This window comes from Populus alba, chromosome 19 (genome assembly GCF_005239225.2).
Source record: "Populus alba chromosome 19, ASM523922v2, whole genome shotgun sequence".
Lineage (NCBI taxonomy): Eukaryota > Viridiplantae > Streptophyta > Magnoliopsida > Malpighiales > Salicaceae > Populus > Populus alba.
The window spans coordinates 17,739,989-17,800,936 of NC_133302.1; the positions used below are offsets into that span (position 1 = coordinate 17,739,989).

At 33.3% G+C, this 60,948-nt stretch overlaps 2 protein-coding genes across 2 annotated transcripts; both read left to right on the plus strand.

The window, feature by feature from the left end:
- The first annotated feature begins 35,899 nt into the window (after positions 1 to 35,899).
- LOC118056605 (pentatricopeptide repeat-containing protein At1g71460, chloroplastic) lies at positions 35,900 to 38,571 on the plus strand. Its single transcript, XM_073406711.1, has one exon. The coding sequence runs from the start codon at positions 35,993 to 35,995 to the stop codon at positions 38,036 to 38,038; it is 2,046 nt and encodes a 681-aa protein (XP_073262812.1). The 5' UTR covers positions 35,900 to 35,992; the 3' UTR covers positions 38,039 to 38,571.
- A 12,796-nt stretch (positions 38,572 to 51,367) lies between these two features.
- LOC118056606 (ethylene-responsive transcription factor ERF021) lies at positions 51,368 to 52,606 on the plus strand. The gene has a single exon (XM_035068850.2). The coding sequence runs from the start codon at positions 51,511 to 51,513 to the stop codon at positions 52,048 to 52,050; it is 540 nt and encodes a 179-aa protein (XP_034924741.1). The 5' UTR covers positions 51,368 to 51,510; the 3' UTR covers positions 52,051 to 52,606.
- The last annotated feature ends 8,342 nt before the right edge of the window (positions 52,607 to 60,948 follow it).

Consider the following 60,948-nt stretch of genomic DNA (forward strand, 5'->3'; position numbering starts at 1 on the left):
GTCTATTGGAGCTCATATCACCATTCAACTTCTCAGCATCAACATCAACAATACTATTATCGAAGACGTGAAATTTTAAATTATCCTCTAAGTCAATCGATGGAGCAACTCGATATGGTTCAACCAACTCACTAACTTGAAAGACATCATCTCCCCTACTTGTGTCTTTGTTCTTATCCTGAACAACCTCGACACAACCCCTAATTTCATTTTTAAAATTGATAACAAATTAACTCTTTATCGATGATGTCTAAAGGAATGGGTGTATGTGTAGTAAATTTGCTGGCATTGCTTGGCAAAAACAAAAACATCATTTACGTTATGGAGTCTAAATTTTGAGTTAATTCGACCAGACCATAGAAGGGATCTACTTTGATTCCTCTGTTAATGGTGTCATATCAATGGCATTTGAATAAAAAACACTTTATTATGCTTATTGTCAATACACGACGTAGGAAGACGGCTCCGCTCTTTTGTTTTTTATTTTACAAAAAAGATTTTTTTATTGGGGGAAATAGATTTTATTGGAGTCGCCATCTAGTAATTTGAGGGAACTAGAAATCCCAAATTAGACACTGGTCTTAGAGATTCAGGTACTGGGTTAGTTATGATTAAGGGAAAGTAGACACCACCCTTAAAACATCCTTTCAAAAGAAAGGTTACCCTTACTTGTGTGTTTTTATATTTGATTCAAATGCTATTATATTTTGAGCTTATTTGCAATTTTTATTTTTTTTATAAAATAGTTAACGTCGATCCCTAAAATTAGGAGACATGTTAAAAATGACATCAGTCCCTAAAAATAGGAGACTCGTCTAAAATATTGACGTTTAACCCTAAAAAGGAGATTTACGTTTGAGTTACCAAAAGGAAAAAATGGACATAATCCATATTTGGTATAAATACCCTTGACATCGGTCCTTTTCTGTAAAAAGAGACGTGTCAACAAACAACGTTCGTAGGAGACGTGTTAAAAAAATGACATCAGTTCCTAAAAATAGGAAACTCGTCTAAAATATTGACGTTTAACCCTAAAAAGGATAAGTACGTCTGAGTTACTGAAAAAACTATGGACATAATCCCTATTTGATATTTAAATTTTTGACATCGGTCCTTTTCTGTAAAAAAGAGACGTGTCGATAAAATATTCGTTTATTAAATAAAAATTATTTTGATATCATTGAGAAATGGGTATAATCATATCCAAGAATTGGGCTTTGGACCCACGAACGATAACATGACAGGATGGGTGTTGGACCCGAGTCGTTATTCTTTTTATACTTGTTTCTGTTTTTTTTTTGTTTTACAACATGCAATAAAATTTACAAATATTTATATACAAAAAATGAAAAAATGTAAAAAATGTTAGGAATCTCAAAAAAATTACCTGAATGCCCCTGTATAGGTAACAGACTGAAATACCCTCGGATTTCTTGGAAAATCACAAAAATGCCACTAGCGGCGCGTGTGGCTCACGCGCGGTTACTGTTGGTGGCGGTGAAATTTTCCGGCGAGCTTTACAGCCAATAAATGGTTGATTCTGGTAGATCTCAAGGAGAAGATTCTGATGGTGGTGGTATCGACGGCCGTTGATGGCTGACAAGGGAGAATCGTCGACTTGAAGCTTCGGTGGCCGGCGAGAATCGCAGCCTTTTTCCGACTAGATGCGGCGGCGAAAACGGTTAAAACCGCCGGGGTTTTGCTTTTAACCAATGTATCAACCTTTCTGTGGTGGTGCGGAGGCTTGATATGGCCGGAAAGTGGAGATCGGATGACAGAGAGGGAGTCGCCGGCGAGAAGAGAGAGAAGCTCTGAGCCACGCTATGGTGTGAACGCGTACACGGTACACGGTACACGGTACACCTGTACCGCTGAACTCTATACGCCATTGGATCTCGGATGAAATGATCGGATGGCTGTGATTGGCTTGATCTGCAGGTTGATCGGACAGCCCGGATTGTCTGGTTTTTGATCCGGTGTAGCGCGGTGCACCGAAAGCTTGGTACACCGGGTGACGTGGCGCAACGGGATCCAATCTCAGATTATTTCAATGGCTGAGATTTTGTTGGGATATGTTTGGTATTTTCCAAATTATTATTTTTTTAAAATATATCTTACTCTCCCGAGGAAAAACAAGAAAAAATGAATAGTGGCAAATATAAATCAATTCTTTCACTTCTTTTCTGCCTCTCCTCCTCTCCTGTGTCGGATTGTCACTGGCTATTTATAGCCATAGCCAGTGACAGGGGACAAACTGCCTACAACGCCTACAATGCCTACCAAGATATCAGCAAAATTAGCCTGCTTACTAGTTGACAAAAAAAATATGCTGCCTACAATAGTATTATTAATTTTATATTATTAATTTTGTTGTATTATATATAATAATAAATAATTATATAGGTAAAATTAAAAACTCAAATCAGTATTTGAAAAAGCACAACTCAACCGCTAAAAATCAATTTTAATTACCAAAAATTATGTCGAAACATAAAAAAACTTTCAATGGGTATCGACCCGATGGACCGGGTTTTGACCAAAAATAACAGATTTTGACCCAAAATGGCTTGAAACTCATTTTTCATCTCGGTCGACATGGTTAGACCCGTATTGACCCGATGAACTCGGTTTTGGTCAAAAATGACGGTTTTGACCCAAAACAGCTCGAAAACTCATTTTTTACCCTGGTTGACATGGTTTGACCCGTATTGACCCGGTGAACTCGGTTTTGGTCGAAAATGACGGTTTTGACCCGAAACAACCCGAAAACTCATTTTTTACCCTGGTCGACATGGTTTGACCAGTATTGACCCGGTGAACTCGGTTTTGATGGAAAGATACGGTTGACCAGTACCATGATAGATAATGAGTTTGTGATAGTGGCAAATTGTTCATCTTATAATCAAAAGATTTGAGATTCAGTCAACTGTGAGTTATTAGACAATAAATATTGTCAATGTTGCCTACGAGATTTTCAAAAATACATGAGTTTGTGATATTACAATAGATAAATAGTCCATTTATAACAAAGTTTAAGTAGTATATATACTTGCTGAATAAAAGGTCTCAGTTCATTGTAGTTAAATAAAACATATTATGTGCTTGTTTAAATTCTATTTCAGACAAATATCTACCCCTTATTGCCTTTTTAGATGTGGTTTGTCCAGGATTGGAGAATATTGACAAGTTTCCACTCGAAGGCACTTCACATCCATCATTATGCCATGGAACGTAATTGATTCTCATTCTCAAATGAGGCTCAAAATAGTACAAGATAAATATTGAGATCTACTCAATAATATAGGTCTCACAAATCAAAGCCTCAACATGTGCCTTATTCTTAACCTTTTTAAAAAAAATTAAACAAGTACCTACATGGAATTAAACAAATAATTGATTAAAAAAACAATGAAAATACATTAATAATTAAATTGCATCTGTAATATCTAACCTCTTGAATGGATACATCCATCTTTACTAGACTAGGCCTCTAACTTTTGCCTTATATGGGTAGATTCTCAATCGAGTCAAAAAATGATGGAGGGAATATCATCTCAAGTTTGTATATTGTCTCGACGATATTCATTCCAAGCCTCTCAATGTGATGTGTATGCAACTTGCTAGAGTATATATCTCTAAATAAATGATTGATCTTCGTGAGTGCATCTCATATCCCCTTTGACAATAAATCATGATAAGCTAATGAAATGAGTGTTTGCATAAACTCATGGTAGTCATGGCTCTTCATTCCATACAATCTTCATTCCTTGAGATTAACCAACCTTGATATGTTCAAGGCATGTCCATCAAAAAAATACAAACTCTTAAGCCATTGGTATACTAGTAGTTGTACATTCTTTTCTAAGGCGAAGCTAGCCCTTGACATTGCGACCTTTGACCCATCAAAAACCAACTCTATATTTTTACAGTTATAAAACAACGTTATATCCATTCTAGCCTTGATGTTGTCCTTTGTCTTCCCCTTCATGTCCATGACCATGTTGAAAATGTTCTCAAACATGTTCTTTTCTATGTGCATGACAGATGAGATTGGTTTTCCAATAAGGAAGCTCTTAGAAAAACCTTCGCTTTACCCAGTTGTAAGTCAAACCAAAACCATAAAACTTATGCTTACAAGATTGGAAACCAAACACAATGTCACCGTACTTTGACACCACGTCATGCAATTCTTCAGCAGAAAGATATGGGGGTGCAACATCCTTTTTAGATCTGCCAAAAAAAAAATCATTTATGTTCTTTCTATACCTGTGATTTGTTGGCAATAAAAAAAGATGATTTACCCCTGTTTGTTAGTGTGAATGCCTTATTGTTTTTCATGCAGTATGGACATGCTAGTTTTCCATACGTGCTCCAACCAGAAATCATTCCATAAGCTAAAAAATCATTGATGGTCCACATCAAAGCTGTCTTCATAAGAAAATTCTATTTTCTCAATACATCATTAGTCAAAGCTCTAGACGACCATAATTGCGTCAACTTATCAATCAACAGTTGGAGACAAACATCTATATTCTGGTCTACACTGTTATGATCGGGTATGACTGTAGATAAAAATATGAACTCCGATCTCATACACATCCCCAATGGTAAGTTGTAAATAATAAGTATAATCGGCCAACAAAAATAAAGAGCAGCAAATGACCCGAATGGGTTGAATCTGTTTGTACACAACCCAATATGCATGTTCCTTGATTTAGCTTAAAAGTAAGGATGCACATTGTTAAAGTATTTACATGCTTTAACATCAAAAGAATGCACCATCACTCCATCTACCACATCATGTGATTGGTGCCATGTCATGTGCTCAACAGTCTTTGGTTACATGACTAACCTCTGCAATCTAGGTGCAATTGGAAAGTATCTTAGTTTTTTATATGCTATAAGAGTCTTTCCCATGCAAGTTCTAGGTTTGTAATAAGAATGCCCACATGTCATGCACTCGGTCAACTCAGCATTTTCAAGGTAGTACAACATGTGGAAGTTTGAACACATGTCCATTTTTTGGTATCCTAAACTAGGGTCTTTAATCATGGACTTAATGTAATAGCTCGGCTTTATTTGCCATATATTATCCGCTTTGGGCCTTACTGCCCTTACAGTTTTGTTCCTAGTGACACGAGCCTAACGCCCCAAAACGCGTATGATAAGTTAGCAACCAGCACTCTTAATAAGGCCAGCTACCAATCCCTCACTCGCCGATGAGGGATATGACACTTAACAATATATAACTTTTTTAGTTTGCTCCCTTTAAGTAAAATGCTTCTGGTCTATTCGATAATTCTATCACAACCGGCCTCACTCAACCTATAATTCGACTTGATGGTGAACACATGTGCAACAACCGATAATTTACTATGATTTGTGCAACCATCCCATAATGGTTCATCAGAATCTTTCAGTAAATAAATAAAAACTTGTTTGCATCTGTATTAGGTTCTTCTTATATAATTGGACATTCACTGGCATTATCTTAATTCATTTTCATTGCATCCATCACCATATTCTTGTAAGAATTATTGTTGTCATTTACAACTCCATGCACGTTGTTAGCACTAGAAGTTGACCCAACCATTGTTTCTACCATGCTTTCATTATGAACAAATAGTTCTCCTTATGCATACCAAGATAAGTACTCCTCTATGAACCCTTTGTGTAGAAGATGCATCGTTACAATATCTGGATGAAAATATTTTTTATTTTTACACCTCCTACATAGACACCTAATACTGCCTCCAATAATATTTCTTGGAATAAATGTTGCAAAATTAATAATACTTTGAACCCCATTACAATAATATATTCTCCGCAATCCTTGAAGTGAATCTCGATACATCCATGAACGAACATCCATGACTTCTATTGAACCTCTATAAAATATTGATGACAACATGAATTAATTAACTATGTTAAGTAAATAAATTTGTAAAAATATTGTTTTAGCTCAATATTATCCAACTTACTTTCAAACTTCTCTTAAATATTCATTATTGATTATCTACGTACATATAAATTTATACACATTAATTTATGGAAATTACAACTCGGCAATAAAATTGACAAAAATTAAAATGGACCCATTAAACAAGCTATTATTTATTTCATCACAGCACACCTAAGTCAATAATTCAATATAAAATTCCAAAATTTACAAACAAATACAATTTTACAAAATCTAAAACAAACCATAACAAGTACAAAATTATAAATCCATACTACAAGTTTGTTTGAGAAAAAACAATAAAACAAGTAAACACCCAAACAAAATACATATACTAAAAAAACATGTTTAATAATAAAATTGAGATTTTAAAATTGTGTTAAAATTTTTTTAAAAAAAAAAAGATAGATGCACTTACTAAAAATGAAAATCCATTATAAATCATAACACGGATGTTGTGACTATAAAAGTTAAAGAACAATGAGTTGTGTTGAGATGAGGGAGGGATGTTTAGGGGAGGCTGTTGTTTGCAATGGGAGGAGATGCAAGGGGGAAGAAGAAGGAGAAATAGAGGAGAGGAGAGTTGATGGTTAGTGTTGTAACCCATTTTTGGGTCCCCATGAAAAATAAAATAAATAGCCAAAAGAGGTTAGAAAAATAACAGAAGGCAGAAGCGCTCAGGAAACAGTCAGAAAATTGGTCAAGGAATTTAAAAATACAAGGATTGAATTTTTTGACAGTATATTCTTGAAGGATGAAAGCCCTATTGAGAAGGAAAATTTGAATTTTGAGGAGAAAAGCCCAAATTTGGATTTTTATGGACTTAATTGGATTTTTATGGATTTAATTGGATTTTTATTTGAATTTATAGAGGATTTGATTGCAAGAAAAATTGATTTTTAAGTCGATTTGGGCTTTAATTTGGAGAAATTTAAGTTCTGGGGCCAAAATATATTTTTTAGGAATTTATTGGGTCAAATCAGGGGCTTAATTGCATAAATATTAAAGTTTAATGGCCAATTAGGGACTTAATTAAGAAAATCCGAAACCAGGGACCAAATTGGAAGAGGCGCGTAAATGGAGGGGCTGCAATTATTCGGTTCAGGGGCCTAATTGAAGAAATTGAAAGTTTATTAATCAATTGAGGGCTCAATTGCATAAATCAGAGGCCAAGGACTAAAGTGAAAAAGGCGGCCAACAAGAGGGGCGGGGACCGAATTCGGAGGACTGATTTGAAGTTTGCCCATTTAAATGAAACGGCGCGTTTTATCCAAAACGACGCCGTTTCATATATGAAAAAAGGGTTTGTATTTTTTTTTACTGCGTAGGTCTAAATTCAGTATTTAAAATATCTGATTTTCGTCAAGACATCCGAAATTTTCAAAGATAAATTTTTTTTCTTTCAAAAATTTCTAAAATTCCTTTAAAAATATTGTGGATTTTTCCGCATATTTTTTTTATGACTTAATATTAGTTGTATTTTTATTTTGTGGAGATACAAATTCAGTATTAAAAATACCTGATTTCGTCAAAAAAAATATTGTTTTAAAAAAATATATATATATATTTTTCTTGCGTGTTGCATACGGCCAATACTCTAACATGTTTTAAAAGTTTTTTTTATAAAGAAAAAGATATTGGAAGCTTCAAAAGTGTGTTTTCGCATAGATTTCTTAAACACAAATTATTTTCTTGCATTTCTGGATTTTACAACGTGTTTGTAAAATTCCAAAGGGTATTGGCCAATATTCCAAAAACTATAAAAATCTTATTTTTGGAGAAGGAATTTATTTATTACCGCTAATGTTTGGATAAAGAAATCCTTAAAAGGATTAATATCCAAAATATTATTGGGAGTAATAAATCCGCACACATTCTTGAAAGAAGCCTTGATTATAATCGAGGACATTTCAAAATTTAATTTTTTTTTATTCCACGATTTATGAGTCGCAAACTTTTGAAATACTAGGGGAAAAATGAGCTTTCAAAGCACATGGAATCTCCTTAGATTTCTATCCAAAATCAATTGACGAGCCTAGAAAATACCAATACCATAGCAATTATAAAGCAAACCAAACACCAAGCAGCTTACCTTATGTAGGGCGTACTAGGGGTGCTAATACCTTCCCTTTACGCAACCAGTCCCTTGCCTTAGAATCTCTGAAAGACCAGTTAGGGTTCCTAGTGACCAAAATACTAGGTGGCGACTCCAAAGAACCAAATCAGCAAAACAGAACAAAACGAAAGTCGCTAGTCGAATGTCGCAAACAAAATTCTTTTTGTTTTTTTTTTTTGGGTGCGACAGTTAGGTCATATATTAATTATTACCAATGGAATTATTCCATTTGTAAATCTATTGGCCATTCTATCAGTGAAGTAGACACGTCATTGTACGGACATCTCGGTTTGAATCACTCTGTAATTTCATTAGTAAAATCATCTAGAAAAACTTCCATGTTATCGCACAACTTTGTTATTTAAAATTCTTTATATTCCATCTATGATTCCCTTGGTATATACCGACGGAATGTTTTTGTTGGTATATACTGACAGTTTTAACGAGGGAAAAAAATTTGATCGATAAATATCATCTCAAAATACCGAAAGAAACATTATGCCAGTAATTCCATTAGTATTCATTGAATTTCTGGTGGTGATTGGCTAACTAATTTGTTAAGCCTCTTATTATTCTCAATCTGGTATCCGAGCCCTAAACACATTAAATTTTCTCCAATATACTCCACTCTCATTGCTCTAGTTGTCATTCCCCTGTCGTAGCCTTCTTCTCCACCACTAGTGCAGATGTAACATTCCCATTTTCGAGACCAACACATTAATCATAAAAAGGGAAACATAGTGAATTTTGTTTTTAACCAAATTCATACAAGGTTTACTGAAATTTTAGTACAGAGTCTCCCTTATACCGGGAGGTCCAAAATTATCGACAATTAACATGTGCACATCCATTATTCATTGCTCAATCACATCTCAATCATTCTAAGTCTCAAACATCATATTATTAAAGAGTACAAACACAATATTCCATATTATTAAACCTACCCTATGTCTCACGTAGAAGAACTAGAACCTATCCTTGCTGCATCCATACCCAATAAAAGGCTGCATCCATACCCAATAAAACATGCATTTTTCAATCATACATTTCTCTCATACATCTATGCACGCATCGTCGCAGATCGTGAAACATAGGTCCCACATCCAAAGTCCACCAAACCCGGTCCAGATCAAGAATGGAAAACAAAGAAAGAGCTCATTTAGAGTCGCACTACCAGACCGAGTTGGAATCTGTGAAAAATGAAGTTTCTCGACTGACCAATCTGCTTGAGCAACTTTTAAGAGCCAAGAACGGGGAGGGAACGTCTACCCAACCACCTATAGGAGCACCGTCAGTTCATATCCCAGGGATATATCAGAACTTGGGGGCAGATTCAGTGACAGGGCAACACTTTACGCCTGCCATTCCTATTCAGCCCCCTCAAGCTCACATCACTGTAGACGGGCCTTCCAATAATAGGTCCACTAGTTTTATGAACGATGACAAGATATCAGCTTTGGAAGAAAGGTTAAGAGCAGTCGAGGGAAATGACTGGTTTGACCCCATGCGAGCGTCTGAAATATGCTTGGTACCAAACATCACGGTACCAAAACATTTTAGGATACCGGAGTTTATAAAGTACACTGGGTTGGAATGCCCAAACACTCACCTTCGATCTTATTGCAATAAGATGGCTGAGGTGATTCATGACGATAAGTTACTGATCTACTTTTTCCAAGACAGTCTATCCGGGTCGGCGCTAAGTTGGTACATAAGGCTAGATAATGCCAAGATTAAGAAATGGAAGGATTTAGTGGAAGCTTTCCTTAAGCAATACAAGTTCAATTTGGAAATTGCTCCAGATCGAACGAGCCTTATGTCAATGGAAAAGAGAAGCCAAGAATCAGTAAGGGCTTATGCGCAAAGGTGGAGGGACGAGGCCATGCATGTGCAACCCCCTTTGATAGAAACAGAGATGGTGACTTTGTTCGCCAATACATTCAAGGCACCCTACTATGAGCATTTAATGGGTAGCTCATCTCAACATTTTTATGATGCTGTACGCATAGCGGAAAGAATAGAGCAAGGGATTAAAGCTGGACACATAATTAAACCATTGGAGACAAAGGTTTTTTTTCGGGAGAAAATTGAAAGGTCCCATTAACAACTTCGAAAGTGGGTCCAATGACAAGATAACAGATTCATATAACCCACAAATACCTACCTCCCATGTGGCCCACATAAACTTTAACAAACCTTTTTCCCCTAATCGAGCAAATGGCCAGTCAAACACCCAAAACAACCACCAAAGACCAAACACAAGATACATTTCAGAACAACTACCGCCATTACCCATGCCTCTGAAGGACATATATGCCAAATTACTGAGCATTGGACAAATAGCTCCTATCCCTACATTACCACTACAGCCACCATTCCCCATCTGGTATAAGCCCGGGTTGACTTGCGAGTACCATGCTGGTATTCCTGGGCATTGTCTTGAAACATGCTATGGTTTCAAGAACAAGTTGTTGAAGCTCATCAAGATAGGATGGGTGTCATTTGAAGACACACCCAATATCAGTTCAAATCCATCGCCACATGAGAAAAGTGATAGGGGATAAAGGTTGGAAAACCTTGGTCAAGAATCGTCAATGATGAAGAAGGCGAGATCGAAGGAGAAGACAAGGAAACGCAAGTGGGGAAGGAAGATGAAGCATTGCCTCGGTTGACTTTCCACACACTAGAAGAAGTTTCAGAACGGGTTGACTCGAGAACTTCTCGTAGTTTTCAAAATGTAAAACAACTTTATTTGCCTTAGCATGTTTTTGTCATTGCTTTTATTTTCTCTAGTGAGCATTCAGGGCTCATATTGTCAGCCAGATTTTTATGTTTTGAGCCTACTTTTTTCTTTAAATAAATGATGAGATTATGCACTTTTTAAACAAGGTTTAGTGGTTACAAAGAATGTATCATAAAATGGTTTAATATGAAATTTAAGAAAAGCTACCTTTGAAATACAACCTCACCTTTGAATTGATACATCACCTGTAAATTTTCTTTCAAAATGTTTATCACTGGCTGAATGAATTACTTCTCTATATAAAAGCCCAGACTAATATCGCACCCCTACACTGGGGGCAAGACGAGATGTTTTATGAAAAGTTTTACGGAAGCTTATAGATTTGAAAACCAAGCTAAAGCATTTGACAAAAGCATGACAAAGAGGCAAATACAAGTCATACATTTTGAGAAAAAGACTACTTGAAGAAAGTCAAAGACTTCTTCTCCAAGAATATGATAGGCAACACGAGAGATGAATCCAGCATGCGTCTTCAAAAGCAAAGTTCATGTTAGGAGGGAGTCTCATGAACTAGAAGAAGAGGATGGGGCCTATGTTTCAAAACCAGGTACGAATGCATGCATTGCATCTAATCATAAATCATTGCATGTATGTTTTTTGGATTGTTACAGGGGGAGATCTTAGCGCATTCTAACAAGATTATGGACAAAGAAAGAATCATTGAGTTGATTCTAGAACAACAAAAGATAATATTTTTCAAATCCTGCCAGCAGGAAGAACGACATCGATAGCAATCAGTAAAAGGGAATCGCCAGTTGGGATTCCAAGTTGTTTGGTGAAAAGAGATCGCCAGAAGGGATCTCGTATTTCGATAAAGGTCGCCCGGAGGGACCTCATATTTCAGCTTTGAATAAAAGGGAATCGCCAGATGGGATTCCAAGTTGTTTGAGATCGCCAGGAGGGATCCCGTATTTCGATGAAGGTCGCCAGAAGGGACCTCATATTTCATGTTTGAATAATAGGAATTGCCAGATGGGATTCCAAGTTGATGGAGATCGCTAGAAGGGATCTCGTATTTTGGTATGTGGAGGTCGCCGGAGGGGACCTCATATCTCATGTTTGTTAAGAGGAATCGCCAGATGGGATTCCAAGTTGTTTGAGATCGCCATATCTCATGTTTGTTAAGAGGAATCGCCAGATGGGATTCCAAGTTGTTTGAGATCGCCAGAAGGGATCTCGTGTTTCGCTTTTTGGAGGTCGCCAGATGGGACCTCATATTTCATGTTGGTAATAAAGGGAATCGCTAGATGGGATTCCAAGTTATCTGAGATCGCCAGAAGGGATCTCGTGCTTCGACATTCATCAAGGAAGGTCACCAGAAGGGACCTCATATTGAAACCATTTCTTAGAAAAGCATTGGAGTTTACTAAGAATTCTTCCCCCTGGGTAGGTCACCCATACAATGAGACCATGGGTAGGTCACCCATACAATGAGACCATCATATTTTTTCCTGGGTAGGTCACCCAAAGAATGAGACCACTCTTCCTTTTTCTGGGTAGGTCACCCATCACAATGAACCATCTCTTTTCTGGGTAGGTCACCCATAAGAATGAGACCATTCTCCATTTTTTTTATCTGGGTAGGTCACCCATAAGAATGAGACCCTTCTCCATATTTTTTTATCTGGGTAGGTCACCCATAAGAATGAGGCCATTCCTTCCCCTGGGTAGGTCACCCAAAGAATGAGACCACTCTTCCTTTTTCTGGGTAGGTCACCCATCACAATGAGACCATATTTTTTCTGGGTAGGTCACCCATAAGAATGATACCATTCTCCATTTTATTTTTTTGGGTAGGTCACCCATAATAATGAGGCCATTCTTCCCCCTGGGTAGGTCACCCAAAGAATGAGACCACTCTTTCCCTTTTCCACTCGGGCAGGTCACCCATCATAATGAGACCATACACACATTTTTTGTATTGATTATGGGTAAAGGAATCGCCAGATGGGGTTCCAGGTTAAAGGAGATCACCAGATGGGATCTCGGATGGATTTCCATTTTGATCAAACTAAAGTAAGAATTCAGAGGATCACCGGATAAGGATCTTGGGATGACTAAGTTTTGATCATAGTTTTTGGGCTAAGGAGGATTGTTGTAAAAGACAAAGTTTCAGGTCAATCAAGCTTCGACCAGATCAGTTTCGGGAGTTCCGTTTTGGGTTTATCTTTATAACACTTACTGCGCAAAATCCATGCTCCGTAAGTATTATAAAGAGGGGGCATCTGTTGTAACCCATTTTTGGGTCCCCATGAAAAATAAAATAAATAGCCAAAAGAGGTTAGAAAAATAACAGAAGGCAGAAGCGCTCAGGAAACAGTCAGAAAATTGGTCAAGGAATTTAAAAATACAAGGATTGAATTTTTTGACAGTATATTCTTGAAGGATGAAAGCCCTATTGAGAAGGAAAATTTGAATTTTGAGGAGAAAAGCCCAAATTTGGATTTTTATGGACTTAATTGGATTTTTATGGATTTAATTGGATTTTTATTTGAATTTATAGAGGATTTGATTGCAAGAAAAATTGATTTTTAAGTCGATTTGGGCTTTAATTTGGAGAAATTTAAGTTCTGGGGCCAAAATATATTTTTTAGGAATTTATTGGGTCAAATCAGGGGCTTAATTGCATAAATATTAAAGTTTAATGGCCAATTAGGGACTTAATTAAGAAAATCCGAAACCAGGGACCAAATTGGAAGAGGCGCATAAATGGAGGGGCTGCAATTATTCGGTTCAGGGGCCTAATTGAAGAAATTGAAAGTTTATTAATCAATTGAGGGCTCAATTGCATAAATCAGAGGCCAAGGACTAAAGTGAAAAAGGCGGCCAACAAGAGGGGCGGGGACCGAATTCGGAGGACTGATTTGAAGTTTGCCCATTTAAATGAAACGGCGCGTTTTATCCAAAACGACGCCGTTTCATATATGAAAAAAAAAAAAGGGGAAGACCACAACGGTGTCGTTTTGAACGACACTGTTCATCTTCTTCCTTCCCCCCGGTTTAGCAGCAACAGAAGACGAAAATTTTGAAAACCTTCCCGCCTCTCTCTCCTCGCCCCCACCACCACCACCGAAAGCGTCAATGGCCGACCAGCCGTTGCGTGATTGAAGGCGCACTAACCATGGTCTCCCACCCGTTCTGCCCCTATAAATATAGAAGAAAACCGAAGAGAAAAAAACCCGAGAGAGGACCGGGAGAGAGAGGAGAGAGAGAGGAGACCGAAGAGAGAGAGCGAACCGAACAGCCTCAGCGCCGCCGCCCGGAGCCTCCGCGCACGAGCCACACCACCGCCAGCGACCGCCTCCTCCACGCCAGGTACGCTCTATCCCCTGCACTTTTTTTTTTTTCTTCTTCTGCTGTAGGTTTCGTCTCCTGCATGCAGAATTGTTCTGCATGCAGGGGATGGGGGGGAAATTAATTCCCCCCGTTCTGTTTTCTCTTCTGGGCCAGACGGGTTCTGGCCCAGAAGCATGTATATGGGCCAGAAGGATTCTGGCCCAACCCGGCGATCTGGGCCGTGTCCGGCCCAGGCCAAGTTATTTTTTTTCTTGGGCCGAGATCGGCCCAGTCACTTTTCTTGGGCCGATACCGGCCCAATGACTTGTGAGGCTGAGTCCGGCCCAGTTAGTTGGGCCGGCCCAGCCCCTTAATAATTAATATATAATTATATTATATTATTATATTATATATATGTGTGTATATGTTATATATATAAAATATTTATAAAACAAATCTGAAAAATCTAAAAAAAAATGTGTTGTTATTTTCCTTTCATATATATATATATATATATATATATATATATATATATATATATATATATATATATATATTTTTCAAGGGGGTTTGTATTTTTTTTTACTGCGTAGGTCTAAATTCAGTATTTAAAATATCTGATTTTCGTCAAGACATCCGAAATTTTCAAAGATAAATTTTTTTTTCTTTCAAAAATTTCTAAAATTCCTTTAAAAATATTGTGGATTTTTCCGCATATTTTTTTTATGACTTAATATTAGTTGTATTTTTATTTTGTGGAGATACAAATTCAGTATTAAAAATACCTGATTTCGTCAAAAAAAATATTGTTTTAAAAAAATATATATATATATTTTTCTTGCGTGTTGCATACGGCCAATACTCTAACATGTTTTAAAAGTTTTTTTTATAAAGAAAAAGATATTGGAAGCTTCAAAAGTGTGTTTTCGCATAGATTTCTTAAACACAAATTATTTTCTTGCATTTCTGGATTTTACAACGTGTTTGTAAAATTCCAAAGGGTATTGGCCAATATTCCAAAAACTATAAAAATCTTATTTTTGGAGAAGGAATTTATTTATTACCGCTAATGTTTGGATAAAGAAATCCTTAAAAGGATTAATATCCAAAATATTATTGGGAGTAATAAATCCGCACACATTCTTGAAAGAAGCCTTGATTATAATCGAGGACATTTCAAAATTTAATTTTTTTTTATTCCACGATTTATGAGTCGCAAACTTTTGAAATACTAGGGGAAAAATGAGCTTTCAAAGCACATGGAATCTCCTTAGATTTCTATCCAAAATCAATTGACGAGCCTAGAAAATACCAATACCATAGCAATTATAAAGCAAACCAAACACCAAGCAGCTTACCTTATGTAGGGCGTACTAGGGGTGCTAATACCTTCCCTTTACGCAACCAGTCCCTTGCCTTAGAATCTCTGAAAGACCAGTTAGGGTTCCTAGTGACCAAAATACTAGGTGGCGACTCCAAAGAACCAAATCAGCAAAACAGAACAAAACGAAAGTCGCTAGTCGAATGTCGCAAACAAAATTCTTTTTGTTTTTTTTTTTTGGGTGCGACAGTTAGGTCATATATTAATTATTACCAATGGAATTATTCCATTTGTAAATCTATTGGCCATTCTATCAGTGAAGTAGACACGTCATTGTACGGACATCTCGGTTTGAATCACTCTATAATTTCATTAGTAAAATCATCTAGAAAAACTTCCATGTTATCGCACAACTTTGTTATTTAAAATTCTTTATATTCCATCTATGATTCCCTTGGTATATACCGACGGAATGTTTTTGTTGGTATATACTGACAGTTTTAACGAGGGAAAAAAATTTGATCGATAAATATCATCTCAAAATACCGAAAGAAACATTATGCCAGTAATTCCATTAGTATTCATTGAATTTCTGGTGGTGATTGGCTAACTAATTTGTTAAGCCTCTTATTATTCTCAATTTGGTATCCGAGCCCTAAACACATTAAATTTTCTCCAATAGACTCCACTCTCATTGCTCTAGTTGTCATTCCCCTGTCGTAGCCTTCTTCTCCACCACTAGTGCAGATGTAACATTCCCATTTTCGAGACCAACACATTAATCATAAAAAGGGAAACATAGTGAATTTTGTTTTTAACCAAATTCATACAAGGTTTACTGAAATTTTAGTACAGAGTCTCCCTTATACCGGGAGGTCCAAAATTATCGACAATTAACATGTGCACATCCATTATTCATTGCTCAATCACATCTCAATCATTCTAAGTCTCAAACATCATATTATTAAAGAGTACAAACACAATATTCCATATATCTATCTTTTAAAGTCAGGCATAAATTAATTCTTAGCCAAAAGAAACAAACATACATTAAGATTACAAATACATAATAGAACAATTTAAGTTCAGACATTGGATTTTAAAGGATGCTATTACAATTCAAGTCATATAGTTCCTTGAAAGTCAAATACATTGGCATTTATCTAGTTTTTTCAAGTAACACAAATACTAGAGAATCTAGAATATTACTCATGTCGTGAATATGACGAACCTACAACAACATGATATTTGAAAATAATTATATTAAAAGCAATAATATCATAAAGAAGAAAAGTCTAACAATATATATATTCAATGCTACATATTATCATAGTTCCTTATAATTACCCATCTAATCTCTTTCTAATACCTCTAAATTTATCCTTCCAAGAATCACTAAACATTTCCATTTCATTAATATTATCAATAATTTTCCACCAAGAATACCAATCATGCCACTTCTTCCCAATACCGGGAAGGGTAATGCCGACACTAATGAATCTCATTGGTGTCATTAGTCATCCTTGTCGGGACCAACTAATCAAGTTTGTGGAAATATCAACATCAATACAACTGATTGATGTCATTAACTTTTTCCAAATCAAAATAATTAATCAATTTTCCATAACACTTTGGAATATTTTTGAAAGTGCTGATGTCCAGGATTCTTGACATTATTAGCTTTCACATTAGGAATAACTAATCAAATTTCATAGAATTACCGATATTGATGTCATTTGTCAACATCATTAACTATTATTAACCCGAATAGTTAACCAAGCTCATAATCCCTTATTCTCTAAAATGGTCAACTGATGTTAGTAAACCTTACTAACATCATTAGCCTCGCTTATTTGGGAGTGGCTAATCAAATCCAAGAAGAAATTATTTGTGAAGTTTGTTACTATAATTCATTATTCTTAATTGAATTCATAAATCCATAAATCAAATCTTATTTCATTCATTATTCATTATTCATTTCATCTTATCTTTGCTTCTTTTGGCTTCATTTATATGTAAAAGGTCAAAGAATTGAACAAATTACTACAATTGTTGTTATTTAAGAAAAGTATAAGTATAGAACACCTACGTGCTGCAAATGCTCAACTTATGCTCCTTTGTTGTACCCCTCCTACGGTCACTCTTGAATCCACAAGTATAGAATATCATTTCTTACTCAAGTCATAATTTGCAAAATAACAATAATAATAATGACAATGTTTATTCCTTTTTTTGTTTTACAATTGTTTCCTTATATTTATGGTTTCCATTACATCCTTTAAGATTATGGTTCATGATCAAATCATAAGTAACATCACAAATTCAATTTCAAATATGGCTTATTTCCTTTCAAACCCTAAGATAAGAAACTACATATTTTTCGAGGGAAGGGAACCTGATTTTTTCCCCTAACATGACTAAATTTCCCTATTTTTCCAATTTGCTGAATCTGCCAGCGGAGGTGGCAACTCAACCTATCCTCAGATATTTACTTATATCTAGAGTTCTAGAGCTCTAAATTAAGCGTGGTCAGACTCGTTGGAAAACTAACATACCCAGATATAACTTATATGAAGAAACCTTCCCGAATTTTATCTATTTTAGGCCCAAATCCTCACTGAAATCAAGGTGACGAATCTGTCTAGTTTTCATCAACAATTTTAGATGAACTTTCAAATATCCCTCATTCCCCTTTCTTCTCTCAAGACAATTATTTCTATGTTTTTCCTACATTTCATAACTCTTTCTAATAAAAACCATAGGCTATACATAAGGCTAGTAAACTCGTTTCCTCCTTACGTAACACAAGCATTTGATTCGTGAAGTTCCCTCCTACCAAGTTATCATGTTTTTCCCTATTAGTAAACTTCTACCACACCTAATTCATTCACCATTAACATATGACATCCCAAAATTCCTCCTCCCCCTCCTCAATTAGGTCTTGGTTGAAACTTGGCCTAAGGGAACCAATGGTCCCCGTCTCCTTTCCATGCAATGATTTGTCTCATTTACTCATTGTCCACATCATAACCACATATCACAAAGGTTTATAAAGCAATTTCAAAATCCCCCCCTATTCAACCCTTACATGGTTGACCACTCTTTTTCCTTTGGTCATTATTGATTTTTATTTGGTATTTTTGCATGATTTCATGTTTAAAGCAACTTATAATACTATAATTAACTTAATTTCAATAACTTTTGCAATTCCCCAAAATTTCACTCAAGAACCCTAATTTCCAAATTTCAAAATTGATGTATAATTCTTAATTGAATTTAAATTGGTTTTCACCACTGGTTAGGGCTCCTTACCTGGAGGAAATTTGGGTTTAAACCTAATTCGATTGAAGATTTTTAACTCCCTTCTCCTTGCACGTAGCTAACCCCTCCCCTTTTTTACCTTCACTTTATTTATTGTTAATTCCTTGCCACAAGATGTTTTTTATGCTTAGTAATCTAAAACTTGTGTAGGCTTAACAATTTAGGTGTTTGACTCTTAAATTTGGTGAAGGAAAAATTTGAAAACTTCCTCTCTTTTTTGTCTCAAATGTTTGGCCACATAGAGGAGAGAATAAGGTATTTATAGTCTCATTCTCTTTTAATTATACTTTGGCCCATTTTTTTCTCTTTTTTTCACAATTGACCTATACCTTTTTTCTTCTTTTAAAATTCCCCCCTTAACAATGTAATTTATTTAATTTCTCTTCACATTTAACCATTTTCGTTCTTTGTTTTTGTAAGGGTTTATTCTCGGATTTTATAGGAGACCTTTATTTCTTCCTCTATTTTAGACCCAACCACATCTATTATAGTGACTCATGTTACTGTCATGACTGCTACTGTAATAGAGGCAACAATTGTGATAATTGTTCCTCTTTCTAACACTAAACATGTTATCTAAACACCAATTATCTCTATTAGCGAATGTAGATGAAAACATATCTTCTTCGACAAGGTGTTTTTTAATTTGTTAATGGTTCTTTGTTGTGTCCTCCTCACATAGCTACTACTAATGACTCTTCTCTTTAGGTTAATCCCTCATTCCTTTATTGGAAACAACAAGATCAAATTATTCCAAGTGCACTCCTTTCCTCTTTTTCAATAGATGTACTACACCTTGTTGTCGATTGGCAAACCTTGTATTGTGTTTGGCATACTCTTGGGCAAGCATTTGCTTTTCCATCTAACTCTCATATTATGCAACTTCATGGCTCCTTTCAAGATCTTCATCAAGGTGATGATTTTGTCACCATATATCTACAGCGAGCAAATTCATTATTTGATGAATTTGCAGCAGCTGACCAATCAATTTCAGTTGCAAACTTCAATTTATATGTGTTTCGTAGACTTTAAGGAGAGTTCAAGGATTTGGTGACCAACCTCTCAACAAGAGCAGATCTTGTATCCTATATAGATTTTCATAGTCATCTTCTTACTCGTGAGTTTCTTCACAAGAACTCTCTTCAATCCATGGGTGTTACTGTCACTGCTCCCTTGCTACCCATGCCAACTCAACCACCATCAACTCTTGTTTCATAACATCATTCCCCTAGTTTGTTTAACAACAACTTTATTTCTAATTGTGATAAGGGCCATCTCATGGTGGTTGATGCCACAACAACAACCGACACAACAGCAATTCAGGTCTAATTACCATGGGCTCTATGGTTCTTCCACTAGTGACTAGCGGCAAGGTAATTGGCAATAGAACAAAAGGTATAACAGCGCCCAATAATGGTCCAATACATGCCCTTTTAGGTAGAATGTCAGGTGCTAGCTCTACCATTTCTTTGGTCATTCAACGCCTCAATACACTCAACTTAACAACCATAGACAACAACACTATGTGAATCATGCTATCAGCAACATCTCCTCGATGAACTTTGTGGATTGGTTTTTGGATACCTATGCGAATTAACACGCTACTCCTGACCTTGCGACTCTGTCCGAGTTTGAACCCTATCTTGGTAATAATCATTTGCATGTTGATGATGGAAATGGTCTTTCCATATCTAATGTTGGGCATACTATGTTACATACAACAAAACAAACTTTTACCTTATCTAATATTCTTCATATACCTCATATTACCAATCAATTGCTTTCTGTTTAGAAATCTTGTTATGATAATAAAGTCTATTTTGAATTTCACAAGTTTATGTTTTATGTTAAAGACTTCAACACCAAGGTAGGGCTCCATTCTGGTCAGAGTAATGATGGTCTCTATGTTTTGTCCAAGTCTTCTGCCACATCAATTCCACAAGGTTACTAGTCTCCTTGCAGAACTGCTTCTGCTGATATCTAGCATCGTGGATTGGGTCATCTTATTTCCCGTGTTTAAAATTTTTTAGTATCAAGTAAAAACCTTATGACTCTAGACATTTACTTTTTCAATGTCAAGCATGTCCGCTGGGAAAGTTGTCGCGTTTGTTATTGGGACCTACAGGTCACAAATGTTCTACTACATTTAAATTAATTTTTAATGATGTCTGGGGTCCTGCTTTTATTTTTTCTTCTGATGGTTTTGTTATTTTGTTATTCTTGTCGATACGCATACAAAATATATCTGGCAATATCCTCTTGTTATGAAATTTGATGTATTTTCTATTTTCCATCATTTTCAAGTTTTTGTTGAGTGTCAATTTTCATGTAAATTTTTTATTTGTTCAGACTGATTAGAGGTGGTGATTACTGCAAGTTACATACTTTCTTTTAGACAATCGGTATTCATAATTGTTTAATACATCCTTATACTCATGAACAAAATTAAATTCCTCAATTAGTGTAAACCTCCATTATGATTTTGGAATTATGCGTTTGAATCTTTGCATTATGATTTTCTACATAGTTTTGAGTGTCTTTGTTTTTCGTATCTACATTCGTATCATACTAAAAAATTGGATATTCATTCCTCTCCATCCGTGTTATTAGGCTATATGTAAAAACCAAAAAAAAAAAACAATAACAAGTGGAACCAAAATGACTCCACCATCGCTATCGATTTCTGAAGCGACAGCGATGCAGTTTCGGCCTGCAGATTTCTGCAGCAGCAGCGACGTAGTTTCAGGCTGTCAATTTCTGAATCAGCAATGACGCAGTTTCGGCCTGCCAATTTCTGAATCGACAGTGACGCAGTGCGGCTGTCGATTTCTGAATCGGCTGCAACGCAATTTCGGGCTGCTGATTTCTGAATCGGTAATGATGCAATTTGGCTGCCGATTCAGCAGCACAGTTTGAGGCTGTTGATTCCTGAATCGGCAGCGACACAGTTTGAGGTTGTCGATTTCAGAATCGGCAGCGACATAAAAAAAAATTAAATAAATAAAGGATTTAGTGTGAGACCGACCTATCCTAGGGGGGAAAGGGGAATGAAAATCAGCTCAAGGATAACCCAAAAGGAGGATTAGGACAACCTTGTCCAACATCCAAACACCCCCCCTTTTTGCTTTTAGGAGGGGTATAAATGTAGTAAGGAGAGAGAGAGGGAGACACCCTCCCCAAAAACAAGCTACATGCTATTGTCCCCTTCCCTCTCCCCAAAGTGAGCTTCATGCTCTTGTCCCCATCCCTTTCCCCAAAAATGAGATGCTTGTCCCCTTCCCTCTTTCCGTTTCCAAGGAAAGAACTTGACCAAACCCCAGCTGCTAATGCCCTCCTTAGACGTGAGAGAAAGAAGGGAGAGCTTGACAGGAGGCTGGACAGCTGCAAACATGAAAGGAGTAGAGGCCTAAAATCGATGGGAAACTAACAAAAGGAGGAGAAAAACCAAAAGAGAGGAAGAGGAAGAAACAATCAAGAGCAGAAGGGGAGAAATGTTGTCAAACCCCTCCCAAAAATGCTAAATCTGTGAGGTATGAACCATGTCTTTCTCCACCTGTTCTTAAGGTCTTGAAATCGAAAGGAAGAAGAAAACTATGGATGCATTGCCTAGGAACTTTCCTCCAACTGTTATGGAAAGAACTAAGCTAAAAGGAGGGACAAAAACGAGGCTGGATGGGGGACCTAATTCCAGAATATTTAACAAAAGATTATATGCTGAAATTGACGGGTTCAATGTGTGTATGCTGCTAGAAGTCATTGAAAGATTATATGGTGGAATTGATGGTTTCAATATGTGTGTTCTGCTAGAATTCATTGAAAGATTATATGTTGGAATTGATGGTTTCAATGTGTGTGTTCTGCTGGAATTGATGGTTTTAATGTGTGTGTTCTGTTGGAACTTAGTGACAGTTTATGTACTAGGGTTGTTACAACATGTGTGGTGTGTTTTCATGCCAAAATATGGGTTGGGCAGTGAATTTGCGATTCGCTGTCGAAACTGAGTCTTCTGTAGCGAATTAGTTTTCGCTGTTGAAATGTATGTTCTGTAGTGAATTCGTGATTCGTTATCGAAGTTGAGTTGGCTGCTATGAATTTGCGATTCGCTGCCGAAACTGAGTTTCCTGCAGCGAACTAGCATTCGCTGCTGAATTGTGTGTCCTACAGTGAAATTGTGATTCGCTGCCAAAACGGAAATGTCTGCAGCAAATTAGCATTCACTGCCGAAATGTGTGTTCTACAATGAATTTGTGATCCACTGCCAAAGTTGAGTGGGTTGCTACGAATTTGTGATTCACTGCCGAAACTAAGTTTCCTGCAACGAACTAGCATTCGCTACTGAATTGTGTGTCCTACAACAAAATTGTGATTCGTTGCCGAAACGGAGATGTCTGCAGCTAATTTAGGAGTCATTGTCAAAATGTGTGTTCTACAGTAAATTTGTGATTCGCTGCCAAAGTTGAGTTGGCTGCAGTGAAATTGTGATTCACTGCCGAAATTGAGTTGTCTGCAACGAATTAGCATTCACTACCGAAATGTGTGTTCTGCAACGAATTTGTGATTCGCTGCCGAAATTGAGTTGGTTGCAGCAAAATTGAGTTTGCTGCAGCGAAATTGTGATTCGCTGTTGAAATTGAGTTGTCTGCAGTGAATTAGCATTCGCTGCTAAAATATGTGTTCTATAGTAAATTTGTGATTCGCTGCTGAAGTTGAGTTGTCTGCAGTGAATTAGCTTTCACTACCGAAATGTTAGTTCTGCAGCGAATTTGTGATTCGCTGTCGAAGTCGAGTTGTCTGCTAGAAGTAGCATTCGCTACCGCAAAACTTGTTGGCTGCACCGAATTAGTTTTTTGTTCGCTGTCGAATTAGCAGCCTACAGCAAACCAATTTTCGCTTCCGAATTGTGCAGCCTATAGTGAACCAGTTTTTGCTGCCGATTTCTACAATAGGCCTTCTGGGAAAAAATGACTTAAATTCTAATAACAATTTCATGGTATGATGGTGTAAAATGTGGAACACTTGAATGTGAACATATGAACTCTTGAAATAAGTGTGGTGATGATTGTGAATTGAAGATACAAATGAATTGATTGTGGTCATTGGTGTCTTAGGTGTTGTGGCCGAGATCGGACCATTGCCAGGACAAGGACAAACCATAAGTGGAGCAGGTAAATGGTTTCCACCTATTTCCCATTTTGATGTTTATGTTTTGAAATGATTAACTTGTGATGATATTTTATTTAAATCCTTGTTGTAAGAGGAAACGACGTAGAAGAGTTGGATTAAATTCTTGAGGATTGTCGCAACAACTATGAAATGTCGAACAAGTTCTTGATGAATGTTGAAACGATGGTGAAAATGTTAGAGTTCTAAACTAACCCATTTGAGGTGAACATCTTATTGAGTTGTGATGAATACTAAACCGAATATGATGTTGAGGTTGTTATGAATTTGGGCTACTAATGAATGGTAGTATGTGTCGTAGAAGGATCTACTTTTGTATTCTTATTGAATGTAATGGTGATGAATGATTGTATGAGTATTATGAAGGATCTACTATTTTATTATATTGAATGTAATTATGATGAATGTGTTACCAAGGATCTATTATTCTATTATATTGAATGTAATGATGATGAATGATTGTATGAGTGTTATGAAAGACCTATCATTGTATCGTATGGATGGTTAATTACCACAAATGGTGGTGTGATACAAAGGGTACTGTCAAGAATGATTGTTATGTTGCATTGAACATTAACTTTCAAGAATGGTTGGATGAGTGATACAAAGGGTACTGTTGTGTTATACTGAATACTAAACTGTTGTGGGATGTTTGGTTCTACATTACAAAGGATCTATCGTGTTACGGAATGATAAACTACTAGGAAATGGTGGTACGAGTATCCCTAAGGGTCTGTTATGATGTTGCAAGGAATGTCAAATTGTCATGAATTGTTTGATGAAACAATGATTAGCTTCGGCTAATGGCATCTGAATGGATGACCGGAACAAACGATTGATTAGCTCCGGCTAATGGCATCCCAGTGGATGACCGGAACAAACGATTGATTAGCTCCGGCTAATGGCATCCGAATGGCTAACTGTGACAAATGATTGATTAGCTCTAGCTAATGGTATCCGAATGGATGACCGGCACAAATGATTGGTTAGCTCTAGCTAATGGCATCCAAAAGGATGACTGGAACAAACGATTGATTACCTTCGGCTAATGGCATCCGAATGGATGACTAGGACAAATGATTGATTAGCTTCGGCTAATGGTATCCAAGTGGATGACCGAAACAAATGATTGATTAGCTTCGGTTAATGGCATCCGAGTGGATGACCGGAACAAATGATTGATTAGCTTCGGTTAATGGCATCCGATCGGCCAATGGCATCCGAAGGGATGACTGAAACAAACGATTGATTAACTTCGGCTAATGGCATCCGAATGGATGACCGGGGTAAGTGATTGATTAGCTCTGGCTATTAGCATCCAAAGCAGATGACTAGGATGAACAAAGATTAGCTCCGACTAATGGCATCCTAAATGGATAATTGAGATTAATAAATGATCAGCTATGGTAATGGCATCATAGAAGAATTACCAGAATGAATAAATGATTAGCTTTGGTAAATGGCATCCTATATGGATAATCGAGATTAATAAATGATCAGCTATGGTAATGGCACCATAAATGAATTACTAGAATGAATAAATGATTAGCTTTGGTAAATGGCATCCTAAATGGATAATCGAGATTAATAAATGATTAGCTATGGTAATGGCACCATATATGAATTACTAGAATGAATAAATGATTAGCTTTGGTAAATGGAATCCTAAATGGATAATCGAGATTAATAAATAATTAGCTATGGTAATGGCACCATAGATGAATTACCATAATGAATAAATGATTAGCTTCGGTAAATGGCATCCTAAATGGATAATCAGGATGCATAAATTATTAGCTTCGGCTAATAACATCCTAGGTGGATAACCGAGATGAACAAATGATTAATTACGACTAATGGCATCCTAAATGGATAATTAGGATGCATAAATTACTAGCTTCGGCAAATAACATCCTAGGTGGATAACCGAGATGAACAAATGATTAATTACGACTAATGACATCCTAAATGGATAATTGGGATGAATAAATGACTAGCTTCGGCTAATAGCATTCTAAATGGATAATCAGGATGAAGAAATGACTAGCTTCAGCTAATCGCATCCTAAGTGCGAAGAAATATGAGTAGCTACGGCTAATGGCACCCTAGTGGATGACAAGATGAATAAATGATTGGCTTCGGCTAATGGCCTCCCAAGAGGATTGTCGGATTTGAGTGTATGAGTTAGTTTTAAGAAGAATTGATGTGGACATGTATACTACATTTTGTATATACTAAGTATATGAAAGGACTATAATGGTTATGCTTTAAACAAAGAAAAACATTAATTCGGCTAACGGCATTCGAGATGAACGATCGGGTTTGAGTACTGTGATTAGCCTCGTTAATTGATGGATTATTAACGGTGGTATTTACACAAGTAAAGGGAAATTAAAGAATTATGCTTATTGGTCCATGAATGAAATGTGACTTTAATCTTGTTTTATTATGTTTCTTAAATGGCCTATAATGCTTAAAATTACCTTGTGTTGTAACAGGGACATTATACCAATATGGTGTGTAAGGAAATTCATTTCGTGGCTCACACATTTCGAAAAAGAATTATATACTCGCATATTATGGGTGATATGAGTTCTGCATGAACGAACATGTAAATCACTTAATTAGTCATTCGATCCCTTCTATAAAAACTAGTAATTAAATATTGAAATGGAATACGGATGAGAATGTACGAACAAGTTGATATGAAGTATATGAATACTCATATGAGGTATTCATCTAATGAGGACGTCATGTTGTAAGAATCACATGCGGTCAGGATAACAAAAGTACTAGTTGTGTAACTTGTTGTTTGACACTCTTGTATGAACTCGTGATAATATGAGCTTAGAACAAGAATGGAAATTTATGAATAAGTTGATATGATGTAATGTAAAAAAAAAAATCCAATGACTTTAGCCTTGAAAAGGCTGGGTCGTTACACTATAGCTCCTCTCATTTGGGTTATCATTATCTTGACCTCACTTCTCAACGTATTTATGTTTATCTTTGATTAGTACTTAAAAATGCATGTTTATCAAGGTTTTATATCATCATTTTGCACTTGAAGTATCAATAACTCCTTAACTAAAGCATGTTTTATAATAACAAGTTTGATACTATAAGATAATTTAATTTATGGTAAATGCTCATCTTAAATGCAGGCTTATCACATAAATCAAAGGATTGATTGATGAGTTTAAGTATTGAAAGTGAAAGGACAAAGAGATGGCCAAACTTAGAAAAGAGATGCTGGTGTAGTCCAAACCGGAACATTGCTCGGTAATTGGATCATATCTGGAGCTCTAGATCTCGGATTTAGGTCCATTTTATATGGATGGAAAGGTAAGACATAGGCCTACAACTTTCATAAAAGTCCAAGATTTAAAAAGGCCGTTTTGAAGTCCAAATTGAAGGAACAACGAAGAAGTCCGAAGCTGTCCTGCAGCCCAGACACTGTTTAGTGTTCAGCCCATATCTTGAGTTCTAGAAGTCCAAATGACCTTTTTTTTTTTTGTTGGAAAGCTGAGACAATTTCCTAGAACATTCCTGAGGATTCTGTGTAAATTATGATGTTATCAATGATATCTTGTTCAGACAAGAAGATAAGGATTGTCACCAAGTCAAAATGTGGCCACCCACTCATCAATTAGTCAACAAATCAATAGTTCCAAATTTTGCCTATAAAAGGAGGCATTACCATGTATTGAGGCATCTTGGTTTCCAGATCAAGATCATGCTCTTGCTTTCTCTCTTTGTATTGCTTATGTTTTGCTTTCATTAATATCAAATTTATGCACTTCATTTCCTTTTCTTTACTTAGTTAACTTCTTTCTCATTTATGTTCTTGTCTTGTTCATTCATGTTTCTTTCTTTTATTATGTTTAGCTAAGTTAATTATGTCAAGGTGAAAAAGGTACACTAATGGTGTAAGAATAAATATAGTGTAAACTCAACATGGATCTTAATGTTTAATATTAACATGTCTTATCTTTTTATCTTACTAATTTTTAATACCTTGCTTGTTAAATGGTTAATCTAGTTTTGTGTTGTATAACACTTGGTACAACAAATGTTTGGCACTCTCATAGCTCAACCGTATGGTATTACCTACACCTGGGCTATGAAAGGAACTTGATTTGTTGTTAACATCAGTTAACATCATGAATTCCTGACAATATTTAAAAGTTTGGTGTTATGTAAATAAGATAATTAATATGATCATGTTAATAATTTATAATGAGCTATTAATGAGAAATCATTTGATTGGAACCTCCTTCGTGTGTGGTTTCCAAATTGAGTAATAAGAGTTTATACTATACTTGTTTGAAATACCATTGGTGGATCCTCTAACCTTGACATTTGTTTTTATCATTGTTTAATCCTTACATTAATCTTTCATCTCAAAGTTCTCATTAATTTCTTCCTCCTCTTCTTTTTACTACTACTACTACTACTACTACTATTATTATTACTACTACTACTATTACTATTACTATTACTATTACTATTACTATTACTATTAATATTATTACTATTATTAGTATTATTATTATTATTTACATTATGTTTATATTATATAATTTATCTCTTTGATCTTTTCATAAAGTCAGTATATAGGCTGGAAACCTATGACCCGATCTTTTAGATCATTATCAGGTATAACAACGTCACGTACTGAGTATTATTGTTGTTGTTGTTGTTGTTGTTGTTGTTGTTGTTGTTCTTATTGTTGTTGTTGTTGTTGTTGTTATTGTCTTGTTATTTATAATTTATACAATTAACCTCTCTGTGGTTCAACCCCGGTCTTGCTAGGTTATTTATTACTTCGACACTCCTACACTTGGGAGAAGACATCAATCTTTTGGTCGTGTCAATCTTCATGCTTGCTTTTATTAACAAGTATTTCTATTTGACAAATCTAAACAGATGGCACACACACCCAACACCTCACCACCTAATATTCCTGCAACTCACTTGCCCAATTTCCTTCATTCTCCACTTTTTCACTCCCCTCTGCCTACAACCTCTCTACCACCCATATTGCCTACCACTTTTTCCACCTTTCAATAAAACACGAACCACTTTTTATATCATTATATACTTGTTTATCTAATAATCATTCTTCAGGTAAAGGTTCTCCTCCATTAGAGTTGCATTTTTCCAAGTTTGACACTGCTAGTTCTTTTGGTTCTATAGATGATTCCCACAAGTCTGCGACTGCCAGTCTCGTCTCTTGGTCAAACTCTCCTCGTGGGTTAAATTTGGTTGTTGACCTCTCTTTCTATTCTCTGCAATAGCATAAAGGTTTGGCCTTACCTAGCTCTAGTTCTGTGGTTCATCAGCATCCTATAGTTCTTCATCCACGGTTGTCAAAGACAACAAATCTAATAGCTTCATTAGCTTTTACGAGATAAGATATTTGTTTTGCTATTAACAAGGTCTATCAGTTTATCCATGCTCCTACCGATACGCATTGGGCTATCATTAAATGCATTCTACATTATCTTAAGAGTACGGTTGTTTTGGCTTACATATCATTTTTAGCTCCTCTTTTCCTATTTTACAAATATTGATTGAGCTGGTAGTGTTGATGATCATAAGTATGGGTGGCTATCTTGTTTTCTTTAGTAATACCCTGATTTCTTGGAAATTAAGCAAACAACACATGGTTGTTTGTTCTTCTATCGAAGGAGAGTATAAAGCCCTAGCTAACGACATTGTTGAGATTGTCTGGCTTCAGTATTTATTATCTGATCTGCAAATTACACCTACTTTTATGCCTATGATTTGATGTCATAATTTGGGTGCTACTTATATGTTAGTGAATCCTGTCTTCCATGCTCATACTAAACATGTTGAGGTTAATTATCGTTTTGTACACGACAGGGTTGCCAATAAGAACATTCATATTCATTTTATTTTTTCCAAGGATTAGCTTGTCGATGTTCTTACCAAGCCACTTCTTACTAATTATTTTACTACTCTTTGATTCAAGCTTTAGGGGGTGTATTATAGATAATTGCACAATATAGGTTGTATATAACTAAAGGTTGATAGGCTTACTCTTGTGTTTAGGAAAGGTTGGCTAACTAATTGGTTAAACCTCATATTATTCTCAATTGTTTCTCCTTCTTTCATTCGAAAATTTTAAAAATATCTTCTTAGTGTTGCACGTGTGCGGCATCGCGGCGATGTGTCCACTCTTAGATTGTATCTGAAAAATGGGTGAGACAAGGGTTTCTTGTCTTTTATCAATGGAAAGAGGGAATGGGAGTTGCCACCTAGTATTATGGTCACTAGAAACCCTAACTGGCCTCAAAGATCGGGTATAGGGACTGGTTGCGTAAAGGGAACATATTAGCATCCTAAATACGCTTTACCTTAGGTAAGCTACATTATTTAATTGTCTGATAAAGGCTAAGGTATTGTCTTATTTCCTAATCGTTGGTTGTGTTTAAGGTTTAAGATAAGTCCTCCCCAGTAAAGAGATCCTTATCTTATCGGGTAAAATCTAACCATTCTAATGTCAATAAAAAAAGAACTATATTTTTTATATCGGGAATACATCTTATGTATAATAAGTTTGTAATCATATATATTAAAAGAAGGCAAAATAATTTTTTTAGAATTTTTGAAATATTGGCCTAGCTCACATGACTTTAATAAACTAGTTATTAAAGTAAAAAATACATGCTAATACATATTTTTTGAATTTTTTCTTGTTATATGAAAATATGATATGAAAATTTCTTATAAGCTTTAAGAGACTTGAATGTATGTATGAAAACAAAAACAAAATTGTTTTAGATTTTTTTATTAATATATATGGGTTGGGCTAGTCTCGGCCTAAAATGGTTGGGTCGATCTCAACCCAACAAATCTTTCTTTCTTTTTTGGATCTAACCCAGCCCATACATTTGGGTTGGTCCGGCACAAAGTTAACTGCATGAGCAATAGGACGTGAATTATAATTCATGCCTATTGTTCATGTAATGAACAGAGAGGGGGGGAAACAGATGAAGAAGAAGGGGAAGTGGAGCTCACTTGGATAAAGGGTCAACGCGACTGCCATCACTAGACTAACTAAGGATGGTGGCTTTGCTAGTAGTGCTAGTTGCCATTGGCCGAGGGAAAAAGAAGAAAAAACAGCTTTGTAGGTGAGAGAGAAGGAGTTCATAGTGGCTACTCTATCACCGGCGAGGAGCTGGGTTGGTAGAGATAGTGGTGGTCATGCTGGTGGTGAGAGTGGTGGTGGCCGAAGGCCTCGGTGGAGAGAGAAAAAAAGAAGAAAAGGTTGTAGATAAGAACAAGCTAGTGGGGAAAATGGTTTTTTGTCCACTTTGGATCCAATCTCTCCTCCTCTCTAGGCATGAAATTCAAATCTATTTATAAGGGGTGAAAAAGGGATACTTTGTCTCTTATGGTGCCAAATCTTGACCCTTGGTTTGACCCGAAAGCATCCCAACCATTGGTTCAAAATAAAAACGATGAATTGTCATTTTTGTGCAGGAAAATGGCTGGTCGGGTTGGCCATTTTTTAGCGGTGTCACCGCCTTTAAAGCATCAAGTAGCCCGAACAGTTTATATTAGCATGTATTAAGGTATGAGGTGATCATGTTGATAAATGTTTTTTTCTGATTTGGGGGAGAAACAAGGTGTTAAATGCCTTGGGTAGGAGGCCACTCGAGAAACCTCTCTAAAGAAGAAGATGACCAGTCATCTTTAAAATAACGTTTTTTGGCCAATTGCATTTAAGTCTTTCCATGTATGATTTATTCCTAATTACAACCCTGATTGGTTTTAAACTTTCAATTTTGTTCAATTTTACCCCTGACAAACTTCAATTCAAACCCTAGATTTCAGTGTCTTTTTCCTTTTGGTCATTGGTTTCAAACTTGTGCAATTTGACCCTCAATTGATTAATAAACTTCTAACTTCTTCAATTTGGCTACTAATTCAGTCAATTTCAATCCCTCTATTTACACACCTTTTTTCAATTTGGTCCTTGGTTTCATATTTCATCAATCAAATCCCTAACTGGTCATGAAACTTTAATATTTATGCAATTAAGCCCCTAATTTAACCAAATCAACTCTTAAAAATTTATAATAAAACCCCTAAACTTTAACTTCTTCCAATTAAAGCCTAAATTGACTTAAAAATCAATTTTTCTTGCAATCAAACCCTCCATAAAAATCAATTAAACCTTCAATAAAAAATTTAATCGAGTTCATAAACATCTTATTTTGAAGTTTTATTCCTCAAGTAAATTTTCTTTGTCAATAGGGCCTTCATTAGTAAAACAATATACCATCAAATTTCAATTTTGTATTTTTGAACTTTCTCAACCAATGTTTTGCCATTTTCTAGGCGTTCTGACATCTTCTTCTCACTGCTATTATTTTTTTTATTTTCTCCTGAATATATGTTTTTTTTTCCTCTATTTTTGTATGGGGATCCAAAAATGAATAACAACACTTAGAGTTTGAAGCTTTATGGCTTATGTTTTTTCCATGCTTTGAAATTCATCTTGCAATGTGTCCCAACCACACTAAAACATAATTTTGGATGAAAATATTGAGAAAAAAAAAAGGATATTATATATATGAGTGATATATTTTTCAAATTATATAACCATATATTCAGTCATTTAACAAAAATAAATAGAGGAAAAATAGCATATTTCAATAACAAAAAAATGGAAAATTACAAGTCTTTAACAACATAAACTTGATATATTAGATTTCACTTCTATTGGATAATTTATTTTGTCCACTAATTTTATTACAATCAATTATAAGACAGTTCGTAGGAACAGTATGCCCAAATGTCGCCGTGCAAATGCTCTCTGGCAATATATCATATGAACTATAAAAATAGATGATGCAGGTTATGTGTGAACCATATGAACTATAGAAATAGACTAGATTTTGATGGACATAACGAAATGTGAAATTAAATTAATGCCAAAAAATTGGAAATTAAGACGCAGCTCAATTAAATTAGTTATGTTCATCAAACCTTTAATGGCAACGAATAACGAATCGCCATGTATATACGGAAACTAGCCATGGAGCTGAAAGCTGTAACCTCGCCAACCTTTATTGGCTTTCCTTCTTTGTCAATCAACGGGTTTTGAGTGAAGTAAAGAAAGAATAATTCATTTAAATTTGAGAATTTGAACGGATTTCTCAATGAAGATCCTACATGATAAATGATTTCTGAAGTAGTGGATTGGTTTGCATATTCCAACATGGCCACGATAAGAGCATTGATTACCATGTCAGCTGGTATCTGCATCATTTCCAGGACATTTTCAGTTTCGGCATGCTTTTATTTATAAAAACTAATTGAAGAACGAAGGGGGTATGAGCTAACCACGTCAACTATTAACTGTGGATTGAACGGAAAGTGTTTCAATTTCCCTTTAGCATAGCCAAAAGCTACACCATCAATGGTCCTGTGTTATTGGGACGTGACCGCACTCTCTTCAGCATGTTCTGAGTGGAGTTTCCTCAATTTCTCCTCGACCAGTTTCTTTTCTATGTCGATGTCTATCATTCCCGTGCCTTTCTTGGCTTTGCCCAAGCGAAATGGCTTCTCCTGTATCAATCCTGCATCTTCGCCGCATACGTAAGCTGACGAAAGCACAATCATTGAGAAGATGGACGTTAGTCTGCATTAAAGATTCCAAAACATTACACTTGGCGTGGACTGTGTGCATAGACGAGTACAGTGTGTCCAATGAAAGCTCAATCCAACTACATAATAAATCTTCTTACCGGTTGATAAATGGACAAGCACCTTAACATTATTACATCTCTTGACAAAGTTCAAGAGGTGCAAAGGTCCCAATGATTGATACCTAATGCAACATCGTATCTTCAACAAACAATATAAAAAAATTAGTAAGAAGAGTGAAACGTTACTAATTTTAGTGATTAATAAATTCTTAAATATCTTTCGTTGCAAAGGAATTTGAATCTCTTATCTCTAAAAGAAATGAACTAATGAAAATCAGTTAATTTTCTTATCTCTAAAAGAAAGGAATTAAGCAGCTGCAGAAAAAGAAACGTAAAGAAACCTAAAACTCCACGCAAAGCAAGCAGCAGCAATGGAGATGCAAACAGAGGGGCAGAACAACATCCTTAGAGTTGTAGAAATTCAAAACTAAAAACTGAAAGGCCATCGGCCAGGCCCAAAATCTAGCCTTCTCAGCTAAAAGCATCGCATATCCATAAAAGGAAACTTGCAGAAATGGATAGTAAATAGAAACTTCGCCATGTCTATTCCTCATACTATTAGCAACTTGGAGGCATGCTCCAAGACTGAACAGTAGAGGAGAAAAAAAGAAAAAGAACCAGGCTTTCCTATAAGTGGGAGTGAAGAGTGATTTGCCTCAATTGTTGCTTATCAGTGGGAGTGAAGAGTGATATGTCTAAATTGTTGCTTATCAGTTGGAGTGAAGAAGGATACGTCTTCCGTTCAGCGACACAGTGGCTGTCGGAGGAAATCGACTGTAAAAATTTAAAATTAATCCAACAGTCGAATCTCTTATTATAGTAATATTAAAGGAAATAACCAATCTTGATTGCTTCAAACTTTTTCTTTGATCCCCGCATAATAATGTTATATCATTACCCAAATACTTAGAACTACCTGTAAATCTGTATTTACAAGGCCGACTACATCAATTTATATATGTTATCCGGCCGCACCTTTAATTAAGCAAAAGAGCACCATTGATGTTATTTCAGAAATAGGTTTTTATTAGAATAAATCCTCAAAAATATGTTAATTCTATTTTATTTTTTTTCATTATTTCTAATAGCATAAAAAATTATCAAATTATTCAACTGAATCCAACTAATATTAAGAAAATATTTATTTATAAAAAAAAACTCATAAAAGTTTATTTAAGTTGCAACATATAATTAATTAAAAAGTACTATCCAAAATAAAAAATATTCATAAATAAAATAATGTTAATGATTTTAATTATTAGTATAAATAGGTTTTATCTGAAAAAAAGGATTATATTACACATAATAATTCAAAATAGCATAATATAATTGTAACCATGGTAGAAAAATACATTTTTAATTTTGTAATATTAAAACTTAAATATTATATCTCATATTTGATGATTTATGATATTTTGTTTCCTCTCAAACTCTTACAAGAGTTTTCAATTTAAGATATTTACTAAATATTTATAATTAAAATCACACTTTAAAAAAAAAACAAATTATTATTTTTTAGAATTGTTTATTTTATTATATTATCAAACTAACTATTTACTTCGAAGTGTTGCTATAGTCACAATAGAGGTGAGCAAAAAATATCCAAAAAAAAATTGATTAAATAAAGAAAAATAGAAAAAAAAATAACCAAAAAAACCAGACCATGAAAAGAAAACCGATTAAACCAATTAGAATTTTAAAAAAAACCAATCAATTTGGTTCAGTTTTGGTTTTATAAACCTGAAACCAAAAAAACCGAACCGAATCCAAACCGAAAAAACCGAGTCAAACCAGAAAAAACGAGCCAAAACCAAAAAAATTGAGACAAACCGGAAAACTAAACCAAACCAGTTTGAATCGTTTTTTTTTTAAACCAAACCGGTCGGTTTGAATCGATTTCAGTTGTTTTTAAAAAAAAAAATCCAATTTGATTATTTGTTTTAATAAAAGTCAAACCAAACCAAAAATAATCACTCCTAAATCACAAATAAGACATGACCAAGATACTTTCTACCGTTTAATCAAAACATTCTCAAACTTTAGAATGGGAAATCCAAAATTAAGTTTTTTTCTCAATTTTTTTTTATTTTCTCAATTTAATCAATTACCCAAATATATATATATATATATATATATATATATATTCCTCATTTTATTTCATTTTCATGGACTATCATGTCCTGCGTTGTTTTGTACCTCAATAATCTTTCATTTATAAAAACAAAAGATTCATCTCCTCCCTTCGTTTTCCAACAGGAAGAAACCGGACATGGAAGCCATGCAATCCCCTGCGCTTTCTCTTCACCTCCATTGTTTCCCTCTAAATCCTCTCAACATCAACATTACCCACAGACAATTCTCCAAAATCAAATCTTCTACACAAACCCAACCAGTCCAAACCCAAAATCCCAACAAGAAACATCAACAATTCGATGAAAGAGATGCATTTCCAGCTTCATTACCACTCCACAAGAAAAACCCACAAGCAATTTACAAAGATATTCAAAGATTTGCCAGGAAAAATCAGCTCAAAGATGCACTCATCATTATGGACTACATGGACCAACAAGGCATCCCAGTTAACCCCACTACTTTTTCTGCCCTTATAGCTGCTTGTATTCGATCGAAATCTTTAACCAAAGCCAAAGAAATACACACTCATTTACGCATAAATGGGCTTCAAAACAATGAGTTCTTGCGTACAAAACTTGTCCACATGTACACTTCCTGTGGTTCTATTGAGGATGCCAAAAGCGTGTTTGATGAGTGCACTTCTACCGCTACTGTGTATCCATGGAATGCCTTGATTAGAGGGACTGTGATATCAGGTAAAAAAAGATACGGGGACGTGCTTAGTGCTTATCAAGAAATGAGATTAAATGGTGTTGAATTGAATGAGTATACTTTCTCCAATGTCATTAAGAGTTTTGCAGGCGCTTCGGCGCTGAAACAAGGGTTTAAGACTCATTCCATTATGATAAAGAATGGGATGATTAGTAGTGCAATTCTTAGGACTTGTTTGATTGATATGTATTTTAAGTGCGGCAAGACTAGGCTTGCGCATAACGTGTTTGAAGAATTGCTTGAAAGAGATATTGTTGCGTGGGGTGCGATGATTGCTGGGTTTGCACATAATAGGCGTCAATGGGAAGCTTTGGATTATGTTAGGTGGATGGTAACTGAAGGGATGTATCCTAATTCTGTTATTATAACTACTATTCTTCCGGTGATAGGAGAAGTATGGGCGAGGAGATTAGGCCAGGAGGTTCATTGTTATGTTTTGAAGACGAAAGGTTATTCAAGGGAGTTATTCATTCAATCTGGGTTAATTGATATGTATTGCAAATGTGGGGACATGGTTTCAGGGAGGCGTGTGTTTTATGGATCGAGGGAAAGGAATGTTGTTTCTTGGACTGCCTTGATGTCTGGTTATGTGTCTAATGGGAGGCTCGAGCAGGCGTTGAGATCAGTTGTTTGGATGCAGCAAGAAGGGTATAGGCCTGATGTGGTCACGGTTGCAACTGTAATTCCAGTTTGTGCTAAGTTGAAGACTCTGAAACATGGGAAGGAAATTCATGCTTTTTCTGTAAAGAAATTGTTCTTGCCAAATGTATCTCTCACCACTTCTCTAATAAAAATGTACTCAAAGTGTGGTGTTTTGGATTATAGCGTCAAGTTGTTTGATGGTATGGAGGCTAGGAATGTGATCGCATGGACAGCCATGATTGATTCATATGCAGAAAACGGGTGCATATATGAAGCATTCAATGTGTTTAGGTTTATGCAGTGGTCGAAGCATAGGCCAGACTCTGTTACAATGGCAAGGATGTTGAGTATTTGCAGTAAAATTAAAAATTTGAAGTTTGGAAAAGAGATTCATGGACATATCTTGAAGAAAGATTTTGAGTCCGTTCCTTTTGTTTCATCTGAGCTTGTCAAGATGTATGGGAGTTGTGGACTGGTTCATAGTGCTGAATCAGTGTTCAATGCAGTTCCTGTCAAGGGTTCAATGACATGGACGGCCATCATAGAGGCTTATGGATATAATAGCCTGTGGCAAGATGCAATCAAACTTTTTGATGAGATGAGATCCAGGAAGTTTACTCCTAATGATTTCACTTTCAAAGTAGTTCTATCAATCTGTGATGAAGCCGGATTCGCAGATGATGCTTGCAGAATCTTTGAACTAATGTCTAAGAGATATAAAGTTAAGATATCTGGAGAACATTACGCTCTCATCATTGGACTTCTCAACCGTTCTGGTCGCACAAGGGCAGCTCAAAGGTTTATAGATATGAGTAATTTATTATCGTGACAAATTTACGACGCTTGTGCTAATTCTTGGCCACTTTTGTGTAATTGTGTTGAGTTGTAATTTTATGTATCATATGACATCGCAAAGGGAGATATATATATATATATACACACACACACGCACACGCACGCACTTCTTCTGATAGTTGAAAGGGGGAATCCGTTTATACTGCTTGCAGCTTGACAAGTTCTGATATTATTGAGCAGGTGACTTGTTCTTTTGCTGGTTAGGGTGACAATGGAATCTAGATATGACTGCCCTCATGACGCTTTGAAGGAAGCAAATGAAGAAGAAGGAAAGAGAAACTTTTACCAGCTGCATGGAGCAGTTTGTTCAATATCGTGATAGAGTCATCGCTTTTAAGGCTGAAAGATAAAAGTACTTTATGCCATGGATGCTGGTAGGCTACAAATGTTTATGTTGAGGTACATGAGGATACTATTGAAGGGATCTCCTCACCTCATAAGGTATTACCATTTCTACCAGAAATTCTTGTGTTTTGTTTCATTATAGTAAAGGAAACAATTAATATAGTATTTTAGACTACTGAGCCAAAACATTAGATTCATTCCACTTGATAGTAGACATATTGTAGAGTTTTGCACAAAATTTTTAGAGGTTTTTTATGGGAAAACAGGCCAATCAATTTTATTAAAATTTCATCATTTTGAATTATTTTTTTATTTTTTGTTCAAAACCATCTTTTTCTTGTTGTTTATTATATTATATTAAAATTCGTTATATAAATAATAGAAGAAGGTTTTATTTTTCCAATAAGGGATTGAAAGCTTGTTAATCCATATATTTTATATTCACAATAATAAAGTTATGATTTTTCAATATAAAATAAAAAATGTATCTTTTTAATATAAAATAAAAATATTTGAAACAATCTCTAAAACTTCATTATTTACCATAATATCATTAATGTAAAACATTTTAGCAAGAACTAGAAAGAACACCCTAAACCGATCAAAGGTTGGATTAGTATAACTATACAACCTATAGCTAAAACTTTCACACTCTTTGACATACTCTAACCCTAGAAGAAAGATATGTATAGAAGAAGGGGGAAAAAAAAAGAAAAAATCAAGAAAATTACGTGAATCATCATATGGCTCGAGCATGGGAGCTTTGCCCCCAATTTTTTATGTACTAGAACTTACACTCTCAATTAACACAGTTAACAATTCTCTTAATCCATAGATATCATACTCTATACATTAATAGATTTCAAAGTTAATATTTTTATTATAAATGAGAAGAGATAATCAAAAATTTTGATATAAAACAAGAAGAAAATCTAACATGTAGACAATTGATCAAATTTTGACTGACTCCTTTGATAGAAACATATGAATACAAACATTCAAATAAATAAATAAATCCCTCTCGCATGCACAATTTCACAGTTAGCAAGTCCTCAAGATAGAGCCTACTTTTTCAACATCAGTTGTTCATTTAACAGACATGTTTAATGAAAACTAAGAGTAGAATTCAATATTAGGTAGCTTTCAATAGGAACAAAAATGAGTATGTGCACTCAATTATAGAAATAGATGATGGTTTAATACATTATTAATTTTGTTAGTTATCTCCTCTTTTAAATAAAAGTAATATATATATAAAAGTTGGTCAAAACCAGCCAAAGACTATAAAAGCCAGCCAAAGCCAACAAGAGCTACACCATTGAAAGTTAGGCCCAACCAAGCTAGGCTATTTAATTTTTAGGTCAACACATGTTCATATGCATTCCCTAACTTTAACTTAATCTTTTCTCTTTCTATATATTTTTACCTTTACATACACCTACTAACTTACAGAATAGAGAGGTTCTTGTTCCTCAGGGGACTTTTTTTTTTACTTGAATCGCACAGCTACAATTCAAGCCCATAAACCATGGTTAGCCTAGTCACACCATCCACTAACTTAGCCATTAAAAGCCTAATTTTTTGTGTAAAGTTTTTTCATGACTTTATTAGTGGCACCATTAATGAAAAACTAAACAGAAACTAGTTCTTTTCCTCTATTTCTCATCAAAAATATTTTTCATAACTAACAGAATTTCAAGATAAAAAAAAAAAAGTAATTAATCTCCCTATCACATGGACTCTAATTCTCCTAGATTCCCAACAACTCTCCTAACGAGTTCATTATTCCATCTCATCAATAGAAAATTCAATATATAGCTCCATTATATGCAACACATGCATGAAGGAAACTCCAATTCCATTAAGAAACAAGATGAAATGATGTGCAAAGTATGCATAACACTTCAACTTTGTAAAGAAGTCGGTCTTGCTATAAAAAGCACTTCTTCACATATCCTAGCCACAAGCATGGCTATCTTCATCAATCCTCACCTAACTCTCACTCGCTTGCTCCCTGATAAAAAAATTCCAATATCAACTCCTAAAAATGATCATTTTGATAATTACAATGGTCTTATAGATCCTTCTAAAAAGTACATATAAAATGTCAAAAGTATCATAGAACTAGGAAGAACAAAGAGTGACGCTATGTACAAGATTTTCCCTACAACTTTTCATGGATTTCCTTGGGTGTGGTATCACATCCTCAATCCTGGCTCTATCTTAAGTCTTCAAGATCTCTGTGTGAAGCTCATATCACATTTCAACACTAGTATTCTAGCAAAAAAAAAACATAATTAAGCTCTTTTCCATTACATAATGAGAGGATGAAAGTATTAGGGTGGGGATATTCTAAAGATTCAATAAGGAAATGTTAAGCGATGAGAATATACTTAAACTCGTTATCATTGAAGCCTTAATCAGTGGAGGCTAACTACTTATTATAGGAAAGTTTGTACACTCTTCATGACAAAACTCTTATCAATGTAAAACAAGTAATGGAGAATCATATTCAAGTAAATAAAGTTAACGTGACTTGGCAGGTTCACCATCATTTCCAAAAGGAAGAATCTCCACAACGTCACTAATCACCCAATAAAGCATAAAAATGAGCACCAAGGGGCACATTTATGACCGTTTGATATTCTCTAAACTCCTAACCACATCTCTTACCACCATATATATTAAGGTATTGATCATCATTGTAATACCTATCTCCTATGAAAAGTGGTTAAAACACGAGGAACCGTAACAAATTTTGTCTCTTTCACCATGATCATGGGCATGACACTAAGAAGTGGCAAGCACTTGAAAAATAGATAGAAAGATTAACCTTTAGAGGATATCTTTAATAATTTTTAAAGAAATAAATGCAACTTGAACAAATAGGAAAAAATCATTATGATGCATTACCTAGGATAAGACAATTTTTTGAAATTATATCTTTATTGTCTTTTAGATTTTTCAAATAAAAAATAGTGGTGCTTCTTTATGTCTACATGAAAACCTTATTGTCTCCAATGAAATGTTTCCATGGTGAAATCTTCATGTCTCCATTTAAATTATCTAGATCTTTAAACAACCTATCTCTAAAAGGATCAAGGATCCTTCTCTATTCTTTGTGATTGCTTATGTGTCATTTGATGCATGCAATTTATTTTTAGTCCAACACATATAGATACGCATTCATTAACTTTCACTTTATTTTTTCTCTATATACACCCACTAACTTAAGCATTAGAGAGTTTCATATTTCTCAAGGAACCTTTTTTTTCATATAAATAGCACAACTATCACTCAAGCCCATCAACCGTAGCTAGCCCAGTCATACCTTCCATCAACCCAGCCATGAAGAGCCTAATTTTTATGTGAATTGTTTTCACAACTTCATCATTATAATAATAATAATAATAATAATAAAACATTGAAAGAGACTGAGGTTTTATTGTACCCCTAACTACAAATCACTATTCATTGGAATAATAATTTAATAAAATTGTCCTTGGCCCAAAAAAACCTTTAATTAACAAAAACACTAAATGGGAAGATTTTATTATACCCTTAGATACAAATCACTATTCATTAAAATAGTGATTTGACAAATTATCCTTGGCCCAAAAAACTTTACACCAGGCATTGGGTGCAAGGTGGTTTTTTTATCGTGATATAATTATCTTTAACAATTTATGCAGGGTTAGGTTAGTAATTATATTTTTTATATATAATGAAATCACTAATTTAAACCTAAAGTAAAAAAAAAAAAAAATCAAGATCTTTCAACCAAGGACATTATGATCTTTTTAATTTTTTCCAAAATAGTAAAATTATTTTGTTGCTCTTAAAGACAACATTAACATAACTCTCCTACAAAGACTATTTTACCATTTTACATTGGTTTTATTGTTAATGTGAAGGTTATCCAAGGGCATTATTGTGTTTAACCATATAATAAATATTATTTGAAAAGAACATGTTAGCATGTGTATAGTACGCACCAGCTAGTAGGCGGCGTGTGTGATGTCGTTCGATCACCAAATGTCGCCCTTCACGATGTCATTTGAAAGGCCTCGATGACCCCTACACAATGGAGCAACATGTGCTCCAAATGCACCTCCAATTTGGTATCGGCAACCATTTATTCTTCTTTTTTTTGTTCTCCTTGAAATTAATGTCTGCCCATTCAAAATTTCAGACGAGTCCTTTCAACTTCTTTTTCCTGTGCATTTGGTCCATGTTTTTTTTATTATTTTTTTATTTTTAATAATCCATAAAATTATTTCAAACTAACTTCACAAGTTGACCCGAAACCTAGTTGTCCTATCTTCTAGCCCAAGCTAGGAATAAAAAAAACTGGGTATAAAAACCAATGACCCATTTACCAAGTTTAAAACCCGTTGCAATATTTTTTAAAAAATAAAATTTGGTTGACTCAAGCTAACCTATCTAATATATAATCTGAGTGAACTTTAGATCATGTTTATTTAATAAATATGTTTCAAACTTCAATAGTAAATTATGGTGGGCCATGTATCACCCATAGGTCATTAATTGGGATTATTTCCATATTCATGCGTCAATTCAAAAAATAGCATATAAACAAGGATATGATATCATCTAAAGTCATTTTAATCTTCAGCTGAAATAAAGGCAAAAAGATTTGTCCTCCGATCATTTCACGCCCCGAGTCAATTGCTGCAGCCGTGTGCTCCTGCTGAACGCGGAAGTAGTATATATGAACATTACATGAACGTACAATGCCCTCTGAAATGGTCTGTAATCAAATCTAACAAGGAAATAATGATGATGGCATTGATAATTCGGAGAGGTAATTATTCGAAACATATTCTGTTGATTTCTTGAGATAGTTGAGGCTCGGAATGATCCAGCTGTTTTCAATTTCTCTGGCCTACAGATCTTGCAATTTCTTGAGATATATGAGTTGCTTGGGATTTTATGTGGTGGTGTTGGTGAAAAGATACAGATGTTGACATACGTGAAGAAGTTTTTCATGGGGTCTCCTTTTCCCCTGCACTTAAAGTTTTATGTTGAAAGGTGCAATGAATCTTCATCTTCCTTAGTTTCCGTTTCAAAAATATTTATAAAAAATATTAAAATTATTTTATTTTATTTTATTTTAATTTTTTTTATATTTTTCACATCGTTTTTATGTTATAAATTAAAAAAATAATTTTTAAAAATAAAAAAATATTATTTTAATATATTTTTAAACAAAAAATACTTTAAAAAAACCTTTTTCCACTACAAAAAGTCTTTCAGGGTGCTGTTGTTAATTACTGATTAATGGGAATTTAGGACTTTGAAGCCCTTCAAAAAGTAAGACGCAAATTTTCAATTTCTACTCGTTATCTAAGTGGGCCATGTCCTCTTTATAGATTGTTCCGAAAGCAGCAAATTAACTTTTTATTTTTATTTTTTTTTTTACACATGAGGTTGTGCCCTGGTTGAAGGGATTTGTTCTCTTCCTCCACATTCAAGCTCTACTTGTGTGTGCCTGTCATTTCTGTGATATCTTACATGCTTACTGGGCTTGCAGGATGTTCAATGAACCCGGAGATTAGTTGTGATGCGCGCAAGCTGGCCCGGACACCCAGGTTACAAAAAAAAAAACTTTTTTATTTTTAACCTAGCGAAAGCTAAGAAACTTCAAAGTCAGTGCTAAATTCTCGAATTAGATGAGTTTTGAACTGCTCGATGTGGTGGGATGAATAGAAAGTTCTTGGACCCTATGGCCCTATGCTCCCCTCTGCTCAACAGAAGCTTCCAATACAGAATCGGAAGATACATATATTCCCTTTAACTGCAGCTACATATATTCCACACGGCGAGCACCAAGAAAATAAAGATCATATCTTATAACTGAAAAGGCACGGACCAAAAAGAAAAAACACTATTGGTTAAATAAATAAATAAACGATTGTCGACAAAAAAAAAATTGCCTGACACGTCTTTTGTTTTAGTGTCCAATGAGTATTGGCCAATAGTCGTAAAACCTTTTATTCAATTCAGGCTTGTCCATAATTGCTTGATGACTTTTAAAAAAAATATTATTGGGTTGTGGGTCACGTGCCCCTACAAAATAAGTAAATTTTATAGAATAATTGAATGAAATATATTATTATATACTAAATAGAATAGGTGACTCAAGCATGATTCACCTATCTAATAAAAAATAAAAAAATAATAATTTTAAAAGTATTTAGTTGATATTTATAGAAGTAATACTAATAATAATGATTATAATAATAGATGTGGTGATAATAAAATGTGTGAATTAGTATAATTATAGGAATACATGATGCAAAAAAGCTTTTAACCGTTTTAAGAGCCATAATTCTACTCCAACTTGATATATTTTATAAAGTTTTTTGCTAAATTTTAATTTTATTAATGTAATTTTTTAGTGTTTTTATTTCTCTAGTCTTATAGAGATGTAATAGTGAGAATAAATCACTCATGAATGCAATTTTAAAAATGTTATGTTTTAATTTTATTTTTTAAAATTTAAATGTTATATTTTGATCAACAATTGCAAGTAGAAGCATTGGTGAATTATTTTATAATGTGCTCATTGTATTTGTTTAAATATTTTAATTTTTAAAAATGTAATTAAAAAACTTTTAATTCATATAAAAATATTATTGCTTATAATAATTAAAGTAACAAACGAATTTTGCCGTTAATGTAAAATTAACCTACAATATATTTCAACATCCCTTCATGAATAAGAATTAAAGGCAAGATTAATCATCTTAAAATCCTATTAGGTTATTAACCTAACAAAAAGGAGTAAAGAATTAGGAGTAAAAAGGAGTATTGAGAATTGAGATAAAAGAAGAAGAATTTCTTATTCTTTTATTGCTTAGTTCTCATGAAATCCTTATTACAACCTTTATACAATGCAGGATTCTCTTGCTAAACTTGCTAACTGATTTTTCCATCTATGAACTACTTTTCAACTAACTATTAACTATTTATAACTAGTTAACTCTTGTAGCTTTATGAATCACATGTGTAATCCTCCTTCTTAATGCTACTGTTCTATTTTTTTTTTTTTAACCACATGTGTTCTGCATATTACTTCTTATTTTCCATGTGCAGAATATAACAATACTCCACTTTTCCAAATGATTCTTAACCTCAAGAACCTAATTGAAACTTTGGAAATTGCTTATTGATCTTCTCTAATCCCTCTTATATTGCATCCTCATGAAAAGAATTAGACCACCAAATCAACCCTACCACCACAACCTCTTTTTTTTCATGAACTTCCTATCTAAGATTGTCACAAGATAAATTTGTATCCCACCACCTTCATTCTTTATTGGCAGTATAGGAGAAATAGCAACTTCTTTTCAAATCTTTTTTTTTAAGAGTGAAACATGAAAGACAGGATGTATTAAATTGCCTACTAGTAATGTAAGCTACAATTACAACTTTTTTAATGACTTGGAATGGCCCATCATACCTTGGACTTACCTTGAAACTCTTCCTGATAGAAACACTTCCATGTCTATATGACTTCAACTTCGAAGATACCTAATTCCTTTTTGTAAATTCATATTCTAGTCTATTCTTATTTGCCATGTGTTTCATCATGTTCCTTGTCCCTTCCAATTGGTTTTTCAACATCTAATCCATGTCAACTCTCCTCTGTATTAATTCATCCATAGCAACAACTATAGTATAATCAATATGAATTATATCTCTAGATGGTAGCACATATCCAAAGAGTGCTTGAAAAGGAGTTATCCCTATAGTAGAATGGAAACTACTGTTATATCACTATTGTATGAGAGACAACCACATACACCATTTTTAGAACTATATATGGCCATGCACCTTAACTATATCTTCACGCATTGGTTCATTCATTATGGCTAGTTGTTAGTCTGTAGATGGTAAGATGCACTCATCAACAATTTAACCCCAAGTTTATTGAATAGCTCTGTCCAAAAAAGAAAAAAATAACTTATGAAAACCTTATCTTTATCGGTGACTATTATGATTGGCATTCTATGGAACTTGTAAAAATGGTCTAGGAATAATTGAGCAATATCCTGAGCTGAAAAAGGATTAGACAATGTTATAAAGTGCCCATATTTCATAAATTTGTTTATAATCACCATAATAATGTCTTTTCCTTGTGATCTTAGCAAACCTTCTATTAAATCCATTATCATGTCTTTTAAAGTGCCTCTAAGAATGGGCAAGGGTTGTAATCTTAGATAAGCCACTTTTTTTTCCTTGGCTTATTAATAAATATCACATTATTGGACCATTTTCTTGTTAGTTAGCCAGTAAAAAAAGAATCTTAAGCCTCTTATATGAGTTTTGTATTCTAGTACGGCTATCAATGTAAGAATCATGTGTAACCTTTACTAATTGTTCCCTCATAATTCCTTTATTTTCAATTACAATTCTTCATTTATATCTCATAATTCCCTCCACATATGTATAATATGGATATTTACTAGCATCTACCATCATACTAGTCACAATCTTTCGCAATGTGGCATCATCTATGTATAAAACATAAATTTATCCATACCAAGCAATCATCACTTTGGTTTCTGCACTAAAGTTGCCTACCTCCCTGTTATTATATTTTGGTTGATCAATTCTATAATTGTTTCTTCTAAAGATAGCATTTGCAACAACGTTTTCCTTTTCTTTTGTATACAAAATATGGCAATTTAGTTTTAGCAACTTATAAACTATCTTGTTCCAAATAATGCCTTTATTTGTCTATTGCCATTAGAATTGTCAAATACTATTTTTTTCATGAATGGACAATCCCAAATGTCTTATTCCCAAAGCCTTACTAAGAAATACAAGGGGTTTGCCCTTATGATTAAGCACTGTTTTGAAGCTTATAACACATGGATTTGTCTCTAAGGCAAATGTCTTAGTAAAAATAGGTAAAGCTAGAACTAGCACCTCATATAAAATGTTCTTCAACAGATCAAAAGCTTCATGTTTTTCTTCATACCACCTAAAATCATTTTTCTTTAACAAATCTATGAGTGGTTTGCTGATAATATCAAATCTTCTAATAAACTTTCTATAATAGTCTACTAATCTAGGGAACCTCTTGAGCTTCTTTAATGAAAATGATGGTTAGTTCTTCATTGTTTCAATATTTTTAGGATCAGTTGTTATCCGCCCTGCTGAGATTACATGACCTAGATATTCCACTTGTTACTCACCAAACATATATTTGGATCTATTTGCATACAATTGATTAGCATTAAGAGTTTCTATAACATGTCTTAAGTGATCTACATATAATTGTAAAGAAAAGTTGTAAACAAATATATTATAAGAAAAACACTTAAATAAACTTCCTTTGAAAATATTGTAAGATATCATTCATGAGTGCTTAAAAATTGGTAGGTGTGTTTTTTAATACAATTGGCCTTACATTAAACTCGTAATGTCCTTGACAAGTTTGAACTGTAGTTTTCTCCACATCTTTTTCCTTAATACGAACTTGATGGTAACCAAACCTTAAGTCTAGTTTAGAAAAGAATTTAGAACCTTGCAGCTCGTCCATTAAGTTGTCAATCAAAGGAATTGGAAACTTGTTCTTTATGGTTACTTTATTAAGTTGCCTAAAGTCCACATGAAAGTACTTTGCATTGTTTTTTTTTTTCTTTACCAACAATACAAGTACAGCAAAAAGACTCACACACTATTGGATTATTCCTCTTCCTAACATTTCCTTTACTAGCCTTTCAATTTATTCTTTGTGAATAAAGAAACTTTTATATAACTTATAATTAGTTGGTTGTGCTCCTAACTTCAAAGGAATCCTGTGATCAAATTTCCTAGCCGGTAGGAGACCTTTAGGTTCCTCAAACACATATAAATGATATTCTAGTATATTTTATATTTTAATAATTATTTTTGAGGTTTTATCTCCTTCACTACCTCTGTTAAGAAAAATTGGCCAACAAATCACATCACTGTCTCCTTTAAACTTTTCAGAACCTTCTTTGCAGCCATGATTTATATGTTTAGCCCCTACTATGCCCTTTAATTCTATCATCCTCTTATCCTTCTTAAATGAGATATTTATTTCGATGAAGTCAAATAAGAGGAGAATAAACCCTTAATCAATCGATTCCAAAACAACATCATATTTTCATACCTTTAGTATCCTCAAATCTGCCTGGAATTCATAATCTTGCATAAAACATTTTAAACCATGTGTATGGGAATCACATAGCATGATATTTTCATTTGTTATCGTTATTGCTAATATTTTAGTCTTAACAATGATAGCTTTAACATTTATGATAGCCTACTCATCGATGAAGTTGTGAGTGCTTCCACTATCAATCAAAATAACCAATTCCTTTCATTAATAGCTACCTCTAATTATAATAGTATTATAGGCATAGATATCAACTAAGGCATTTAATGATAGTCCAAACTCCTCAACTTTTCTATTCTCTATAGTATCTTCAATAACATTCTTCACCTCATCATGTAATGACCCTTCTCTTACATCCTTATTACCCTCAATTATATTTAATCCCTTAACTAGACATTGATGACTAAGCATGAATTTTTCACCACATCTATAAAACAAACCTAGTCTAAACCATTGTTCATATAATGTTTCAGGAGAATTTTTATTTTTTTTTCTTTGTTACTTTCATTCTTGAACTAATTAAAAGTCTTAGTTAGAATATTACCTATTGTTTTTTTAGTATAAGGCAAAGGCCTATTTCTTTGCATTATCTTTTTTTTTTTTTTTTTGTCATTGCATTATTAGACTCATCTTGCCATTTCGCATGTTCAAAAGCTAGCATTAATGATATTGGTTTAATGTCCTCTTTTAATTCACTAAAAAAAACTAGAAATGTAATAAGATATAGAAAAAGAAGGATTTGATGCACTCATCAAAGATTTCAACTCTTCAAACCTTTCTACATACTCATTCACACCACCTTCATACACCAATTTATTAAATTCTTCAACTATGTCCTATCTGCTACCAAACCTTTTACACACAGATGTAGTAAACTCATCCCAACTCACTATGCAATTCCTTCCACATATATAGCCTTCAAACCATACTTGTGTTATTTCTTCCAAATAAAAAGAGGTAAGAGGCCACTTAAACTCATTGTTGTACAAGAATAATGTTGAGTTTTAAGAATTTCTTACACCTCATTAACCAACTTCTAGGTCAATCCTTGGAACGAGTGGATTGTACTCACTCTTGTAATGATCCTGGTTACTCGTATGTTTTCCATGAACATTGTTTCCGAATTCCAATACTGCTTCCTCCTAGTTATTATGAGTTTGAACTTTTTATCCTAATAGTGAAGTATTCAAGAGTCCCTTAAAATTAGTTCTTCCATCCCTTTCTAGCTTTTGAGTAGCTAGGAAGGATTGGAATTGGTTAGTGAGCACTTTAATCTACAATCTAATATAATAATTCCTCTTGTTTTGTTCAACCCATTATTCTTGCTATTTGTTTTGTTGATCCGCCATAGATTCTCAAGATTCTTGATGAATACCTTGTATTTTTTCATCAAGTTTACTACAATGTTCCTCTACAGCCTTTATTTTGTTGTTTTCCATCTTTCTTTCTTTTTTGATTGAGTGAATTAATTCACTCTTGTAAAGGTTTTGATACCAATTGTTAGGTTATTAGCCTAACAAAAAAGTAAAGAAATAGGAAAAAGAAGAATAATAGTGAGAACATAGATAAAGGAAGAAGAATTACTTATTCTTTATTGTTTGGTTCATATGAAATCCCTATTACAGCCTTTATACAATACCGAATTCTATTACTAGACTTTCTAACTTATTTTCCCTCCTACTAACAACTTTTTAACTAACTATTAACTACCTCTATCTAAATACTTAACTCATGCAACTTTATGAATCACATGTTTAATCCTTTTTCTTTTTGTATTGTTCCACTTCCTTTTATTCATATGTGTTTTGCATGTTACTTCTTATTTTTTCAAATGCAGAATGTAACAAATCCCTAGAAGTGTAGCAGTACTTCATACTCCATTAAGCTTAATAGCGACAAAGTATTTTATTGCTAAAATAGTTATTAGTGGTTGATTTTAAATTTGTCGCTAACTAGCATATGAATTTGTGTGTTTGAGTTTTTTGTTATAACTTTTTTTTCAATGTATTTTTTAAATTAATAATTATTTTTGGATGGTTTTGATGTGATGATATCAAAAAACAAAAAAAAACAAAACAAAACAAAAAATATTATTTTAATATATTTTTAATTAAAAAATATTTTTTAAAAACAACATATATGACCATAACAAACCTCAGTAATCTTTAGAGGCTTTTCTACCTGTTTTTAGTGGCAGATAATTACGCCACTTTTTACCTTTTTTCTTGTAGTGCAAATTTAAGTCATGATCATTTTAGTTTGATTTTTTTTAGGACTTAATATTAGTAAGGCTATTCATATTGGGACCAAGTTTTTCTTCGATTAAAATTTATGCAAGCCATTCATATTTAGTGGCAGATAATATCTTGCTCTCTTGACCCGGAAAGACGCATGAGTCTCTCGACCTAGAAAAAAACCAGCACCGTGGCCATGGCCTCCAATAATAGAAAGCAGCTTCTCCAGAATGATCTAAGCAAAACAGGAAATTTAAATGAATAGACCTTAGGGAAAGTGGGTCCAAATCTAATCCACCTAGTTTCAAACCGCGTTGCCAAACAGTACTTTATATATGTTTTGTTAATTTATAGTATCTCCATTTGTAAGCTACTTTAATTAACTTGATTTTTTGCCCCCCACAAAACATTCTGCCATTCAAAACTTGTACATTTGCCTCTCTGTGATTGGTTAATTCATGAAAATCAACAATCTCTTAGGTTTCAAACCTGAAGAAAGATTGTGACCATGCACAGAAACACATCTGTCACCTATGCAACTACTTGGAAGCTCCCTTCCTCTCCTACCGAGTCTCCACGTTTCGATCAACAGAGATACCACGCCCAAGAACATCTATATATACTGGCGTAATATAACCTCACTAGCTCACTTACCAAAAATATTGGTCTTCACTTTTGTGGGAATCATAGATGGAAGAGAGAAACACTGCTGCTAGCCATGGTGGTGTGAGTTCTAGCTATAGAGGGGTGAGAAAGAGAAAATGGGGGAAATGGGTGTCAGAGATACGTGAGCCTGGGAAAAAGAATAGAATTTGGTTAGGGAGTTTTGAGACGCCAGAAATGGCAGCAGCAGCCTATGATGTTGCTGCTTTACATTTTAGGGGACATGATGCAAGACTTAATTTTCCTGACTTGGTTCATGATCTACCAAAGCCAACAAGCTCCAGCTCTGAAGATATACGCATGGCAGCCCACGAGGGAGCTATGAGCCTCAGGTCATTCACGGCCGAGTCCTCCCACGGTGGCAGCTCTACCTCCACCGTTGGTCCCGTCACTGTCAGGCTCTCTGCAAGCCAAATTCAGGCCATCAATGAGTCACCCCTGGATTCACCAAAGATGTGGATGCAAATGCCAGAGATAGCACTGCTGGAGGAGTCCATGGTGTTCTCCAATAACTTCGAGGAGGATGAGTGGGATAACAGGCAAACATATTCTCTTTGGGATCTTTAGGTAACGAGTGTTCATCATGAATATACTACTACGAATATATATTGGACGTAGTACTAATATAATCAGTACATATAATTGCTTTAAACTGTCAAGAATTCATAAATTGGAAAATAGGGGATGGGATTTGTTGGAAATCAGTATTTGTGAGAGAATATACTACACTGATTTCACTGTTTTATGGAACAGTAGTGAAAGAACATGGGTGATACAGGGTGGTGGACATTATTTTTTTTATTTTTTGTGGACATTTTTATACTTTAACGAAGTGGTCGGTTTTGGAGGGGCCCGTTTCGTTTTTTTAACTTGATTTTTGTCAGCATGTTAAGAAGACTTCTCCCTTAGTGGAAGAATACTTGTGGAGTGAGAGATGGCCACAAATGTCTCACTCATATTTGACTGCTTTCTATCAGCTTTCTGTGATTATATATGTTGTAAAATCATGATTCTATTGTAACATAATAGTATTTGCTTGATATTTTAATTAAATTATATGTTATTTTATATTTTCCCATGTACAGTTTTGCACTAAATATCATATTTATATTGTTGTAAATTCGATTTATGGGATTTCTTTATGCATTCCTGATTAGTTTTATAATAAGGTTTGGAATGTATAAAATCAGAGTGCAAGCTTATAAATGAGAATTCAACCCTTTTTGCTACCACACTCTCTTATGACTTCGCAAGAATAAGAAGTATTATGTATAGAAGCATAAAATACTCAACCACGACACTATTTTACAGACTCAAGAGCTTGCATTAACAATGGACGCAGTTATTTGTTTAAAACCCAACCTCTAACTCAATTTATATATAACCAATTTTTAAAAAAAATCACATGGGACATTAGTTTTTTTTTTTATTGTTTGAGAATGCAGTTAAAACTGTGTTTTTTAAAAATTTTAATTTTTTTATGTTTTAAGATTATATTTTGATATATTGATATCTAAAGTAATTTAAAAAATATATATTATTTTGATATATTTCTAAACGAAAAAAATAACCGCTACCACACTCTAATAACCGCTATACATTTAAAATAAAACAAAACTCATATATTTATAGAAACTATAACCCATTAATAATAATTTCAACAATATTAGCTAGTAAACCAATTTTAACAAAGATTAATAACAAGTTTTATATAGGATTGCAGATTAACATCCACTTGATTTAATTTCAACAAGCTTTGTTCATAGAGGAAAGTAAAGGCAGCAACTTAACATAAATAGAGATATCCGGGAAATTAAAAGGAACAGCAAGATGGCATCAAACAACAAGCAAAAGTCAATTGGGTGATTTGCTTCGATATTCAGTAATACTTAACATAAAGGACTTGGTGAGAGATATTTCCATTGTGTGGCCCAAATGCTATGCATTTCATGAGTTCAAAAATTAGTAAGGTGGTTAATTGTCCAAAGAAGGAGAAATATACCTATTATTTTGAAAAGAAAAAAATAATTATTATAAAAAAACATGAAAAAAATTAGGATGGAAACATTAACATATCACCAATAAAAAAACCTTATAAAATGCCATCGCTATTTTTATTTGTCCATCGATATATCCATTAATAAATATAATATATTACTAACAGAATATCATCTATAATTTTATTGGTAAGTTAACAATAGCAGTAGTATTTGCAGTAATGTTTTTTCAACTTTCTCTAAAATATACCAACGAAGTTGTTCCATCGGTAATATTTTAAAAAATATATATTGAACGTAAGTAGAAAAATAATTAAGAAAATTAAAATAATATAAAAATAAAATATTTATTATATATTTAAACATTTATTTTTTCAAATACAATAAATCTAAAATAGAGATGGCACTGAAAGAGGGGGGGAGAAGGTTAGTCGTCGCTGGGACTGTGGAGTCAATTAAGGAATCACTTATATCACTCATCTATGATCTCATCTCTATTATCAATCGATAGAGTTCTTCATAATCAGCAATGAATCATTTATATTTTATATTAAGTTGAGTCGTCTGAGCATGTACTCGTTAGTTTAACATCGCTACAAACTCTAGAGTTTGAGTGTTCGAAATTGATTGTGAGCATCTAATAATCAAAACACTACGAGTTGTTCACAAGTTCTCGATCGTAGTGTTAGAGAATCCGTACACCTGATTTATATTGATTCCTTCAGACGATCATGTATTTAACCACAAATCAAGATCAAGATCCAGATGAGTTAAAGAATTGTGTTTGTGTCTCTCCTTCAACCAGTTTTTATATGTATTCTAAAAAAAAAATTCATCAAATTTAAAGTAATAATAACTTAATAAAAAAAATTAAAAACCAACATACCACAAAAATATTTAGCTTAACTATCTAAAAATTATTACACCCTTTTTTGCGGTCATTTCCATTCAAAGAATTCTAATAGAAAACATTGTCTGTGAAATCAAAGTTATATGAGGATAAAATTAATATAAAATTAATTTTCAGAAAAGTTGATATCAGCCCAATAATTAAAAATGTTTTTTTTAGGATTTCCCGAATACATAAAACTCATTGGTTCAAATATATTCTTTGTTGTATGAGTACCGGTCAGTAGGAGGCAGTGGCTTTACTCGGTTTATTTATTTATTTATTTTCATGAGCTGGTGAGGGGAAAATATATAACCGAGCCCATATAGGATAATGGTCCAACGACATTCGGACTGAAACTGGCTTGGCATAAGGCCATTTAGGATGGGCTGGGTATCCAACGGCCCATATTTATTTCCATCAAACAATTTTCTATATTTCACATTTAATATTCAAAATTATATTTAGCATAGCTTAAGATTCATTATTTCACAAGGTTTTTGTTTTAAGTTTTTGGGATTCTAAAGCAATAATTGACGTAGACACTGTCAGGAGTAACACAAAAAAGACAGTAATAAAAAACAACATAAAATTCTACTTGTTTTAATTCATTTTTTTACCTTTATTTTTGTATAAATTTTGAAAAATGAATCCAAAAAATTTTGTATTTTCAATAAATTTAGATATTTTTAATAATATAATTTTTTACCTTTATCCTAAGTTTGAATCAAATCAATTACCCATCAAGCTACTGTTTTTTTAATTTTATTTTATTTTGGAAAAGAATTTATTGAATTTTACTAAATTCATTTTTATTTACTGCAGGCTTAAAAGTTTTTAAATATTTTTAAAGTTTTCTTTCCTTTCTTTCAACATTTTTTATTGTTCAAGCTTGATTTCAAGATTTTTCATAATGAAGGGTATCTGGCATACCATATGAACAAGTATAATTCATTGTTAAATTTTAATTGGGTAGCTATAACTTCAATTAAAAAAAAACTAATTCTCCCACCAAGATTTAGATTATTCATTACAATAGTAATGAAATTACTCCTTTACCATTAAACCTTCTAATTATGTGTTAAGGGTAAGGTAATCTTTTCACTATAATACAATTGTCTTTTACAATTTATACGAGATTAGATTGGTCATTTCTCTTCTTCTTTTTTCATAATAAAATTACTAATTTAACCTTAAAATAAAAAAAATTATAATGCTTATTATTAAAAGGTGTTTTGTTCTTTTTAATTTTTTTTATAATTGTATAATTACTTTGATGTCTTTAAAGACAATCAACATAATTCTCTCATAAGAGATTTTTTTGGTCATTTTACATTGATTTTATTGTAAATTTTGAAGCTATTCAAGGGCATTATTGTAATTTACATTGATTAAATATAAAAAAAAAATTATCGACATGTGGTTGGGCTCCACGTTGTTCGGACAGCGTTTGTGAGGTCATATAACCACCAAACACCACATTTCATGAAAGCATTTGAAAGGTTACACCCTAACATATATTTAGTTTGGCACTAATAATCATTTCTTTTTCTTCTTTTTTCTTTCTCTTTATCATGAATTCTACGCTAGCCCTTTTAAAAAATCGAGTCAACCCCTACAATTTATTTCTCATTCATATATGGTCTTTATCCTTTTTAATTACTATTTTTTTTTAATTTTAAATAAAACATGAAATTACAAATATTTTTTAATTTCACTTCCTTTTATTTTTTAATCTTTCTTATTTTGTTCTTATTCTTTTGATTAGTTTTTTTTTTTGATAAGCTATAAAATTATTTTTTTTTTTTCAATTTCATCCTTTTTTATTTTTTTTTTCAAATTTGATCATCATTCTTTTGATTGCTATTTATTTTATTTGAGATTATTTTTTAAGTTTTTGTTTTACAATTTCATTCTCTATAGGTTTTTTTCTATCAAAATTGATCTTTATTTTTTTTTTTATTTGTATTCCTTTGGAAAGTTTTTAAATTAATATTTTTACTGTAATTTCATCATTCAAAATAAAATTATTTGAGAAATAAGCTTCTTTATTAAACTCGATTCAAGGATTTCAGAGATTGTGACTTTTAGATAATACACTAGGTTTAAGAGGTTCGCTCGAGTTAGCTTGGTTTTATTTTTTTCTTTTTTAAAACTAATTTTTTTTTGCCCTTTTTTTAGAGTTTTTCTTTATTATTCTCTTATGGTTTGTCTTCTTTGGAATTAGTCATGGGTTCATGACTAAAGTCATTAATTTAAAAAGGTTAACATGAGTTGACTTTTGATTTTTTTATCGTTTTTTTAAGTTGATTTATTTCAATCTCATCCTGTAATATTTAATTTATTTTAAATTGGTATTCTTTTATTCTATATGAGTTTATCCCAATTTTATACTATAATCACAAGGTTTACAGGTTAACTTAAATTGTTTTTTAGTATTATAGAGTTAGTCTTAAGTTCATGACTAGAGTCATCGATTTCAAATGTTAATTCGATTAATTTTTTTTTTATTTAAATTGAATTATTTTAATTTCACAATTCAATATTTAATTTTTTTGAAATTGGTCTTCTTACTTATTTTTTTCATTTCCTTTCTATTATGTTATCATAATAGTTTATTAGGGTTTTTTTAAAACAATTTTATCCTTTATAAGTTTTTTTTCTATTACATTTGATCGCTATTTTTTTTTATTGTTATTTTTTTTTTCGTTGGCAAGTTTTTAAAATTTATTATTATTATTATTATTTCAACCTTCAAAATTAAAATGGTTTGAAATTAAGCTTCATGATTGAACTCAGTTCAAGAAATTCATGATTTTCATGATCAAGGGGTTTACGGGTTAACTTGGGTTGATTCATATTTTTTTCATTTCTTTTTAAATTATTATTTTTTTATCATTGCATCCTTCAATATTAAGTTATTTGATAATTAAACTTCATAATTTTATTCAATTTGCTTTTTAATATGGTCACTCGACCATCTTGATATCATGACTAAGTTAGAGATTTTATATTTTGACATGGGTGAGCTTGTATCGAATTTTTTTTACCATTTTTAAATTATACTGTTTCTTAATTTTATTTTTTTTTTTTCAACGTTTTATTCATGAATGGCTAGAAAAATGAAATTAAGATTTTCCTGATTTTTTTAATTGTTCTGGTTATTGGTTTGGGATCCGATCCGACGCGGAAAGCGTACCCGAGTACGGTATGGTAAGGTGAAGATGAGGGTGGCGGTGCATTAAAATTGAAAAAGTAGTCGTATACACGTGGAGCAAAGAGGGATCGTGAGTACAGCTTCGATCTAGCTGTTTCAACACTTGCTTGACTTGATACCTTGGTAGTCGTAGAAGACACGTCTGAGCTTAGGACGGTTTAACTCTTTTAGGTTTTGTTAGATTACCCGTTAAATCACGTCACGTCGAACAGAAAAGTATCCCATACAATATATGTGAAGATAAAAACTTTCCCTGTACTTTTGTCCTTATTCATGGAGATTTCCTCCCTTCAAGCAGTTCTCGACGTAAACTTTCCTTGTACTTTTGTCCTTCTAAGAATTTGGTTGGAATTGTGATGTTAAAAGTATATTTTATTTAAAAATATATTAAAATAATTTTTTTTTTTTTAAAAATTTATTTTTAATATTAACATATTAAAAAATTTAAAAATTATTTTAAACAAAAAAATTCTAAAACTTTTTTAGAATGCGATGCAAATACATTCTAAAAATTCATTGTATTATTTTACGAGCTATTTCTTGGGTATTCATGGGTTGATAGTTTTTATAATAAAAGTTTTTATTATATTTTTAAACTTGATTAGAATCTAGATCATGATATATAATTCAAAATTGTAGTAGAAAAACATGATTAAAAGAAGAGGTAGCAAATGGAAAAAAAAAAAATACATGTCCATTCATTCATAAGCAAAAGCACATGTTTTTCTTTTGCTTCTTTAATATCATTTTTAGTTTTGGTTTAAAATTTTATTTTATTTATTTTTCAATTCTTGAGTTTGGAGAAAAAAGAAAAAAAAATAGTAAATGGTGAAAGAAAGAGTTGTCCAGTAGCCACATTCCAACACAAAAAAATAATAATTTTGGTGTTAATAAATTCTATTTAATAAGAGTTTTATTAAGGAGAAGCTTATTCACAGACATTAAAAACTCGCTAGAGAGACTATTAAACGGGTAAGAATTTCATATTGGATTTTGATTGCCTTCATTCATTTTCTTCTAGTACATTGGTGTTGAGCAAGATTTTTTTTTTTTTGTTTAATTTTATGATTTGGATTGGTTTAGAGGTGTTTTGAGTTATAAGATTAGTTGATTCAGATTTTAATAATGTTTATGGGTATTTTTTTAAAAAAAATAAATTAAAAAATATTTTTTTTCCAAAACAATCCAGCTTGGTTTTCTGACAAGAATTTGGGTTGTTTGCTTTATATATATATATATAAAATAAAAAGGTTAAAAACATGTGTCCGCTTAAAAAAAAAAAGAGGTTAAGCACGCGAGCATGGCCTTGTACGCTCACTTGCATTGGCCCTTATTGGACTAGGCATGCGGGGCCCCATTTCTTCAGCCTAGGTTTTTGGCTGTTTTCTGCATTTTTTATTCTGTTTTTTTAGATTTTGATAAAAATGCACTGTGAAAAAAAAAAAACTTGACATGATATTTCAATTATTACTCAATTTTTTCAAAATTCTTCGGTAATATTATAGATTTTTTATGGGAATGCTAACAATGTTTTTCAATTATTTTATACGTTATATGCACACAAAAAATCTGATTAATATTTAATAAAAATAAATTTTGTTTTTTGAATTTTTTAATGGATCTTTAACATGATCTCATTGTATTTATTGATTTTTCATGAGATATATTTTAAAAAAAATTATCGTAGGTTTTTGTTTAAAAACAACACATGTAATTAAAAAATATGTTTTTGTTGAAACATTCCAGAGATGTATTAATAAGAAAATATTGTTTAAATTAGAAAATATATTAAATTGGCTAATAAAAAAAATTCATTTTGATATTTTAATAAAAAAAACTTTAAATCAATGTTGTTTTTTAAATTAATTTCTTAAAAAAATTAAACCAAGATTTAGTTGAGGTAACTAAATCAGGAGTATATATATCAAGTAAAAGAACACATTTAATTAATTCTCACCCATTTTACTTTGAAACATGGATTATTATAAAGATTGGATTGACGAGTCAGTCAACATGTTTTACCACCAAACTTAACTAAATGTAACAATATTGGTGAAAAGTTATCACCGGACGAGCATGAGCAACTGATCAGTCATGTGATCGTTAAGATGACACAATATACCTATATTAAAAAAAACAAAAAATTAAAAAAAAAAATCAACTACTTCTGTTAATATGCAATTTTTATCAATCATATATTGACTAACACCAGCCAAATCACGTCGATTATCACACATGATGTTTTTCCAAGTGTCACGTTTTGTATAATTTTTCCTTACCCTAACTATGGTTTCCCATGGTAATTAATACGATCATTAGCTTTCTTTTCTTTTCTTTTTTTATTTATTATATGCTTTGACCCCTTAGATCTCTTGTACTGTTTTGACTACGTTCGAAACATGTAGAAAGGGTCCCTCGTGGGGCGAGAAATTAATGCCTTTCTTAGAGACTCATCCACTCAAAACCTGGCTGTAAACCATATTATAAATTAACAGTTAATTTTGAAAATATTCTTTATTTAAAAATATATTAAAATAAAATCATTTAAAATTATTAAAAAAACTTAATTTTTTTAAAAATGCCAAATATTTATTATTTGACTACAAAAACAAACATACTCTCGATAAGTAAGACTAGCATCTCCTAGTTAATTTACTTAAAAATATTTATTTGAGATATATTTTTCTCTACAAATATTAGAATTAATATTTGCGTAAACTTGTTTAAATTTTATGTAAGGGTTGACGTATAAGCTTGTCAAGATTAATACACATCTTATCGTTGCTTGGATTGCCAGCTTTACTTCAATTATTTATATGATCTTTGGTATACATTCTTGTCAAATTAAACACTTGATTGACGTACGTAAACTCAAATATACTTTAATCAAAAGTTGAGAGAAAAGGGAGAGAGAGTCATAAAAATAAGAAAGAAGAAAGAAAGCTTTTAACTAGCATAAAAAAAAATCAATTTTAATATTGTTAAATTCTTTTAAATAAATAGTTAAACGACGTTGTTAATCATGATGGAAAAAATAGATTAGAATTCAAAATTTTAATTTTAATTTGATATTTAAAATTCTTCGAATAATTAGATTATGTTATGAAGTGAAAATAGAATTATAAAGGTTTCTATGATTTTTCTATGTGTTTTAATTAATAAGATGTTGAATTTTGAGTGCCAGGGGCAATGAACTAAGAACTTGAATTTTTGATCTCTCGAGCTTGCTGAAAATAGTTTTAGTAGACACATATTGTATGAAAAGCGAGAAATGTGTTATCCTCTATTTTTTTTTTTCTAATAAAAAAAAACTCAACTCAAGAGTTCAATAATCTAGATACACGAACTTAGTCTTCCAAACT

What these genes read in the sequence shown, in the direction of transcription:
- LOC118056605 (XM_073406711.1), top strand. Translation starts at nt 35,993, where the DNA reads ATGGAAGCCATGCAATCCCCTGCGCTTTCTCTTCACCTCCATTGTTTC.
- LOC118056606 (XM_035068850.2), top strand. Translation starts at nt 51,511, where the DNA reads ATGGAAGAGAGAAACACTGCTGCTAGCCATGGTGGTGTGAGTTCTAGC.